At 45.0% G+C, this 72,089-nt stretch overlaps 1 protein-coding gene and 1 long non-coding RNA gene across 3 annotated transcripts; one reads left to right on the top strand and one right to left on the bottom strand.

Moving 5' to 3' along the window:
• Positions 1-47,048: 47,048 nt before the first annotated feature.
• Mex3b (mex-3 RNA binding family member B) lies at positions 47,049-51,303 on the bottom strand. The gene is made up of 2 exons (XM_004852878.4): positions 50,600-51,303; positions 47,049-49,857 (listed from the first exon to the last, which is right to left on the bottom strand). Exons 1-2 carry the CDS (start codon positions 50,865-50,867, stop codon positions 48,410-48,412), a joined length of 1,716 nt encoding a protein of 571 aa, XP_004852935.1. The 5' UTR covers positions 50,868-51,303; the 3' UTR covers positions 47,049-48,409.
• Positions 51,304-52,219: 916 nt separating this feature from the next.
• LOC101710225 (uncharacterized) lies at positions 52,220-62,678 on the top strand. 2 transcript variants are annotated; one of them, XR_015441777.1, is made up of 4 exons: positions 52,220-52,464; positions 56,081-56,223; positions 56,538-61,050; positions 61,138-62,678. It is a non-coding gene; the product is annotated as an uncharacterized LOC101710225 (long non-coding RNA). The 2 variants fall into 2 exon arrangements; XR_015441776.1 differs by having other exon boundaries at positions 56,081-61,050.
• Positions 62,679-72,089: the final 9,411 nt, after the last annotated feature.

The raw sequence follows: 72,089 nt of genomic DNA, 5'->3' as shown, positions 1-72,089 counted from the left end.
TAAAGCATGAAGTTTTCTGCTCACATATCATAAAAAAAAACCTTTTGACTCAGATCCTTACCCACGATGGCCAATGTGTTCAGAGCAAAGCTTTGTTTGCAGAAAGAGTCATCATTTCAGCCTGAGTTATGTGTTGAAGTCATTACTCCAATTTGCCTATTTTTGTTAGAAACTCTATATGAAACTTGAGGTTAAGAGCTAGAGGTTAGAATTTGCATCGTAGTCTAGTTTCCCACCATGTACCCACAACAGGGCCACTATAGAAGACTCAGAAACTGGGGTCTGGGTTAAGCCCAAATGTGTGTACATGCCCAGTACAAGTGGGGCCACCTTGTTCCATAACTAGAACTTCATAAATACAAAGCTCTTTGGCTTCCAAAAACTAATTGATAGCATAAGCATTTGATGGACTAAAACAAACAACTATAGCTTGAAAAGCAGGATAGCTTGAGAATATGGACTCTGCTGTGTTTCAGTGGCTCAACTCAGCTACACTTCTCTGACTCTAGGAGGGTAAAGTAGGGTCCTATATTCTAGGAGGCACTGCTGACAAATACAGATAGAGAAGGAACACAATAACCTGGAAAACAGAGAGCCAAGAAGGCCTGTATCCAAAAAAGACTCCAATAATCCAGGCCCTCCTAGTAGAAAGCCTGCTGTTCTCCCTTTTCAGAGTCCATCATGATTACAAGTTCTCCTGTCAACTATCATGCCCTGCTCCTATTTCCTGACCATCTTGTATCTCCTGCATACAGCCATTATTGGCTTTTGATCACCACGATTCTAGCCAGGGAGCTTCTGAAGGCAGCAGAAGTTATCAGAGACCAGTCTTCTTTCCCTGTGATTTAGCTTGATGATTCTGCCATTCTCTCAGGCCAGAACCTAGGAGTTAATTTCAGAATTTCCATGTCTTTCTTTCCCAAATATAATTACCCATCAAATTTTGAAACTCTATTGCCCCCCCCCCATGTTTCCAAGACACACGATGTCCTGAAAATAGCTCTTATCACATTAGACTCTAAGATTCACAAGCTCAGGACCATGTCTAGTTCATCTTCTGGCACTTTGGGTAGTGACTGATTCAGTTGAGTTGGAGATATTTTACTGAAGGAATATGATTTAGCCAACTTTCTGTTACTTGGATTTCTTCCATTGCTTTATATTCCTACCAACACCTTCATCATTTTTCAACTAGACACTCAATTATATAATTATTCAGGATCATGTGGTGCATGTTAGGAAAAAGTAATGTATAATAAAGGGATAGAGAAAAGACATGGAAGGAGGTTCTATTTTACATAAAACAGTCAAAGAGGTCCCTGAGAAGGTGACATCTGTGCAGAAACACAAATGATGAGAAAAAAGAGAGATACATGGTCATGGGGAGGTGGAGTCTTTCAAGAAGAAACAAGAATCAAGATAGGAATAAGTGTGTACTACTTGACACACAGGATGAGGCCAGCATGGCTAGAATATCTTAAACTAAGGGAAGAGGGACAGCAGACCACACTGAAGAAGTAAGCAGGCTCTACATCATGTCCTTGTGGTTATGACTTATTCGAAAGCAATGAGAAGCCATAGCATGGTTTCACAAGGTATTTATGTCACATGAGTTACACACTTCAAAATATCACTCTAGATTCGGTCTGCAAAGTGGATTGAAGGAGGCAAGTATGGGAAAAGACCTGTTAGGGATTTTGTGCAGTACTTTAAATGAGAGATGACTACAGATTGTCTGGGGGGGGAAATGAGTGGAGTAAGTAAGAAATGATTGGATTAAAAATAAATATCAAAGAAAGACCAAAAGAATGTGTGGGTAGATTGGATGTGGAAAATGAGGAAATCAAAGGAACTAGGCAGGACTTTTGTGCCCTGGGTTTTGGGTCAATGGTAGGACTATTCCTTGAGCTAGAGAAGACTAGGGAAGGAGCATGTTCACAAGGGGGATGGAGTAAGATGCCAACAAGGGAGGAACAGTCTTCTGGATCAAGTGAAGTATCATGCAGGAAATTATATAGTATGCATTTGGAACTCAGAGAAGAGCCTGGGGAAGGGTTAGGACCACGCATGCATGTGGGAGTCAACAGTATACAGAAGGTGTTGGAATCCAAACAGATGGATAAGATGATACATATATTTTAGAGTCACAATCTGCCCTTGGGCCAGGAGCCACTGAGATACTTGGTGCTTTAATTAGGATTTTTTTAAACCTTAGAAAATTTTTATTTTATGACCAGACTATTAAAAAGTAAATTTAGTAGACCACATGCTAGCTCATAGGACATGTTTAAGTAAATGTAAAAGAATTGAAGTTACCCCCTGTATATTATCAGACCATAGTGCAATAAAACTGGAGATCAATAGCTTAAGAAATCACAAACACATGGAAATCGAGTAACACTCTCTTGAACAACCAATGGGTCACAGAGGAAATTAAAGAAGAAATTAGACAGTTTCTACAAGTAAATGATAGTGTCAGTACAACATACAGGAATCTATGGGACACAGTGAAAGCAGTTCTACTTGGGAAATTCATAGCAGTGAATGCCCATATTAGGAAAACAGAGAGACCTCAAATAAACAACCTAATGCTGAACCTCAAGCTCCTAGAAAAAGAAGAGCATGACAAACCCAAAGCTCATACAAGAGAGGAAATTATAAAGATCAGAGCAGAAATCAATGCAGTGGAGACTAAGAGAATGACACAAAAAAAATTAATGAATCAAAGAGTTGGTTTTTTGAAAGTATAAATAAAATCGATAAACCTTATCAAAAAAGGAAAGAAAAGCCTCAAATCCATGAAATTAAGAACAAAAAAGGTGAAGTCACAACAGACCCAGCAGAAATCCAGAGGATCATCAATACCTACTTCAAAAACCTGCACTCTAATAAAATGGAAAACACAAAAGAAATGGACAGATTCCTAGATACATAGGAATTGCCAAAGTTAAATGAAGATGTAAAAATTCTAAACACCCCAAATACAATGAGTGAAATTGAAAATGTAATAAAAAATTTACCAACAAAAAAGCCGAGGTCCTGATGGCTTCACTGCTGAATTCTATAAGACATTTAAAGAAGGGGCCGGGGATTTAGCTCAGTGGTTTCACTGCCAGCTGCACAAGCGCAAGGATCCGAGTTCGATCCCTGGTACCAAAAAAAAAAAAAAAACAGACATTTAAAGAAGAACTATCACCATTACTCTTTAAACTTTTCAATGAAATTGTAAGGGAAGCAATACTTCAAAATTCATTCCTGGAAGCAACTGTTACTTTGATTCCAAACACAGGGAAAGACCCAACTAAAAAAAAGAACTACAGGCCAATCTCCCTAATGAATATAGATGCAAAAATCCTCAACAAAATACTGACAAACAGAATATGGAGGGTCATCAAGATCATACACCCTGACCAAGTCGGATTTCTACCAGGGATGCAAGGATGATTCAGCATATGTAAATCAATAAATGGAATGCACTATATTAACAGAGCCAAGGACAAAAACCATATGATCATCTCAATAGATGAAGAAAAAGCATTTGACAAAATCCAACACCCATTCATGACAAAAATTCTACAGAAAATTGTAATAGAAGGTCTTTATCTCAATCTGATTAAGGCTATTAAGAAAAACCAATAGCCAACATCATACTAAATGGTCAAAAACTGAAAACTTTCACACTAACATCAGGAACATGACAAGGATAGCCACTATCACCACTCCTGTTCAATATAGTTCTGGAAACATTAGCCACCACAATTAGAAAAGAGAAAGAAATAAAAGGAATAAAGATAGGAAAGGAAGAAGTTAAACTGTCATTATTTGTTGACAATATGATAGTTTACATAGAAGACCCAAAAAACTCACCAAAAGATTTCTAGACTTAATTGACAGATTCAGTAGAGTAGCTGGATACGAGGTCAACACTCAAAAAACAATAGCCTTCTTGTACACAAATAATAGACTCACTGAGAAATTAGAGAATCAATTCCTTTCACAATAGCATCCCCCAAAAAATGAAATACCTAGGAATCAATCTAACAAAGGAAGCAAAAGACCTCTACACTGAAAACTACAGCACTCTGAAAAAAGAGATTGAAGAGGATGTAAGAAAATGGAAAGATATTCCTTGTTCCTGGGTAGAAAGAACCAATATAGGGAAAATGGCCATATTTCCAAAACTGCTATATAGATTTAATGCAATGCAAGTTGAAATTCCAACAATATATTTCACAGAACTAGAGAAAACAATCCAAAAATTCATTTGGAACCAGAAGAGACCTAGAATAGCAAAAGCAATTCTAGGCAACAGGGACATGGCAGCGGGTATCACAATCCCCAACTTGAAACTATACTAAAAAGCTACTGTGATAAAAATAGCACAGTACTGACAAAGAAACAGACCTGAGGATCAGTGGAATAGATTAGAAGATGCAGAAACAACTCCAGACATACTCAGCCACCTCATCTTTGACAAAGGAGCCAACCACCCTCACTGGAGGAAAGATAGCCTATTTAATAAATGGTGTTGGAAAAACTGTATTTCAACCTGCCGAAGATTAAAACTAGATCCATATCTATCACCATGCATTAAACTAAGATCAAAGAGGATTAAAGATCTAAATATTAAAACAGAAACACTAAGATTGCTGGAAGATATGTTAGGAAGAACTCTTGAAGACATTGGTGTAGGAAAAGATTTTATGAACAAAACCTCAGTAGCATGGGAACTAGCACAAAGTATCAACAACTGGGATCCCATCTTATTAAAAAGCTTCTGCACTGCAAGGGAAACCACCAACAGAGCTAAGAGACAACTGACCATGTGGGCAAAAAATTTTAACAGCTGTACCTCAGACAAAGGACTACTATCTAGAATATATAAAGAACTGAAAAAAACCTGACCCCCGCAAATTTAAAGACCCAATTCAAAAATGGGCATCTGAAATGAACAGACATTTCTCAGACAAAGAAGTAAAAGCAGCAAATAAACATATGAAAAAATGTTCAACATTATTGGCCATTCGAGAGATGCAGATGAAAACAATGCTGAGATTCCACCTCACCCCAGAAAGAATGGCTGCTATCAAGAAATCAACCAATAACAAATGCTGGCGGGGCTGTGGGGAAAGAGGAACCCTGCTCCACTGCTGGTGGGAGTGTAGACTGGGGCAACCACTGTGGAAATCAGTATGGAGATACCTCAAAGAACTAGGGCTGGAAGTCCCATTTGACCGAGCTATTCCCCTGCTGGGGATCTTCCAAAAAGAATTAAAAGAATCATACCACAGTGATATATGTGCACCCATGTTTATAGCAGCACAGTTTGTAATAGCTAAAGCTTGCTAACAGTCCAAGTGCCCATCAACTGGAAATTGGGTAAAGAACATGTGGTTTTTTTAATAAAATGGAGTACTACTCAGCCATAAAGAATGACAAACTAGAGACGTTTAGAGAAATGGATGCATATTGAGGCCATACTCTTCAGTGAAATAAATAGGCCACACATGTATATACTGAATAGTTTCTCTGGTGTAAGAAACTGAAACTGTAAATAAGGATTAAAATTATTAAAACAAATACTTGATAGTTTAAAATAAGAAGAAAGGGTCCAAAGAGGTAGGGGAAGTTGGAGGGGAAGGGGAAAGGAAAAATTATGAGAAAAGGAAAAAAGTGGAAATAAAGTCTTTGTAAATAGGGAGGGGTGGAGGGGGTGAAAGGAGGACAGGGAATGGGGAAAAAATAAGAACCAAGATGCATCATGTACAAGCACCCAATGATGAATGTAAATGTATTGTATACCTAAAATGTACCAAGAAAAGAATTTAAGGAATAAATAAATAAATAAATTTAGGGAATGCATGGTAAAAATGGGTCTGAGTAAAGGGAGCTGTTGTGGAGGCAACATCGTAACACACACAGTCTACAACAAAGAACTGCAACCAGAATTGTAGAAATTTGCCAACAGGTGTGCCTTGGGCCAAATTGTTTTGTCAGCAGCAATAGCAGCAATGACCAAGGAAACAGGAGCAGAGACATGGAGCCAGGGTGAGCCAGCAAATTCCCTGGAGCCTCTGCTGCCACCAGGCTCCTAGTCCAGGGGAGTATTAGAAACTTTCATCAGCAGAGCCATTTCTCTTCACTACAGCCAAGCCCAGAAGGCAACAGCTCTAGGACTCCAGCCTTAGGTCCAGCCTTGACCTGGGACTTCATGCCAGAGTCTGAATGTTTCCCTGAGCCCAAAATGACCTTCATCACTAGGCCCCTTTAATGACCTCTATGACTGTGTCTACTGCTCCCTGCCATGATACCTTGGCCCCAAGTTGGGGCTGTTTAGATAAGAACCATCACACCATGGGACTTTCTAAATTCATGGAATAGTTAGTCAACTGTGACGTCTTGCTGGCTCCATCCAGGGAAACATGAAAACTCCAAACAATAATGTATGGTCATGAGACTTACTTGTTTTGGAAGCCAGAGCTATAATTCATTCATTTTTATCTCTGGAGAAGTAAAATCCAACAGGGAGAAATTCTGTTCTCAATCTTTAACACGCTTCAGAATCATCTGAAGGGCTTGTTGAAATAGTGTTGAGCCCCACCTCCAAGTCTCTGATTCACTAGGTCTGAAGCGTAGCCCAAGAATTTACATCTCTGACAAGTTTGCAGGTGACGTTAGTGCCTCTGGTTCATGTCCATGCGTTGAGAGCAACTTCTGTAGAGTATTCAGTTGTTGTGACTACAATTTAATTATCCATTCTACTGTTGATGGATGTCTGGGTTATTTCCATCTGGGAGTATTATAATGATTCTATGAATATGCTTGCACACGTCATTTGGTTCACATATGTGGCTCACTTCTGTTGGACCCTTCTGGGTTATGGGATATGTACATGTTCAGCTTCAGTACTACTGACAAATTTTCTCAAGTAGTTTAACCAATTATCACCCCCATGGGCAACAAATATTTGAGTTTTGTAACTTTAGATCTCTACCAACATTTAGACTTGTGAGGCTTTTAAATTTCCACCAATCTGCTGACTGTGTATCGTTTTCATTGTGGTTTTAATTTTCATTTCCCTGATGACTAATTAGGTGGAGGCCTTTTAACATGTTTATTTGACATTAGGATTTCTTTCCTATCTCTAATTGATTTGAATGGGTTCTTTATACACTTCAGATAGTAGGTCTTTGTCAGTTACATGTGTTGTAAACATTTTCTTCCTTGTGTGGCTTGTCTTTTCACTCTTTATAGTGCCTTTTTATGAAGAGCATTTCTTGACTTTAAGGGAAACGATTTCAATGTTTCTCAAATTCTCTGTGGTGAGGGGCCTTCCCTCCACACACAAATCAATTGAAGACCAATACTTTTGAAAATGCAGTATAATGGCTTAATAGAAGCTTGAAATGTTTAAAGGTGGTCAAAAACCTTTAAGGTTTTATTATCAAGCAAGATGTTTAAGAGACCCATCCCTAAGCCTTAGCCATATGTCTGAGGACATTGTAATCAAGGTGCTCAGGGATCAGAATTGAGATTTTAACATTGATCCTTATAAATCGACTATTAAACAAAAGAACATTGAACCACTGAGTTTTGTATTGCCTATAAAAGGATCAACAAACATCCTTAGCTCTGCTCTTGAATCTCTTCTCATCGCTGAACTTCATCCCATTTCTCCCCATTCCTGGGCCTCTGGCCTCCCTGAAGCGCAGGGATGGTGAAGGTCATGGTGTGGTAAGCACATCTGTACCTGCAACACTAATAAAAAGAGATGTTAGGGCTTTGAAGGCGTGTCAAAATGTCCCCAGAGTTTAATTTTTAAAATCTGAGTCAAAATGTCATGTAGACTAGGTAAGGAGCACACACAAAGTACAGCTTGAATTTTAGCAGAACGTTTAAAAACTCTTCTGTAGCATGTAATTACTGATAGAATGGTACAATAAGAGCAGAAAGATGGCATTGTTAGATCATTAAAAAGAGACTATTTGAACAATATTATTATATAAAAAGAAATTAACATGATGACTAAATTGATGGTACACTTACTTTTTTCTCTGTTAAGAAGACTTTAAGACATGCTTTTGTGGTTGTAGCTATGCTTGCCATCTTTCTCCTCCAGATTGTGAGCTTTGTGCAGACAGGAATTGTGTCTTATTCATCTTCGCAAGAGGGATTTTCTTGATAATCTTTTACAGGTTAAGAAAGTTTCCTTCTATGCCTGGTTTGTTAAAAGTTTGCCATGAGTGAATGCTTAATTTTTTACAAGGTTTTCCTGCATCTGTCCAAATGATGGGTTAGTGCTTTAATCAATAACTGTAGTGAAATCCAGAAAGAGATTTTCTAATGTTAAACTTGTTTCCCTGGGATAAATCCAATTTTTTCATGATATATTGTCACTTACACATTGCTGGATTCAACTTGCTAGTTTCTAGTTCACTATTCATGAACTAAATCAACTCGACTGAAGATTTCTTTTTTCCTAATGTCCTTTTCTGGTTTTGATGTCAGCATTAAACTTACTTCGCTAAATGAATGGGAGACATTTTTTTGTTTGATGGATTGTCTTGTGTGAGAGAACGACTAGTCAAATGTGGAACCTACCTGTTGAAGTCTCTAATCCTTAGAATTTCTTTGGGAAAAAGTTTTAAATTACTAATTGCTATCTTTAATGTTTACATGACAATTTATGTTTTCAATTTTTCTTGGGTCAATTATGATCAACTTTATTTTTCTAAGACTTTTACCTAGGCTTTTAAAAATGGGGCAATTCTTCATAACAGTTTCTCATACAGAGATTTTAATCTCTACAGTATACATAGTTCTGTTGCTTTTTTCTTTTATTATTTGCCTGAGTCTTCTTGTTACTTGGTCAATACAGCCAGTGGCTTAGCAATATTATTAGTTCTTTCGAACAACAAATTTTTACGTTATTTTCTCTATTGTCTCTTCAACTACTTAAATGATTTTCATCTTAACTTTAATATTTTCTTTAGGAGGTTGATTTTGTTTTCATTTTTCTAATTTATTTAGAACTACCTAAGTCATTAGTTGTTTTTTTTTTCTGGTACGCGGACTGAACTCAGGACCTTGCACTTGTGAGGCAGGCACGGCACCACTGAGCTACATCCCTGGTCCTAACGCATTAATTTTTAGCCTTCCTTCTTTTCTTGTGTAAATAGTTAAGACTTTAAATTTCCCTCTACAAAATTTTAGCTGCCTGTACTGGAGAAATTTTTCATGCAATTTTTTTTTTTTTTTTTTTTTTTTTGGTACTGGGATCAAACTCAGGTCCTTGTGCTTGCAAGGCAAACAGCAGAACCACTGAGCTAAATCCCTGGCCCTTCATGCAATTTTTACTTCATTCAGTTCTAGATATATTTGAGTTTCCATTCTATTTTCCTCTTTGACAGCTGACTTGTTCAGGACTGTTCCTGATTTCCAAGTGGATGTGACTTTTTAGTTATCTTTTAATACTGATTTTGAACTTAATTTTTGTGACAGAGAATATAGTCCTATGGTATCTATCCTTAAAAATGTACTTAAAGACATGATTTTATGGCCTACTACTACACTGTCAAGCTCAGTAACTACTAGCCATGATGGATATTTAAATAAAAATTAAATAAACTAAAAATTGTATATCCCCATTTCACTAGCCATATTTCAATTTTTCAGTGACCAAAGCAACCCATCTCTCCCACATTAGACTACAGGGACAGACCATTTCCTTCACTGCAGAGTTAGCAATGTGTGGCATTTATGTGCTGTGTGTGCTTGAGATGAATATGGATTCTGCAGCTGCTGGATACAGTCAGTATCCAATATGCATAGATTAGATCAAGCTTGCTACTTGTGCTGTTCAACTCCTCTGTATCCTTACTGAGTGGGAAACTTACCTTGTCTATTATTGAGAGAACTATACTAAAATCCCCCACCTGAAATTGTGTATTTGTTTATTTTGCCATGTAGTTCTGTCAATTTTTTGTTTATGTATTTTGCAGGTACATCATTATGAGCATGCAAGATTAGAATTGTGTATGAATAATTAGAATTGCTATGGGTTCCTTCTCTTTGTCTCTGGTAATGCTTTTTGCCTGGAAACCTACTTTATCTGATATGGCTATATGTATGCATGGTTAATATCACCTGGAATATCTTTTGTCATTCTTTTACTCTCAACTTTATATTTCATATTAAAGTTTGTCTCTTATAAGCAAAGTATCTGATTTATTTTTAAAATCCTATGTGAAAGTATGTATCTTTTAAATGGACAGTCTACTCTGTTCATTTAATTGGGATTAATAATGGATTAAGATTTATTTTATTTTGTCCTTTCTACTTTTCTCTTTCTATTAGTACATATTTGCAGCACATAATGCTTACATTCCTTGAGTTGGTGCATGTACAGAGCACATCTTAATTCTATTCTTCATACTCCATTGTGTGTAAATACTACATTTTCTTTACCCATTCCTCTGTTGATGGACATATAGGCTGCTTCTAAGATTTAGCTGTTATGAATTGTGCTGCTATAAACACAGGTATGCATGGATTGTAATGTGATGTGTTTTTTTGTTTTGTTCTGTTTTGGTACCGGGGATTGAGCTCAGGACCTTGTGCTTGCGAGGCAGGCAGCAGAACCACTGAGCTGAATCCCAGGCCCTGATGTTTTTAATTCTTTCAGGAAGATACCTAGGAGGGGCACATCTGGGTCAAATAGAATTCCCAGTTTTAGTTTCCTGAGGACTCTCCACACTGATTTCCACAGTGGTTGTGACAGTTTACACTCCCACCTGCAATGGAGCAGGGTTCCTCCCCCATCCCCACCCTGAAGCCTCACCAGCATTTGTTACTACACTGTCATTTCTTGGTTTCTACATCATTTCTTGAAGTCAGCCATTCTTTGCTTTTTCATTTTCTTTGGTTTAATTATTTTCATCATCATCATGATCCTCATCATTCCTTTCTTGCATTCTGTGAATTATTAGTTCAGTTTACTTTTATAATTTCATTTTCTTACTATTCAGAAAACCTACACTCAATGTTAATTCTTTAGGTAGTTACTCTAGAAGTTATGACATACTCGTGTAACTTCATAAAATCAAATGTTACTGAATTGTAATCCCTTGAACAGACTGAGGATTTTAGTATACTTTAATTCTGATGAATCCCACCCCCACTAATGCTATTTGTGTACAGTAGGTTAGTTTTATCTTTACATTTTCTATATTACTTACTTTAGTTAAATGATGAATGTTTGTTTTGCCCTCACCACTGGTAATTCCTGAATTCCCTTGCTTTTGACTTCTGAAGAGTTCTCTTCTACTTTCCTGCTAACTTCACATTCAAATGGTTTTTGAATGTGACACCTGAGAGGTCGCATTACATCAGTAGGGTTTTGTAGGTGCTCTCTAGAATGTCCAGCTGCCAAGAGTGGACATCTGGTCATCATTGCAATCCTTTTACTCCCTTCACATCTGACCTGTAGTAGCTACTTAATTAACCATCATAGAAGGAGAAAAGAGTGTTTCTGTCTGAGGACTTGAGAAACTACAGCAGTCACTGAGGAACACAGAAACCTACTGAGAAACATGAGCTAGAGTGAAAATCAGAAGGTGCTAGAAACATTGAGTTTAAAGTTGGCTGTGGAATCTCCAAGTACTAATGTCTAATAGGAAGATAAAGGCATGACAAAATCATACATTTGGAATGTTAACTGTCATAGTGCCTAAGTTGACACTCAGCACAGGAATCCTAAGGATAAAGATCAATGTGGTCTATACCTCGATGCTAGCATCGTATGACCTGTATCCTTAATTCTAGAGACCCTTAATACTAGCTCTACCTCTTAGAAAATTCTTCTTTTAGGGTTGAAATTTACATTCTTTTATCTGAGTCATAAATAAATCAGTAAGATTACATCAACTCTCTCAAACTAGGTTTCATGTCCTCCAACATGAACTCTCCCTGACCTACTCCACCAGGGTTTCCTCTGTACTTTCTCCTCTGTTCTAGAACCTTCAATCTATGCAGATTAGTATCTCTGGTTACATCAACTTTGAAAGTAGGGATTCTTTCTGATTGTGGCTTATGTATATTCCCCAGATGTGTGATCTAAAAGAGCCACTCACTTGTTGTAGATGCTTTTACTGACACATCAAAGTTAATGTTTCAGGAGCCTTCCTCACAGCTTGAAAGAGGCTGCCAAATCTGAGAGAATATTGACATAGGCTGAGTAGGTACACGGGTTCTAGAAGCTTTAGGGGAATCCCTGGACAACATGTCATTCACATGTGCACCAACCTCCATAATTTTACTCGAAGTTTTCATGTGTGCTACTCTCTGAGCAAAGAGTAGTTGGGATCCCTGATGCAGGGGTGAAAGAATGTATCTTATAGTGGCAGTCACTTAAGTTTTCAAAGCATAAGGAAAAGACCTGTATTCATCAGGGTTCTCCAGAGGAACAAAACCAACAGACTACATATAAGAGAGGATGTCTTAGATTAGCTCACACAATCAAAGGTTGAATGGCTCCCACCATGGCCAACTTCATGCAGGAGAGCTAGAGGATCCAGTAGCTGCTAAATCCAAGGAGCTGCAGAACAAGAGGGAGCAATGATGCAGCCCCAGTCCAAGGCTGAAGATCTGGAAGCCTGAAGTCACTAATCTGAGTCTATATTCAAAGGCTGAAGAACCTGGAGTCTGGCATACAAAATGATGGCAGCAAAAAAAAAAAAAAAAAAAATGCACTGGCTCGGAAAAGGTCCAGCAAGTTGTGGTGGTGCACATCTATAATCCTAGCCCTCTGAGAGGCTGGCACAGGAGGACCATAAGTTCAAGTCTAGGCTGGGCAACCTAGAAAGAAATTGTTCTAAAATAAAAAGTAAAAAAGGACTGAGGTAGCTGGCTCAGTACAAAGGCTCTGGTTTCAATTCCCAAAACCTCAAAAAGATGAAGGAAGGCCAGGGATTTAGCTCAGTGGTTCCACCACCTGCCTCACAAGAGCAAGGTCCCAAGTTCCATCTCCGGTACCCAAAAAAAAAAACTTTAAAAAGAAGGAAAAGAAGAAAAAAAGGAGAAAGAGAAAGGGGTGAGGAAGAGCAGCAGCGGTAGAGGAGGAGAGGGGGCGAGGAAAGGGAAGAAGAAGAGGAAGAAGAAGGAAGAGGAGGAGAAGAAGGTGAAGGAGGAAGGGGATGGAGGAGAAAAGGGAGAAGGAGGAGAAGAATGAGGAGGAAGAGGATGAGGAGAAAGAAGGGCTGAGCTGTGCAGTATGAGTTTCCCCTTTCTTTTGGAAAAATTCTTCATGAAGCTTCCTGTGGTTGGAAGTCTTTTCTCTGTGTATGGATGTCTTGGAAGAAGAGGGAGACACATGAGAAAGGGTGTTTTCCTCATTGCCTGTGTTCCTGTCACTCCATGACTTGTCAGCGCTGGTTCCTTGCCCTACACCACTCTGCCCCTGTCTTGCTCCAATAAGGGGACCTTGTTTCCTGAACGTCCCGCAGCCTCCTCCTCCTCCTTGGAACCCTGCCTCCCTTCCATCTCAGTGCAGCTCATGCTCCATATCCCGAAGGGAGCAGGACCTGGCTGCACACCTTTCTCCAAGCCTGAGGTGTCCCTCTGAGGCCGTCCTTGTCCCAGAAGTCAGCTACTCTGTCTCTTCCTAGTGTCCCTCTTCCTGAACACACACTGGTGAGGCACCCAGGGGGATGAGGAAGACAGTACATTGAGATGTCTTAGATGTCACTGAGTGAAGACTACTATTTGCTGTAACAGATTGAAGAGCTCCAGTGAATCCTCTTTAGCCACTGTTCCTCGCTGAGGATCCCTGCCTGCCTCTTGTGTCTGCCTCAACAACTACTGTCTCCATGTGGCCTACTTTCTTCTTGCACATCTTGCTTTTGGCATGCAGTTTTCTCACCATGGCTGACACTTGATGTTGCCACACCTCCAATACGTCTTCTATTTGGGCTCCAAGGTTGCGAGACATGGAGCACTAACTTCATCTCCTCCTTGCAGAAGAAAGACTTGGCACTGAAAAGGCCCTTCACCCACACTGACAGGCCCCAGAGCAGTCTCCTGGGGGCCATACAGTGGAAGCCATGCTCTCACTGATCAGCCACTTCCAGACCTCTTGCTCATCCTTCCTGGATGATACCTTTACATGTATAAGGTATTACTTTTTCAAAAGGATGGCTGGAGCTGGAAATGAAAAAAACAATTTTTAATAAAACACAACCACCAATAAATAAGTGCAAGCTTCAGCATATTAAATATATGATTGCCAGGATTTGTTCTTTAAATTTTTAATAAAAGGGTAAGAAAATAAAAGTGAGAGACAGTCTTCATCGTACACCTCAAACCTAGATGATCAAACAATTAAAATATGGCCCTACCGAGGTCCTGAATTGCACAGAACATGCCAAATCAGCCCGCTACAGACAGGCAGATCTGTGCACGCCCTACCGAGGTCCTGAGTTGCACAGAAGACAGCCAATCACCCCGCTGCAGACAAGCAGCCATCTGGTTCCACACTACAAAGACACAGAGGACACCAGACCACCAGACCAAGGTACTGAGTCCCGCTGCTCCCAGCCCAGAGGCAGGGGCTTCTGAGCAGCCCTCCCACTGCTCCTGGTCCAGAGGAAGGGGCTTCCCGGTCACCATCCCTCCTGCTGCTCCCAGCCCAGAGGAAAGGGCTTTTGGGCCACCTTCTGTCCCGCGGCTCCTGGCCCAGAGGAAGGGGCTTCCGGGCCACCATCCCTCCCACAGCTCCCTGCCCAGAGGTACGGGCTTCTGAGCCACCATCTCACTGCTCCTGGTCCAGAGGAAGGGGTTTCCTGGCCACCATCCCTCCCTCTGCTCCCAGCCCACAGGAAAGGGCTTTTGGGTCACCATCCCTACCGCTGCTCCCAGCCCCTGTCCCACCTCTCCCAGCTCAGAGGAGGTAATCCGTGCATGTACTAACAGCCCCCCGCCCCAGTCCAAATGAGAAACCACATAAATAAGTCTCAAAACCAGACTTCCAGATCACCTACAGCAACCCCAAAGGGAAATGAGATGGAACACTCTGATACTCAACCACCCACCTGGACCCAATGAACTGGCAACAAAAGGGGATCTGGAAAAAATGAAATCAGAAATAATTTCTCAGATAACAGGAGGAATTGTGCCCCTAGTGCAAGACATGATTAATAAATCTAGAGAGGAGCTCAGGAATATGATGGAATCCCAACATAGGAAACAAATGGAATCCATAAAACAGATGCAAATAGATTTCCAAGACATGAAAAACTCCATTGAAAGTCTACACAGCAGAATGAGCCAATGTGAGGACAGAATTTCAGATATAGAAGATAAGATTGCAATTAGTGACCAGGAAAAGAAAAATTGCTTCAAAATTATAAGGGAACATGAGAAATCAATCCAGCAGCTGCTAGATGATGCAAAGAAGAATAACATAAGACTGATTGGGCTCAATGAAGAAACAAGAGAGAGTGGAGATGACATAAAAAATCTCTTCACAGAAATAATGGCAGAAAACTTCTCAAGCAGGGGAAAAGAGCTTGACATACAGATAAGTGAGGCATATAGGACTTGAAATAGCCTTGATCAAAAAAAATCTACACATAGGCATATAATTGTTAAGATTTCAGAAACTCAACAGAAGAACAAAGTTCTCCAAGCAGTCAGAGAAAAGAAACAAATCACATACAAAGGAAAGCCCATCAGAATCACAGCAGGCTTCTCAACACAAACCCTCAAGGCAAGAAGAGCTTGGAGTGACATATTCCAAGCCCTAAAAGAAAACAGCCTCCAACCCAGATTGATGTACCCTGAAAAACTATCTTTCAAAATGGATGGAGAAATAAGATACTTTCATGACAAAGAGCACCTTAGGAACTTCATGAATACCAAACCAGCACTCCAAAGAATTTTACATAATATCCCAGGGAGATACATTGAGGATCACAACCCCAGGAAGCAAAGCAGAATGAACCCACCTGGCATGACAAGAAATTAAATGTAGAGGGGGAAAATCCAACAAAAAGAAAAAGTCATGGCAATGACAAGTCAATACGTTTCAGTTATAACCATCAATGTTAATGGTCTCAATTCACCAGTCAAAAGAAATAGACTGGCAGAATGGGTCAAGAAGCAAAATCCAACAATGTGCTGCATACAAGAAACACTTAATTCAAAAAGAAACTCATAGACTGAAAGTTAAAGGGTGGAAAACAATACTGCATGTGACAGGAACCCAAAAAAACCAGGAGTAGCTATCCTCTTTGCAGATCAAGTAGATTTCAAATCAACACTGATTAACAGAGACGAAGAAGGACACTACATCCTTGTAAAGGGAAGAATTCATGAGGAAGAGATGACAATCATAAATGTCTATGTACCAAACACTAGTGCACCCAACTATATAAAACAAATACTAATGGACATGAAAAGTCATATATGCACTAATACAATTGTAGTGGGGGACCTCAATACCACATTGTAACAAATAGATAGATCAACTAGACTCAAAATAAGTAATGAAATACTAGAACTCAATCGAACTCTTGAACAAATGAACTTAACAGATGTTTACAGAGTCTTCCACCCCACAAAATCAGAATACACATTCTTCTCAATGGCACATGGGTCATTCTCCAAAATAGACCACATACTCACACACAGAACATGTTTAAGTAAGTGCAAAGGAATTGAAGTTATCCCCTGTATATTATCAGACCATAGTGCCATGAAATTGGAGATCCATAGCAAAAGAAACTGGAAAAATTTCATAAACACATGGAAATTGAACAACACTCTTCTGAATAACCAATGGGTCACAGAGGAAATTAAAGAAGAAATCAGACAATTCCTTCAATTAAATGACAATGGCAATACAACATATCGGAATCTATGGGACACAATGAAAGCAGTCTTATGAGGGAAATTCATAGCAGCGAATATGCATATTAGGAAAACAGAATGAGCCCAATTAAACAACCTGATGCTGAACCTCAAGCTTCTAGAAAAAGAAGAGCAGGACAACCCCAAAGCTCATACAAGGGAGGAAATTATAAAGATCAGAGGAGAAATCAATGCAATGGAGACTAAGAGAACGATACAAAAAATCAATGAAGCCAAGAGTTGGTTCTTCAAAAGAATCAACAAAATTGACAAACCTTTAGCCAACCTTGTCAGAAAAAGGAAAGAAAAGGCCCAAATCCATGCAATTAGGAATGAAAAGGGTGAAATTACAACAGACCCAGCAGAAATACAGAGGATCATCAATACCTACTTCCAGAACTTATTATGCCAATAAGATGGAAAACACAGAAGAAATGGACAGATTCCTAGATACATATGAATTACCAAAGATGAACGAATAAGACCTAAAAACTCTGAACAACCCAATATCAACCAATAAAATTGAAAATGTAATTAAAAACTTATCACTTAAGAAAAGCCCGGGCCCTAATGGCTTCACTGCTGAATTCTACAAGACATTTAGAGAGGAACTGCTGCCACTACTGTTTAAACTCTTCAATGAAATTGAAAGGGAAGCAATACTCCTGAATTCATTCCTGGAAGCAAGCATCACCTTGATCCCCAAAGCAGAGAAAGACCCAACTGAAAAAGAGAACTATAGGCCAATCTCACTAATGAACACTGATGCAAAAATCCTTAATAAGATAATGGCAAACAGAATTTAGAAGATCATCAAGAAGATCATACACCCTGATCAAGTGGGATTCATCCCAGGGATGCAGGGATGGTTCAATATATGAAAATCAATCCATGTAATACACTATATCAATAGAGCCAAGGACAAAAACCATATGATTATCTCCATAGATGCAGAAAAAGCATTTGACAAAATCCAACATGCATTTATGATAAAAACCCTACAAAAAAATTGGAATAGATGGTCTCTACCTCAAACTGATAGAAGCCATCTATGAAAAACCAACAGCCAGTATCATACTAAGTGGTCAAAAACTGAAATCCTTCACACTCAAATCAGGAACAAGACAAGGATGTCCACTATCACCACTCTTGTTCAATATAGTTCTGGAAACATTAGCCACAACAATTAGAGAAGATAAAGAAATAAAAAGAATAAAGATAGGTAAAGAAGAAGTCAAATTATCATTCTTTGCAGATAACATGATACTCTATATAGAAGACCCCAAGAACTCCACCAAAAGTCTTCTACACTTAATAACCAAATTCAGTCAAGTAGCTCGTTACAAGGTTAACACACAAAAATCAATAGCTTTCCTCTACACCAGTGACAGACTCACTGAGAGAGAAATAGGGCAAATAATTCCTTTCATAATAGCATCCAAAAAACTGAAATACCTAGGAATCATCCTAATGAAAGAAATCAAAACCTCTTCTCTGAAAACTATGGCACTCTGATAAGAGAGATTGAAGAGGCTATCAAAAAATGGACAGACATCCCTTGCTCCTGGGTAGGAAGGTTTAATATAGTGAAAATGGCCATACTTCCAAAACTGCTATAGAGATTTAATGCAATTCCAACTGAGATCCCAGCAGCATACTTCACAGACCTCGAGAAAACAATCCAAAAATTCATTTGGGACAAGAAGAGACCCAGAATAGCAAAAGCAATTCTAGGTAACAGAGACATGGCAGGGGGTATCACAATCCCCAACCTGCAACTATACTACAAAGCTACTGTGATAAAAACAGCATGGTACTGGCAAAGAAACAGACTTGAGGACCAGTGGAACAGATTACAAGATGCAGAAACAACAACAGACACACTCAGCCATCTCATCTTCAGTAAAGGAGCCAAACACCCTCACTGGAGGAAAGATAGCCTCTTTAATAAATGGTACTGGAAAAATTGGGCTTCAACTTGCCAAAGATTAAAACTAGACCTGTATCTCTCACCATGCACTAAACTAAAATCAAAATGGATTAAAGATCTAAATATTAAAATAGAAACTCTGAACCAGTTGGAATAGAGGTTAGGTAGAACCCTTGAAGACATTGGTGTAGGAAAAGATTTTATGAAGAAAACCTCAGTTGCCCATGAACTAGCACAAACAATCAACAAGTGGGATCTCTTCTTATTAAAAGGCTTCTGCACAGCAAGAGAAACCACCAGCAGTGTGACGAGACAACCCACAATGTGGGAAAAAATCTTCACCTGCTCTTCCTCAGACAAAGGTCTACTATCTCGAATCTATAAAGAACTTAAAAAGATCAGACCTCCCAAATTTAAAAACACAATCCAAAAATGGGCATCTGAAATGAACAGACATTTCTCAGACAAAGAAGTAGAAATAGCAAATAAATACATGAGAAAATGTTCAACATCACTGGTCATTCGAGAGATGCAAATGAAAACAACTCTGAGATTCCACTTCACTCCAGAAAGAATGGCTGCTATCATGAAATGAACCAATAACAAATGCTGGCGGGGCTGAGGGAAAAGAGGAACCCTGCTCCACTGCTGGTGGGAGTGTAGAATGATGCAACCACTGTAGAAATCAGTGTGGAGATACCTCAAAGAACTAGGACTGGAAGTCCCATTTGACCCCACTATTCCACTGCTGGGGATCTTCCCCAAAGAATTAAGGGAATCATATTACAATGATATATGTGCACCCATGTTCACAGCAGCACAGTTTGTAATAGCTAAAACTTGGAAACAGCCCAAATGCCCATCAACTGGAGACTGGATCAAGAAAATGTGGTTTTTTAATAAAATGGAGTACTACTCAGCCATAAAAAAATGAGAAATTAGAGACATTTATAGCTAAGTGGATGCACATTGAGACAATACTTTTAAGTGAAATACATAGGACACACATGAATAAATTCCGAATAGTTTCTCTGGTGTGAGAAACTGAAAGTGTAAATAAGGACTAAATGTATAATAGGTAATGTGAAATAGGAAGAAAAGGGGCAAAGGGGAAGGAAGTGGGAGGGCTAGGGGAAAGGATAGAAGGGAATGGGATTAATATGAGAAAATGGAAAAATAGGAACAAAATCTTTGTAAATAGGGAAGAATGGAGGGGTTGAAGGGAGGGCTGGGCAAGGGTGAAAAATAAGAACCAAGAGAGACTATGTAAAGTTGCAAAGTTCCAATGATGAATGTCATTACATTGTATACCTAAAATGTACCAATGATTAGAATGAATAATCCATAATGCAAAATAGGAAGAAAAGGTCCAAAGGGGTAGGGGTAGTGGGAGGAGCAAGGAAAAGGAAAGAAGGGAAAGGAAAAATGATGAGAAATGGAAAAAATGGAAATAGTCTTTGTAAATAGGGAAGGGTGGAGGGCGTGAAGGGAGGGCAGGGAATGGGGAAAATATAAGAACCAAGATGCATCATGTAAAGGTACAATTCCCAATGAGAAATGTAATTGTGTTATATACCTACAATGTACCAATAAAAGAATTTAAAATAAAAAACAATTAACATATGAGTTCCAAAAAGCTATACTATACCAGAGAGAAAACTATTGAAAAATGAAGGAAAGTTTCCTTCCCCTAACTAGAGGGAAGCCTTGATCTTTAAACCAAGTCCCTGCCAAATGCTCAGCAAGATGACAGAAATGACCTACCTCCAGACACATCACTGCGACCGTGCAGGAAACCAACACTTCAAAACCTCTATACTGCGCAGAAAGAAAAGCAGCTCCATTGAAAAGAAATTAGAATTAAATCTAAGACCTGTAGTCCAGGACCCAACATGACACCAGTGTGTCAGGCCAGAGAAAGCAATACAGATTGCAAACAGGGGCTGAATAAATGTGCCTTACTCAATGTGATGGAAAAATAGAGTGAATGTTTAAACTTATTACAGTAAAAGACACAGAGTCAGTAATCCACCTCAAAACACTCCGCCTAGCTTCGGACACACTTATCCCATTGTTCTTGCTCATTCTGAACCAGCTCTGGAAGTCCTCTTCCCCGAGTTTCTTTATGAGGTATGATCACAAATACAACCAATGCTGCTGCCAAGTGCCACCCAAAGGAAAAGCAGGCTCTAAAAGATATGGTGGTGTGTCCTCATCCACCTTACTCACTGGATCTGGCACTGTGTGACTTCTGGCTATTCCCCACAGTCAAAATGAACACGAAAGGTAAATGTTTTAAATCGATTCAGGACACTGAGGGAGGCACCCACCACAGCACCACTAAAGACAGGAAAGAGAACTGCCAGAACAGCTTCAGAAAGTGGTAAGAACAATGAAATAAGTGTGTTTGAAGCCAGAGGAAGACTTCTCTTACAGTAATAATTTCTTTTTACATTTAAACATTCACAGCATATTTTAATTATACCTTGTAAATTCAGTGAGCTCACATTAAGTCCACAGGTATCTGATACACACCGATTATGCAGTGGTGCTACACACATGGAGCTTATGGACCACCCCCGAGGGGCCTAGCTACGGCCAGTCCCTCCTTGCCCGGCAGCTAGTGGGGAAGGGATCTCCAGGCTGTTACCCTCTGTCCCCGTGTTGTCAATCAGCCCAGGGGTCTTTTGCTACAGCAAAAAGGACAAGGCAGGTTAGGGTTAGGTCAATTCTATTGGGTCCTGGGCCTCTGCTGCTGCTGGTCACTGCCTTTCAGTACCAGCTTGTGCTGGACACCATAGATGAACTGATTCTCCTAGGCGCTGGTCTCCATCGGCTACTGGTCTCTGGAGCACCTTTGAGTGTTTATTTATCTTTCTTTGGAAACTGATCACTTCTTTATTTTAACACAGCCTGCGCTGCAGCACAAGAGGTGTCAGTATACAAGAACAAGAATTGCCTAGGAAGTGCTACTTAGCAACTTCAAGCCTGTTTCAGTGAGGGTGAGGGCTGAAACTAGAGAATCTTCTGGAAGGCTTGCTGTGAATGCTGGGTGTGCAAATAAGAGGTCCAGATCCCTCTCTTCCTGATCTTAGACATCCCAGGGTGCCCTCTCCATCTCAAAAATGCAACAGTATGGTCTGAAGTGGCAGGTGTGGGGCAGGACACCCGGCTGCCTGACTGTACTTCTGTTGGAGTAGGAAATGGCAGTTTGATAGCTAGGGAGGAACTGAGGCAAACTGTCTCATCTACTGTGGTGCAAGGGGGAGCAAAGGGAAGCAGAAGGGAGGGTGGAGAGTCTCTGGCTAAGCCACACCCCCTCCAATCAGAGGGGAAAGATGAGAGTCTTCTCAAGGCTCACCTCTTCCTACCCTGCTGTTTCTTGGGAGGGACGCCACCAGCCACCAAGAGTGACAGTGCCCTCCTTCAGCCAGGTCCTCGGCATGTGGAAATTTCTCCAAAATGTGGCCTGTGGGTGACTGCTTCCTGGGGCTGGCTTTTCCCATTTTTGCATCTTTTCATTTTCAATCAAAATGCAACAGAAGTGGGAAAAAATGGAGAAAGTAATTCAGCATAGATGATAAAGCAACCATTTCACCCAGAGCTGGCAGGAGCTGAGGGATTCCCAAAGAGAGGAAGGAAATTGAAAGTTAATGGATGCTTAGCTGCAGACTGAGAACCTGAACGTGGCTTACTTCACTTACTCGCCATCTTCCCAAAATCACAAATAAACAGGATGAAGCTTTGTATTTTCTCTATGCAGAGTAGTGTGACATTCAGAGGCCTTGGTAATTGAACTTAATTGGAACTAGATTTATAAAACAGACTGTGAGCAGTTGAGGATGAGGAATCCGTCTTTTCCTCCTTCATTGTCAAGTCCATGCTGGCTGTTAAGGTCACCCTGGAGGTGTCATCTAATTATGTGTAATAGACTATAGAGATAATGTCCTCAAGAATGAACAAAATCAGATTTTACTTTTATTGATAAGTGGAAGATTTTTCTACACTACATCATGACTGCACAAAAAGAACTTGTGCCTCTTTTGAAGGGATAGTTTGGTGTTGCAGGATTTATATTTAAACACTGGACTAATGTCTTTGTTAAGACTCTCATAAGAATTAATTAAGAAAGCTGCTTCTCACCATTTATCAACTGTACATCAAACCCCCTACTGATCTACAAAAATAAAATTTTATCTCTCTAAACATATGAAGCGTGATCAAAAATACCATGAAGGCTTAAAGTTTTAAAATTCAGTACAGTGAAAGACCATAAAAGTTACATTTGCCATGAATCACTCTCAGAAACTCCCCCCTTACTTCAAACACACTTATCCCAACCTTCTTACTGCCTTCTGAAGCAGTTCTGGAGTCTTTTTCATGTCTTTACAAGGTGTTGTAAAAAATATGGTGTTCCTGCCAAGTGCCATCCAACAGAAAGACAGGCTTGTAAAAACACTGTGATCTGTCCTTATTCACCTTTTTCACTGGATCTGGCACCCTGTGACTTCTAGGTTTTCCCAAAGTTATGATGATCATGAAAACGAATGTTTTGAGTCAACTCAGAACATGGAAGGAACCGCACAGTGCCACTGAAAACACTCACACAAGAGCACTTCCAGAACTGCTTCAGAAAGTGGCAAGAATGATGGGAGAAGTGGGATCCAAGTGAGAGGAAGATTTTGAGAGGGTTTCGCGGCCAATGTAACTTTTACGGTAAGCCTCTTTTCTTTCATTTAAACTTCCACTGTATATTTTATCATACCTCAGTGTTCACCTGCCCCCTTATCAATTAGAATGATCCCTTCCATCAAGGCAAGAGAGTGCTTTCCCAGAAAAGCCAAAGCAGGTCCCTAGTCTCCCACAGCATGTGCAGGTTAACAAGGGAAGTGGGCAGCTGAGAGCACAGGGCGGATTCGTGAGGAAAGAGAAAAGCCAGAGGACAGAGCAGGAGGTCAGAGGAGACAGGAGCAGCATAAAGAGAGAAAAGTGGAGGCTGCAGCTTGGAGAAAAGAAAGGAGACACAAGTGAGATGTGTGAGGGTGGCCTGGGGGCTCCCAGCCTGGTTAGAGCAACAGGGAAATGGCAAAATGCACAACAGTCCCTGCTCCTGTTAAATGTACCCTGGTGCAGGGACAGGGCATATTCATCTTCACTTGTGCAAGCAGGCATCCTGAACACCCCCCAGAGAGCATCAGCTGTGCGTCTACCAGGCACATTACACTTGTCCCTGCACCGAGTCCTCAGAAACGGCTTGGCAACAGATGACTTCCCCTGGACTGTGGATGGGAAACAAGAGTCTGAAGATGAAATACCATTCCTCATGCTGGAACATAAAGTGTGGTCTAAAAGCCCTTCCTCTCAACAAGATTAAGACCTGAAGCATCACATGGTGCTTTCAAGTCTGGGTGCTGCCTGACAAGTCTGCTTTTATCTGCTCTACACACTTACCTAGTGATAGGTCATGTACCAACACTCTGTTGGGACAAATGAATAAGCTGGGGCATAAGTGTCACAGCCGGGAGAAAGTTCCAGAACGTAGCCACAGCCAGATCTCCCACTCTCAGGCCAGCTAAGAGGTGGGATCTACACACTTGTGAATGGATATGAAGGGATCATGAAGGAGCTGAGACCCTTCCCAGAATAGATGAATATGCACCTTGTGCCTTAGTGTTGGATTAGCTATAGTGACTGTAGGTGCTAAAAACAGTTCCAAATCTCTCCCAAATCTCTCCTGAGTAACAGAGCATTATTTCACATTTGAAGTCTCAAAATGTGCTTTTTCATCATCAGATGGCTTTTTTCTGTGTGGTGACTTGGTGCTGAGGCGGGGAGGCACCTTCTATCCTATCTGCCATCTTCACCATGGAGTGTCCACAGAGGCCACGAGGGGTAAAGAGAGCATTCTGTTGTGAGGGTGATGTGGTCCAGCTTGGGGGGGCTGTTATCGTCACCCTATTTCACCGGCTGGAAGCAACAATGGTGAGGCTGTGGGGTGATGTGGTATCCAGGGAGAGAGGAGGTGGGCTGGGGGAACCATCTGCAGTGCTACCAAGGTCTGCCCTTGTGGGCACCCGGGCTGTTTCTCCTTCCCAGGGATATAAAACACACTCAGGTGCTCCAGACACTGTGCCTGGGTCATAGTCCAGGGTCTCTGGGGAAGAACATCTTCAGATGTGGCTCCTTGTGTATCAGCAACCAGTGAGCCAAAAGGACCAGTTCTCTGCCCCCTTCAAACATCCAACTAAACCAGGGTGGAGCAGGGACAGGAGACCTCAATAGAAAATCATTCCAAAATCAGAAGAATGGGAGACCCACCAATCTCTGGTCCAAAGCAAAGATCCTGCCCCTTTCCCCTGGCCCAAGGAGAAGTTCCTCTGCCAGGACCAGACCCCATCCTTGGGGGGTGCTCCTTGTCCACGTTGCTCCCAGCCCGGATGCACCCCTTGGAAGGGTTTTGCATGCCTGTTACCCTTGTGGTCACAGCTGCAGTGCCCACTGGGGAACCCACCCCCCAGGGCCTCTACTGCCTTTATAGCCCACCTCCCACTTGTGCGAGATTTGGGGTGCAGGGATTGTTTTCAGGCTCTGTCAGAAACTTCTAAAATACAGACTACTGGTTTCCTAAGCAATTAAGTTCCTTCAAAAATTTAGCAGCTTTCTCATGCATTTTCTTCCAGTTAGTGTCATGTGCTCCAAATTCTTTCCTGGGCATAATTTTCAAGTCTGATGTTTTTACTGTCCCCTCACCTCCATTCCTACCCTCTATCTCCAGCTGACCTTGAAGGTACAATTAATAAGGCCACGTCCCTATTCTGATCATTACCACAGCACTAAGTCGTTGTGTTTAACTGGAAAATCCAACTGGGCATTCTTTCTTATATGTGTTGTCTGAAGCATTGGCTTTTCTCCATGTGGTGATCTCTTTCATTTATGCTCAAAAATAGGCCAATTATTTCCTGAGTGTGTCTGAATTTTATATTACAATATGAAAAGCAAAAAGTGAAAGTCAACCCATTTTCTCCAGACCCTGTTTCATTAGTTGTGCAGCTGGACTTCAACATTAGCAAAGTCTCCTGGGAGAGGCTTTCTTATGGGCCAGGGATTTAGCTCAGTGGCACCAGTGCCTGCCTTGCCAGCGCAAGGTCTTGAGTTTGATCCCCCGGTCCCCCCAAAAAAATTAGCAAAGTCAACAGAATTACTAAGTGTTTTGCTACCATGTAGCATAGGCCCTCCATCTTGGCATCATCTGAGAGTAGTTTTCTCACTACTCCACAGATCGGTAATCCACTGCCATACATGGTATTCTAGACTTTGGTTACACCACCCCCTTACTTTGAGGTACTAGGCACCAGTTTCTGAACCAGGTAAGGGAACCCTCACAGTGACATACATCTAAACCACAAAGTCCCAGTGGTATAACCTAATATGACATATACTGTATGTAAGTGAGTGGGCCACTCAAGTTATGAAATTTGCTTGGAACAACATATGACAATGGAAGATTCTGTGTCAGAGCTTTGGACTATTTGTTACTGATTTCTTTCCAAGAAGAGGAGCATTCTTTCAGGAACAAAGGTGGACTTCATCTGAAAGCTGAAATCCAAAATGTTCCCGAGTCCAAAATTTTTTTAAGCACCGACATGATTCTACAAGTGGAAAATTCCACACCTGATGTGACTTGCTGTGTTACAGTTGAAACATGCCATACACACTAAAAAACAAAAAATGTAAGAAACGTAAGTGAAAAAAAAAGGAGTTTCATGTTTAGACTTGGGTCCTATCAGAAAGGTATCTCATTAGATGCAAATATCCCAGAATCTGGAAAAAAAACCTGAAACTCTTCCAGTCCTAAGTGTTTTGGATAAGGGATACTCAGTCAGTAGTTTATTTCTAGCTCAGATTAATCCAAAATATGTATTGCACCTTGGCAAATAGTCAATGACAATTCAAAAACCTCAGAATCCTCCCATCTTGTAGCTCTACTGTCTTTAAAATTGGAGAAGGTGATGAGAAATAAATAGGATCCTGGAAGGCAGCAAATCCCTTTCACTCACACTTTATCAGCTGAAACTCAACCCCGTGGTCACATCCATTGCAGACAATGGGGAAATATACTCTAACTGGATTCCCAAGAAGAAAATAGATAAAATCCGTAGTCATCAGCTCTCTCTGTCATATATATCCAGTTCCCATTCTCTTCTAGCTTCTAGATATACAAATAGCCAAATAATTAAAGACCATTTAAAATAAATTTGCCTGTTTACACTTATTGGACATATCCTGTATGTAAGTGAGTGGGTCATTCCAGGTATAAAATCGGCTTGGAACAAAGTATGATGGTGGAAGATTCTCTGTCAGAGATTTGGATTATTTGTTACTGTCATCTTTGCAAGAGGAGGAAGAAAACACTGGATCTTCTTTCAGGAACTAAAGTGGAAGCAATTGTTTTTGACTGAGAACAACTTCCTTGGGGGCTATTGTGACTTCCTCCCTAGTCTTCAGGGGTGTGCAGATATCTCCTGTCTTCCTCCTCTTCTCCTGTCATGCCAACAAGTCCACAGTGGCAGTGGGCAGAAGACTGGTCCTTCCCTTTTCCTCTGCTCACTCCTCCCCTCCCCAGGCTTCTCAAGCTAGGCTTTGGATTCCTCCCCCCAGGCCTGAGCCAGTAGGACTGAACACTTCTGGCCTCCTAGCAGGTTTGCCAATGACAGCCTCGGCACTCTTGGCCCGTGCCCTTGGCTGGAGCCAACGGAAAGGATACATGTCCCTACCCCTCCTCTGAGATCCACATGTTCTTTTCTCCTGTTCCCTCAAGCATAGCTTGTTTCCTTCTAGACATCACATCCCAGAACTAATCAAGGGAGAAAATCCTATGTATGACGAGTATTAGGTCTAAGCCGGTCAGACCCACAGGTTCTAAGGCATGCATCACCCTTCCCACCCCAGAACACAAGTCAAACTGATCCCAAAGAGGACTAGTGATGCCCTAAAAATGCCCATGGGCAGCAACACTGCCTTTGCTTCTGCTCAGCACACTGTTCCTGGCTCATTCTGTGACAGGCTGGGCCATCTCTGTACATCTGCTTTTGCTCTTGACCTTTAAGCTCCTCCTCACTCCGGACTCTATTGCCTCAGTGACCAAAGAGCGATCAGAATTGGAGGTGAGGGGCTCAGGAACATGGCAGTCACCCTCCTCCATGTCCCCAAGCTCCCTGTGAGCAGATTCTGGCAGTGCCAGAAGCTGGGAGAGCACATGGGCAGAGCCCTGCTGGGATCCTGTGCAAAGAGCCATTCCACCTGTAATTAATTAACTAATTCATCTGATCACTCCGCAAACATATGCCAGCGCTTTCTCTCTGCCAGTCCCTGCACTGGGCAATGGGGACAGCGTGACTCACACATTCTCTCCTGCAAGACCTCTGCCAGGGAATTCTCCTACCAGCAGTCCTGGGTCCATCTAGCATAATCCCTTCACTAAAACACAGTGCAAGGGTCCCCTTCACAGGGCGGTGGGCATCAGTCAGAGATTAACATTTTAATGGATTTTTTCTCCTGGAAGTATGGGAAAGGGACTTAAACAAAATAATCCTCTTCAAGCAAAATAGCCTTGAACTCCATGCACTTGAATTTCTGCATGAATCACGGGGTATCCTCCACTTGTGCTGGGCCTCTGTAGAAGTGGATTCTACTCCCTGCTTGAGAATTGTTGGGAGAAAGGAACACAGTGGCCCTTGGTCAAAGGGATTGGGACTCGTTTCTCCTACCCAGTAAAGCTTCTTCTACATGGCCTGGTGACTATTCTGCTCTTCATATTGCAGAAAACTGGGAGAAAGGTCAGTCTCACACACACACACACACACACACGCACTGCTGACTTCCTTGGCCTTCTCCCATGCACTCATTTTCCAACCAAACCTCTCCTCCAGTACAGTGAAGTCTGCACTCCATACTGAGGACTTTCCAGGCATGGTCCTCTTCCGCTGGCTCTTCTTTTGTGTGTGGGTGTTCCAACAAGGTCACCCTGAAGGTCAGCTGCTCAGGGCCTCCTCCCAGGCACCTGCTCCTGGCCAGTCCTGCTGGGCAATTGGGAGAGGAGGGTGATGGTGTGTTCTCATGCCTGTGTGGGGACCCTGAATAAGGAGGACCAAATGTCCCCTAGTGACGCCCTTTTCCAAGCTGAAGAGCCTCGTTGCTGGTGCTGAGGGCTGCTTCTCACTCACCCTGAGAGCAGGGGCTTCCTTTCCTCCTTCTGAGCCTCCTGTAATCTGCAGCCTCCCCAGCTGTTGTCGCAGCCTGTGCAGCTGCTGTCTCTGCTCTCCAACTGCTCCCGCAAGACTCGACATGCTTCTTGCTTTGCCTTCTCTTCTCTCTTGGCAGCAGGCCCAGCAAAAGAAGCCACCAATAGTAACCCACCAGTAATAACTCCAGCCAGCATCACTGCCCAGGGCCAGTCCTCCTGCTCCAGGTCAGGAACACACTGTGCTATTGCAGATTCTGTCTCATCTACAGAGATCCAACTGGAACCCACCAAGGGTCGTGCATGAGTTTTTGCAGTTGGAGAATAAAGTCGCTCTCTTGTACAAGGTCAGAGACTCAGTGTGGCGAAAGGGTCTCCTCAGTGGGTATGGTCCCTGCCTCCCATCCAATTGCCTTTCTCCCTAAGGTTCTCTAGCCCCTAAGGACACTGTGGTCAGCCTTGACAGAGACCCCTCCTCTCCTCAGCTATCCCTGGGCCTTCCTGGGCCTGGTGTGAGTCTTTGTTTGGAGAGTGTCATCAAGAATATCTTCCTTTTGTCCTAACAGAAATTCCCATGAGGTCTCTGAATCTCACTTTTTGTCTATAACCTAAGGAAGGTGCTAAGCCAGGGTAATTTGCCCCCCTGGGAACACTTGGGAAAATCTAGAGACGTTTTTGTTTGTCATGTGGGGAAGGGAGAGGTTGCTGGTACCTAGTGGGTAGAAGGCAAGCATGTCACTAACCATCCAGCATGCACAGATCGGCTGCACACAGCCAAGAATTACCTGTCCCAGCAATGCCAAGAGAGGACAGAGTGAGAGCACTTGCATTAAAGTTGTGGTCTTAAGGAAACCATGAGTTTACCTCCATCCTGGAATACGTGTGATCTCATCAACTTCTTCCCATCCCAAAGGTCACCCTTCCCAGACTCCATGTTCTGGTCCCAAGTGCTTGGAGTAAATATATGTACCCATTAGAGTTTGCTGTGTCATATGGACCAGTGATAGCAATGTTATGGAAAAAGAGTATTACCCCTAGCAACATACCTTGCTTACATGTATACTTTGGCATACTTTATATATAAATATATATATATATATATATATTTTTTTTTTTTTTTTTTTGGTATCAGGGATCGAACTCGTGTCTTTGCGCTTGCGAGGCAGGCAGTGAAACCACTGAGCTAAATCCCTGGCCCTATTTTATATATTTTATATTGGTAGAGTACCTGTCTGCTTAAATTTTTTTATTTTAACATCTATGTGTTAAATGACTATCCATTGGCACTTGGAAAAAATACTATTTGACTAAACTCTTACCACCTAGGTTTATCTCAACAGAGGAGTATGTGATTTTCCCTAGTAATTCTGTAGTTTAAGCAGAGGAGATATTGACCGATTTAAAGTTAAAGAGTTTTACATCAGCAAATGTATTTTTAAAAAAAGAATGAATCTTATCTTTCTGGAAAGGCTTTTCCAAGATTTCCTGATGGCAAAGGCTCTTCCTTCCCTCTTACAGTGGGTTATGTGCAGGCTGGAAAATAGGGAAATTGCCTTTCTCTAAACATTGTCGTCTCAAGTCAAAGCTCTTGAATTCAGACTAACCTCTAGAGTGAAGTCCAATAACTGACATCCATTGCATCTGAAAACTTTGAAGTCCTAAGTCAATTTGTCAGTCAAAAGCAAAGTCCAGGGCCGGGGATTTAGCTCAGTGGTTTCACCACCTGCTGTGCAAGCGCAAGGACCCGCGTTCAATCCCCGGTACAAAAAAATAAAAAGCAAAGTCCAGAAAACTCAAAGAGAAGAACATCTGTGTGTGTGTGTGTGTGTGTGTGTGTGTGTGTGTGTGTGTGTGGCAGCCTGCAGCACATGCCTGGGTGTGTTAGGAGAGTGTGAGAGGTACTGATCAGGAGAGGATGGAGAAGGACGGGGGACAAAGGGCCAAGAGGAAGGGGGTGGCAGAGAGGACAGTTCCAGGCAAGGCAGAGGCAGGACCCAGGAGGGGTGGAGGGTGGGAGGGATACAGAAGCCTTAAGGACCACACAGCGTGTCAGGGAGCCATGTGAGGGACTCAAAGCTCTGCACTCCTGAGTTATGTAAAGAAGGGATGGCTTTAATGTTTTACTGGCAGATAATATGTGCACTTCATAGAGCATGGTGTGGATCTATTCGTTCATTTATACATCGTGGGTGGATCAAGTTGGGATACTTTGGTCATTCATCACCTCAGACATTTATCTTTTCTTTGTGATGAGAACATTCAAAATCGTCTCTTCTAACTATGTTGGATTATACAGTACAATATTGTTAACTGTAAACAAGAACGTTTAAAGTAAGAAAATAATGAAGAAAAAATGAAAGTTTTGTGGGGTTTTACTTTTGCTGGTTGGCTAGTTGGTTGGTTTTTGGTTTTTTGATACAGGGTTTTGCTATATAGTTCAGGCCAGCCTCAAGTTGAATAAATAATAAATCCAAGCTGCCCTTGGATTCATGATCCTCCGGACTCAGCCTCCTGAGCGCTGAGATTAAAGGCACCTTAAAAATGTCTGAGTGTGGAGTGGATGGAGTTGCAGGTGGAAAAGGGTGGAAAGGCTGGACTACAGCCTCGATGACACAGTGCCGCTGAGGTCTAGGTCTTCGCCAGGTTCCTGTGCATGGCTGCCCCACTCCCTCCAGGGAACTTTAAGTCTCCTTTTGAACTCACACTGAGTTCGGATCCATTTACCTCCATGTACTTCTTCATGGAGTCATAGGATTCCTGTTAGGGTGAACCCTTAAGAAGACACCCCTGCAGGAAAATCCAAGCAGTGCGATTAGCCCTGATGCCTCCTTCAGCCCAAGCATGCCAGCCCTTCCCGCCTTGTCCCTCTTCTGTAATTAATTTTTTTCTTTGCAATACTGGGGATTGGACCCAAAGCCTTCTCATTGAGCTACTGCCTATCCCTTTGATGTTGTTTGATTTTTTTTTTTTTTTTTGGTTTGGGGGTTTCAGTTTTGGATTTTTTGTTGTTGTTTGGGGTTTTTTTGAGACAGGATCTCAAACTTGCAATATTCCTGCCTCAGCCTTCCAGAGTGCTGGAATTTCAGGTGTGCACCACCTCAAGTCTTCTCTGACTCTTGCTTCCTTTTAGCCAACAACCACCTCTTTAAGACCCCAGCTCTGGTTATATTTCCTCATTCAAGGCTCTTTGCTCTCAGACTTTTCTCCTTCCTTAGAAAGGAAAAAGTTAGACAGTTAATAATGTAAGTACAGACTGGGAGAGACTCACAGCAGGCAGTGGCCCTCGCCTGGTATTTTTTGATGTGTAACTGATCGTGGTACAGGAACTGCCGAAATGGGCCAGAAAGGTCTGCTCATCCCTGTTTGGTCTCAGACTCACAGCAGGACTCATTGCCTCATTCATTAACATTAGCATTACGGAGATATGTTAAGTAAGGTGCCATGCAGTGCGCTCCTGCCTGGCTACAACCACTGTGTCTGAGCGCTGCGAGGGTGTCCTGTGTGGGGTCAGCACTCGAATCTGGGCACTAGATGAAGCACATGGCCCTCCCCTCTCAGAAGGGCATTGCTGGGGCTAAGTGTCGATGTCCCTGTGAAGCCATATGCTGGTGGTTGGGTAATCACCACACTGGTGGTGTTAGGATTGGGGCCTTTTGGGCCTCTGCCTTCGTGGTTGCAATTGGTGCCCGTAGACAAGAGGCCCGGGGTGCTCATCAGCCCCCTTTTGCCCTTTCACCATGTGAGGCGGCAGCAAGGCAGCAGAGTCCTTGCCAGCCACCAAGCCTGCTGCCATCCTGATCATGGATGACCTAGCCTCTAGGACTGTGTGCAGTAAGTTTATCCTGCTTATAAATGGCCCCATATGTGGTGTTTTGTTGTAGAAGACCAAATGGACTAAGGCAGGCATCACACAATCCATGGAGGCTCTGAGTAAGACAAAAAATGCTAGAAGGGGGAAGTTCCTCTTTGACCATTTAAGCCAGACATTAGACTTCTCCAGGTGACTGGGGCTTAGGACATCATCTCTTGCCATTCTCAGGACCACACTGCCTGCTGTACAGCTGATCGCCCCCAGCTGCCACACTTGGGGGTCTACCACAGTGTTCCCCACAAGCCTACCTCTCCCAGGCCACTCAAAAGCACTGGCTGAGCCCAGGTGTGGTGCCAGGGCTGGTTATCACTGAACACACTGGAGTCCTCACTCCCCTTCAGCGTCTCGACTCCCTCTCCCTCCCCCCATCCCCAGGTGCCAGGTTGACACTGTAGTCTGCTTCTCCCCACTCACTCCTGCTTCTTTCTCCCTTGATCTTTCTCAGAGCTCTCCCCCAACAGCCATCCCGCAGGGCTAACCCCATCTTGGCGGGTGCTTCTTAGAGGGTCCATGTTACATGGCGCCTACCAGGCATGGTCCAAGACCTGGGCTTGGAAGTGGATGGGTCACTGGCAGACCCGAAAGGAGGACCTGCATCCCTGCTGTGGGTGTGTTCCCTGGCCGCCCCATTGCCAAAGCCTTCACAGGTGGCAACCTGAGAAAACATCTGGGGGAGGCACTTCCCTTCAGAAGCCTGGAGAGAGCAGAGAAGACACACCTGAGTTACTCTGGCCAGCAAAAGGAAGGGTGAAAAGGCACAGGGAAGTGGGAGGCTGAGTGGATGGATCTGATGAGCACAGACACCCCTGTGCTCCCCGGCAGGCCCAGTGGGGCCACAACTCACCTGGCCCCCAGGAAGGAGGGGCACTGACATCCAATCAAGTCAGGGACAGCTGTCTCCTGCAGGCCCCAGGTGATTTGTTCAGTGGCCCCCAGAGGACCATGGGTCCACAGCTCGCCCCTAAAGCTGGACTCTCCAAGCAGAAGAGCTGTTCTTCAATAGGACAGTGGATCATAAACAACGTGAAACAATTTGCTTTAGGTTTATCTTGATTATGTATATTAAAGGGCATATTTCCATATCCTTAGGCAAGCTATGCATCTAGAAACAAAAACAAAATAAGCCTATAAAAGAGAATTGAATATCATGAAAGAGCTTCAGTGTGCTTGTTTATTTCAAAATACATGTGCAGTTCAACCAACCAATATACAACTAGAGAGTTTACCTGAAATTTTCCATTATTGATTTATACACATATTGATACTAATAGGTGACAGGCACACAATTTGTCTTTCTAGGAGTGAGCACATTCATTTCTGAGAATTCATTAAAATTTTTGAAATTAAGTTCAGAAATAATCTTTTTTTTTTTTTTTTGGTACCGGGGATCGAACTCGGGTCCTTGTGCTTGCGCAGCAGGCAGCGAAACCACTGAGCTAAATCCCCGGCCCTAAAATAATCTTAACCACTTGTAATGGGAAGAAAGGCTGAACAAATAGATGTAGAAGATGCAAATAATCAACAGGTAAGAATTAAGGGAAAGGGCAGAAAATAGGAAACCTTCTTCAGCTGGGAGCCCTGAAATGTAAGACGGGGGAACAGGGATTAAAACACACTGAACAAATGCTTGAAGTGCTGCTTGATGGAGAAGCTCTGTTTAAATATCTAAGACACTTTCTCTGCCACAAGAACAACCACATACAAGTTTGCATGAAGCACACCACAGCTAGCACAAGTGTGCACCTGCTGGGGATATATCGACCCTCAGACTCCCTACAAGTTACACCTGAGAAGAAGCATAAAGCATTACTAACTACATATAAATGAAATAGAGAAATAAATACATGCATTTTTATCTTACGGATAACTACTAGGATTTGCTAAGTGCCTCACATGGGATCCAGCCAGTGTTTAATACGTACATACCAAAGACCAACAATTATCAAGATGCATTTAAGATCTGTTTATTAGCAGTATTTCAAATTATTTGAGCATGTTCATCAATGTGTTATTGTCATAAATATTTCATTTCAATAGCCCAGTACACAGTTAGAGCTAACCACTGGTCAGATTCCAATGATTCAACTCCAAAAGAGAGATCAAAATGAATGAAAACCTCCCAGCTATATTTCCCATTCAGGGAGAAAAACCTCAAATTTCACTTGAACGCGTATAAGGAGTTTGGAGCAAATGGTGGGTGGGGTGGGCTTTTGAACGTACAACCTAAACATCCTGTCCCCTCATAGTAAGATTGGGCTCCCAAAGCATGCCGGAGCTTAATGGAACTAGGTCTTATATTAAGTTTGGAAACCAAAATGAAGTCTCTTCCAGAGCAACCTAATTTATCCTTTCTTAATGATTAAAACATGGAAATTCTTGCATACAGATCAACTTCCTAAATTAATCAAATTTAAAAGCTTCTCAAAATAGCCAAGTCTACAATTCAGAGTACAGCACAGTGCCGACGCAAGGACACAGCCTTGGGCCGTGTGACCTTACAGAAACGAGGCCTAGCAGGGGCCGTAAAGACCTGTGTGGACTGCACGTGAGCTTATACCATCAAGGGAGGGGAGCTCACAGGCTTCAAGGGAAAAACTCAACCCTGGCCCCTTGCTACAGACTCTGGGGCAAAGTGTAGACCCAGGGGCTGTCCAGTACTATGAATGGCTCATTACATTTCAATGTGATTTAGCAGCTCTCCACAAGAGCTCACTGAAAAGTTAAGTCACTATGAGTTTTCCAATCCTTGGCTTGTGTTTGGTGACCGCTGAGGTCACACATGCAATGGATGGAGGGAAGCAACGGGGTTGGGAGACAGCCTAACTGGATCATGTAGGAACACATCCAGGCTCACATAAAGGAAAACCTTCTGAAGGCAGCTGCTCCTGCTGCCAAAGAACAGCACACTCAGGGTCTCAGTCACAGGAATTTACTGTCACTCATTCCAAAGTCAAGGAGTCCGCACAATTCCCTCCCTCCAAGGACTGGTATATTGTAGTATCTGTTCCTGCCTCTCTCCTTGGCTCCTGAGTGGCCCTCTTTTTCCCTTGTCCCCTCCCCTTGTCTCAGGTGGAGCATCCTCAGGAGACACAGCTGCTCTGAGCACCCTGGCTTGAGCATCCTTGGGCAGAGTGTTCAGCAGTTCTCTCAGGCGAGCCTCTCTGTAGAGGCAGGAGGCAAGGTGTGATTTCTCAGCATGCTCAGAATATGACCGGCTGTGCTAGTCAGCTCTCCCTTACTGAGACAAATACCTGAGATAATCATCTTATAAAGCAGAAAGGTGTAGTCTGGCTCACAGTTTCAGAGGGTTTGGTCCATGGCCACTTGGCCCTCCTGGCTTTTGGGCCTGTGGCAAGGCAGCACATCATGGTGGGAGGAGCACAAGGCTGGGCAAGCTGCTCACCTCAGTGGAGGCCAGGAAAGAAAGAGAAAAAGAGGGAGAGACAGGAGTCTCAGAGTCCCACTGGAAGGCATACCCTGATGACTTAATCCCCTACTAGGTTCTGTCTTTTTTTTTCCAATACCAGGGACTGAACCCAAGGGTGCTCTACCGCAGAGCCACATCCTCAGCCCCCTTTTTTTCAATATTTTATTTTGAAACAGGATCTCACTGAGTTTTCTAGGGTGGCCTCAAACTTGAGATCCTCCTGCCTCAGCCTCCTGAGTAGGTGGGATTACAGGCCTGCATCATAGCACCAGCGAGACTCACCTCTTAAAGGCTCCAACACCTCACAGTAGCACCAAGATGGAGACCAAGCCCTTACTCACAGATCTTTGGGGAACATTCTAGACCCAAACTGTAGCACCAGGCACATATACAAAAGTTTCTTTTCCCCAGCCAGCTTTTTTCTACCCATCTTCCTCTGATGGGAAGCAAGTCTGTAATCAATAAGAATTTTTAAAGCAGGGTCATGCTTTAAAACAGTCAGAAGTGCCTGAGGCCAGAGGCCAGGGGAGAGAAGCAATGGGGAGTCATTGCTTATTGGGTACAGAGCTTTAGTTTGAAATGATGAAGCAATTTTGGAGACAGGTAGAGGTGATGGCTGCAGAACAACATGAATGTAATCAATGCCACCAAATTATGCACTTAATGGTTGAAATTATGGTATGAAATTATGGTTGTGTTATGTCTATTTGTGGTGCTTAATTTTAGATATCAACTAAGCTAAAGGAAACTCATAGCTAATAAAGTATCGTTTCTGGGCACAGCCATGAAGGTGTCTTCGGCAGTGTCTCAGTTACTTTTCTTGTTGCTCAGATAAAATACCCAACACCCAAAGTTAGAGGAGGAGAAGTTTATTTTGGCTCATAGTTTGTAGAGGTTTCAGTCCACAGTCAGCGGGCTCCAAGTGTGGGAGAGGAGTATGGAAGAGAACCAGCCCATGGCAAAGCAGGCCAAGCAGAAGGTAGCAAAGCAGCGAAGTAAACAGCAGCAGCAGCAAACAGCCTACCTTCTTTCTGTCCCTTGTATTCCATCCAGAGTGAGGCACTCTTAATCCTAGTATTATACCCTTAATCCCAGCATCACACACCCTAGATCCAGCCCCCTCTGAAAAGCTCCACCTATGAACACGGGAGGCTTTGGGGGCACATCTAAACACAAGCCATAACAGGAAGAAATTACATTTGAACCAGCAGACTAAATAAAGAAGATCCACCCGCAATGTGGGTCCCCAAATTCCCACTCAGAATGTGTTTCTAGCAGCTCATCCTGGACCATTCAGAATCTGATTCTAGGCAGCTCTGGCTGAGCAGAAGTCCTGTCATTGCATGCACGTGGCTTTAGGAAGTCTCACTCTCCTGATGGGTGAGTCACACTGCTGACCTGCAGTGAAGTGAATCAATCCTACCTTAAACCATCAGAAGTGGATGGCCAGATGTGGTGAATGGTGAAGTGGAGATGGTGAAGCCTGGGCTCTTGTCCAGGTAGAGGCACCATGATGGAGTTGGCCATGGACCAGCAGGGAAGCTGTTCATAGGGTCCATGTTCTCTACCTAAGCATCTAAGGCTATGGTGGGAAATGGGCTGAATGCAAGTGGACACAACATCCAGGAGATACTATGCAGCCCTGCTTGACTTTTCTCCTGGAGTCCCTGCAAAGTTCCTGCAGAAATTACCCTGATAGTGTGCACTCTCAGTGTCCTCCCTTTCCTCCTTCATGACCCACTGTCCTCCTGTTCCTCTGTATATTGTCCTTGCACACAGGTTCCTACTCCATCATAAAGAAGGAATGGAAAGCCCTTGAAATTCCAATACCATCCTCAGAGAACGTATATCTGTGTTTTACCTATTGTAGGGGAAATTATAAGATAGATAGATAGATAGATAGATAGATAGATAGATAGATAGATAGATAGATAAAAAGTACAAGGTGTGTTTAAATTTTAAAAATTACAGTAAAAGACACACTGTCATTAATCCCCTTCAAAGTACTCTCCCTCACTTCAAACTCATTTGTCCCAACATTCTTGCCATTTTCTGAAGCAGTTCTGGAAGTCCTCTTTCGTGAGTGTCTTTAGTTCAGCTATGGTGGCTGCCTTGGTATCCTGAATCAATTCAAAGCATTGAACATTCATGCTCATATTGACTTTGAGAAAGGGCCAGAAGTTGCATGGTACCAGGTCCAGTATATAAAGGGGATGAGGACACATTATAATGTTTTTTGCAAGACTGCCTTTCCATTGAATAGCCAGTAGCAGCAGCATTCTCTGTATTTTTTATCACAACTCCTAAAGACACTCACAAAAGCAAACTTCCAGAACTGCTTGAGAAAGTGGAAAGAATGATAGGATAAGTGTGCTCAAGGGAAGGGGGAGTATTTTGAGGGGAATAATGGCAATGTATCTTATTGAATATTTTTTAAATGTTTGAACATTCACTGTATTGATTACTCCTTGTATACATTTATAAATATATGAATTATGTATATTTATACAGTAAATTACATATATCTATAAAGCAATACATGTTCTTTCTGAGTCTACTTAGTGGCGCATCGACAAGACAATTAAATCTTTCCAGCACTGACAGCTTCTCATGGCATAATGTCAGGTGTTATTTTTAGTAATGTGCTCCTCTTTTTTATGTTTAACTTTCAAAAGAAAAGTGAAAATATTGATTGTGGCCCTCCAGAGAAATAGAATATAGACATAGGACACATAGAGAGATGGGAGATTGATGGTAGGGTTAGCTTACATGCTGATAGAGGCAGAGAAGGCCCATGACCTGCCGTCCGCAGGTGGGGAAACCAGGAGACATCAGGCCAAGGCTGGAGGACTTTGAGAACATGAAGTTCTGATGTCCCAGTGCGGGAGACAGTGGATGTTCCAGCTGCAGAGAACAAACCCAGCCTTTCTCTGCCTTCTTTCATTCCTCAAATAATGGTGGACTGAGGAAGAGAGGCCAGTGTTGGTGCTGGTACTGTTTGAACGAGGTGGCATTCAAGCTTTCTGTTGTCCCAAGATTTTGAAAAACACCTCATTTCATCCTTGTCCCTCCCTATGCACCTCTCTCCCTGGATGGGGCCCTTACCACCTCCATCTTGATTAGTGACCACCTGCAAGTTCACATTCCTTAAAACATCACTGTCCAAGGGGCTGCTCTGTGCAAAGGCCAGCTTGCAACAACATCAATGTAAGTGCTTCTCTCGCATTCCACACCCTTGGTGATCTCCCCTGGCCCATGCTCCACATGTACATCCTTCTCCCTCTCTCGCCAGCCCTGCACTTGGATTTTTGTTTTGAAAGCATCAACACATTTCCTAGGCAGAGGCAAGATGTCAAGCAAAGGTACAAACATGTAAAAGCACAAGATGCATCCAGAAAAGAGTGAGCAAAAGTATTTTCTCTGGGACTCCGGTCTATGTCTGAAATCCCCTCACTCTGCCATCTCACATTGCCAACTCTGTGAGATTGAACCATGTGAAATCACTTTCACTATAGGTCAAAATGGACCTGCAACAGCAGTTTCATAATTTAGTCTAATATCTTCCATGGCGCTGACAGCCCTGTGCTTTTTGCCTCTCATCATCCCAGGCACCAACCTCCTGCCTCACCAGCCACCTCCTGGGTCAGAGTCACAGCTCCCTATGGCTTTGCACATGGGCCTGTCCTGGCACTTTCCTGGCCCTGGCAGCTCACAGTTACCAGAAAACAGCAAGAAAATGGGGTCCTCACCACCTCAAACTCCCACAGAGCTCCCTTTGGCTCTCTATGACCCAGGTCTGACTTGCTTTTCCAAACTGGCCATCTCCTCTCCAGTCACCTGAATCTGTCCTTGGAGCAGAAAGGAACTCTGAGTCCTGTGGTTCTCATGCCTGGCTCCTCACACCTCAGGGACACTACATTCTTGCATTAGCCATTTTCTCCAGCCCTGCACACATCCACCATACATGCCAGTCGTGCATACCTAATAGTTAAAAACTTTTTAATTCATAGCCTTTAATTTTTAGAGCAGTTTCAAATACACAGCAAACCTGAACAGAAAGTATAGTGTACTTAGGCACATGTGTAGCCTCCAAACTCTCCCTGGTACATTTGTTACAGTCCATGGACCATCATTGACACGTGGTTATCAGCCAAAGAAAAATGCTTTTGAACAGGTCGTGTGTATATTTTTTTAAATCCAAGCAGCACAAAAGTCTATACAGGGAAATGCCAGTCTCTGTCTCTGGTCCCTGACTACTGCCCCCTGACCCTCCTCTTCCCACCCCAGTGACATATTCTATGTTATTTTAGTTGCTTTTCTAATTGCTGACACAAAATGTTCAGCTCCCAAAGTTAAAGGGGAAAAAGGCTATTTTAGCTCATAGATGGTAGAGCTTTCAGTTCATAGTTGGTTGGCTCCAAGGAAAGGAAGCATGGCAGAGGGTCATACAGGGGAGAAACAGCCCATGGCAGGGTAGACAGTAAGCAGCAAGCAGCAGCCTGCCTTCTCTCTGTCCCTTTATATTCCACACAGGCTACGAGCCTATTGATTGGTACCACCCATACCCAGGGTGGGCCTTCCATTTTCCACACCCAGAACTATGCTAAGACAATCTAGTTATCACATATCCTTAATCCCAGTATCACACCCCCTAGCTCCAGCATCACATGCCCATAATCCAGCCATCTCCCAAAAGCCCCACTTATCAGCACATAAGGGGGGGACATCTTGATACAAGCCATAACATATGTATACAGTTGTTCTTATTATATGACTCCATACCCAATTTCAGCACAGATGTGGTACACCATACATACTGTAATGAACTTTAACTTTTTCCTTTCAACATATATTGACAGTTGTTTAATATTGATATAAATTAAGCTATTTCTTTCTTCCTACAGTATCCTGAAGACTCATCTAAAGAATATATTTATATCTTTACACAATCATCCCTGATTGATGGAAATAAGGACGTTTTTAAAGAGATTTCCAGGCCTGAACCCCAAAATTATTAAATAAGAATTTCAAAGGGTAGACCCAGGATTTGTCTTTTATATATCTCCAAGTTCCCCTCAGGTAACAAAGCAATAAACTAGTCCGTCCTAATTCTGCAGCTGAGAAAACTGGAGCTTGGAGAGGCAGTGTTCCCCCAGAGCCTCAGTGTGAAAGATCCCTGGTTAGGAGTTATGGGCAAATTAATCCAAGTAGGGTGTACGCCATTTTGGTCCTGTTTATGGGGAAGTTGCAAGCAATGGTTTCTTGTAGTACAGTCGTTGGTGATTCTAGGGAGGGCTCTGATGTGCCTCTGAGACACGGAAGGCAAGGCCATCATGGCTGGAATGAAAAGTGTGTCCATTCCATTGGACTCTGAATTTATGGGTGGTAGGCTTAGATATTTTCAATAAATAATATATTAAATTTCTTCATAACTCAGTGGAATCACTTCTGGCTGTTCTGTAAAAGCAGATTTCTGTGTATCTACAGAGGACATGATCTAGAAAGATCCTGGGTTCTGGAAAGCTCTCATCTCTACTTTAATGATGATTCCCCACCAAGCAGGCCGTTCAAACTCGGTTTCTTAGACTATAAAATGAAGATGATGATGATATCTATATTATTCGCTACCTTATGGGGTTTCTGTGACATAATTTTGTATGAAAGTATTTTTAAAAATATAATGTCTCTCATACAAAATGGTAACATTATATCTGGGCTAGGGGTAGCCTTTTGCAATGTAAGGCCCTGAGCTTGATCCCAAAAAGAAAGAAAACACACACACACCCATCACACCCATGTGCGCGCGTGCGCACACACACACACACACACACATGCACACACATACACAGAAAGATATGTTGTCGATCAAAATGCTTTGATGTAGATATGACCCAGATCAAATTGACTAACATTATTCACGCTTCTGATTTCAATTTTTTAAATTAATTTTTACCTATTATCATATAGTTTTTAACAATCCAATGACCATGAAGGTATAAAATTAGAAAAATAATAACCACGTACATAGGGACTGATAGAGCTAGATAACACCACCATATACATCATTCTAAATGCTCCTCAGAGCAACACTTTGAGATCTATTATTAGTATTAGCCCCATTTCACAGATGATAAAAGCCAAGGGCAGAAAAGCTTAGGAACCATTCTAAATTACCCAGCCAGGAAAAAGCCAGTATTTTGCATCACCCCCAATACTAGTCTTATTTTCCAAGAATGTCCATTGTTAAATAATTAATTGCATATCTGTATTAGTTTTCTGTTTCTGCATAATAAATTACTCTAAAATTTAGATGTTTAAAGAAAGAAACTTTTGCTGACTCTCACTGTCTCTGGGTCAGGAAGCAAAAGTGGCATCTGGGTGGCTGAAACTCCAGGCCTCTCGTTTGGTTGTGGTCCAGATATCCATCTGGCCTGCAGGCTCATCTGAAGATTCAGTTGGAGAGCCTCTACTTCAAGTTCATTTGCACAGTTGTTGCCAAGTCTTGGTTTCTCCCAGGCTGTTGGACTGAGAGCCTGTGGTCAAAGGCAGAGGCCCGTTTCTAGCCACGTGGCCACCATGACCCTATAACCTAGAAGCGACATTCCATCACTTCTACCGTAGCCCACTCAGTCCCACTCATATTCAAGAGGAGGAGGCTGCGCAAGACAAAAGGATCATTGACGGCCATCGGAAAGACCGCCTGCCGTGATAGCCTCCTAGAACTTTTCCAGGCATCTAAAAACTTCTTTTAAAACAAAAATTCATATCCATTCCAGCTTTCTTTTACAGACATCAGGGTGGCCCCCTCATCTAACAGAATTCCTTTGTGTGGAAGTCATATGACTTCATTAACAAGTCCCCTATTAATTGGGCATATACCATGTTACTCAGAAAATAAGACCTAGCTGGAAAATGATCAGCCTTGAAAGCCAGAGATCAAAGATGCCAGCCCTAATCAGCCAGGCTGTCTGTCAGCTATTGAGAGATGGAAGGATAAGACCTCCTAGTCTCCAAGCATCTTCAATCCAGGGGGGAGAAAAGACAACTAAAGGTCCTGGCAGGTGCCACTGTGGATGGAGGGATGAGGGCCACACAAGCTCAAGTGGGTCTGAGCACATCTGGTACTCACAGAAGTCTCCACCTCTTTCCCACAGAGGAGCAAGCTGAGCCACCAAGTTGCCATTTTTTATCACCTGCCCCTCCCATGATTCGGGTGCTGTAACTGCAACCAGCACCAAAGACTGGGGTTGGGCAGGACCCACAGTGCCATTTTTCAATGATGCCCAGATCCTAATTCTAATAAATGTCCTGGAAAATGAAATCAATCTAAGTGAAAACAATTAGTTTCTTTTCAGTCAGGGTTTTGGCATCTTTTAGTCACCATCTGAATTATTTTATGCGGTATTCTTATGGAACTATTTTTTAAACAGAGAATTTTCTCTTCATTTTATTCTCATCCAATGCTAAAGGCTATTTCTGAAAGGATACATTACAGAGTAAGCTTAATGTCTGTTGCTCAATTGGTCATAAAAGAAAAAGTCAAGGCTTGAGAATCAGTGTCTCAGAACATCCCTGTGTCGCAAAGTGCTGTTCGTGGCTCTCCTGACGTGGCCTGGCACCCTCACAGCCACTGCTCCTGTGCTGTTATCTCAATCACTTATCACTAAGAAAGAAACTTCATTCTCACGCTTTGCTATTGTGTGGCAAATGGGTGCTCAAATTTTTTGAAAACACTTCCTATTAAAGCCAAGACAGAGATGCGCCTCTAAAGGTGATGGGAATAACTGAAGCTGCTACAATCTCCATCTCTTCCTAAGCTACTTTGCCCCGTAGAGTGTTCTGGACACTGCTACAGCTATCACATGGCTAGCAGACTCCAAACCCCCTTGAGAGGGGGAAAGTGTGTGCATATTTCTCAGGAAGATCAATGATAAAGCTCACTGCAGGCATCAGAGGTGTCCCTAAGGGCCCGTGTTTGTAAGATATAGGATGGAGCCAGTAGGGAGAGAGAGGGGCCGCCAGCTCTCACCCAGGGTGGGAACACTGAGAACTTCTCCATAGGTTTTGTCTCAGGGCTGCAGGGGACCTGTCAAGACAGAAAGTGCATCCCCTACACTTAGAAAGACCAGCTTTGCACCTGGGGGGCCCTGTAAAATCACAGCTCTGCCTGCCTGAGGGGCATAGAATGGTGGGGAAGGACTTGGAACCATTCAGTTAAGCAGTTAGTATTAATCAGGTGCAATCTACCACTCTTTGGTGACAAAAAAAAAAAAATCCCTTGACTGTGACCTGCTTCGACTTCCCGACCCACAATAGTACTGATACACTAGAGCCACACTGGGGAGTAGCTAACCCCAGAGCATCACTCAGAGCCAAACTTGAGGAGCTCAAATGTTGAAGCATTGCTACCAATTTCAAGGCAGTAGATGAATCTCAGGGAAAATACACTTGTTGTACATTGTGGGGTGTTTAGCAGCAGCCCCAGCCTCTACCCACCTGATGCCAGTCCAACTGTCCATTTTATAATAACCCAAAGTGTCCCCAGAGATCACCCAGTGTGGGGGTAACAAAACTACTCATGTCTGAGAAGCATTATTCTATGTAAAGAAATAAAATATAAATAGTCATAGAGGGAGAGATGTGTACTAGCTGGTATTTTGTTGCTGCAGACAGACAGATCTCAGAGAGGTCTAGAAATGGAAAAGGAGGCCTGTGGCTGTTGGAGGACACAGATGTGGCACTACTCATCTTTCTCAATGCCAGACTGCCACTTCTACAGCTAGTTGTCCATAGGAGTCACTGGGGTAGCTGCAGGATGGCACAAAGGGCTTAACTTGCACCAAAAGCTAACACTACCTAATATCACTAGCGTGTCCCCATGTCTCCTATCTGTCTTCTCAAGGAGCCTAATTATACTAATAATATATCCCTGAATTTCATATCAACAAACGGACTCTCTCACTGCGAATAATTCAGGCCATTCCACAGGGATGTCAGCAGCATCAAAAATCAGATTTTGCTAGGCATCACAGGGCATGCCTATAATCCTAGCACTATGGGAGCCTAAGGCAGGAGGATCACATGTTCAAGCCCAGCCAAGGCAACTTAGAGACTGCAAGATCCTGTTTCAAAATAAAAAACGAGGGGCCTGGGGATATAGCTGAGTGCAAAGGTCTTGGTTCCATCTCCATTGCCAGAAAAAAAATTAGATTTTTTATTTACCAAAGCAGCATATGGACCACAAAAAAATCTCATATTAAGTTAGGGTGGGTTTGGGTGTGGGGTGCAAAGGAAACTCAACTATCACAGCTTTTGATGTTTCCTTGCATTATCTGTAGTATTCTGCTAAAGCAGAAAAGCAGTTTACATGGCTAAAGAAAGCAAGTGCAGGAAGAATCTTGGTTGTCTTAGAAATTTCCAGACAGCTGAAGCAAATGGGGGACTGGCCTTGTTGACACTGCTTCTGCCAGGCTTCTGCTAACCCCAGTCCTTGAGGGTCAGGCAAAGGGAGTGAACATTCGGGGGACTCTCCAGAGTTCTCCTCTAGACCCCAAGGCTGCTGCCTTGACAGAGCATCATAGAAACCAAACAAACAGAGCTGCAGAGGCAGGGACTCCATTTCCAGACAGAGGAAACTACCTACTGAGGGTGAATGAGGACCATCAATGGACTTTACTACCTTCGGGAGTCACCTGCTGAGATGAAGATAAACACCTGCCACGGTGCAGTCAGATACTGTTCTCCAGCTCTCCAGAGGCTGCTAGGGCAAGAAGTCTGCTGGAATTCAGTGGCTGGTCTGGTTATTCCCAAGTGCTCTCTAGAAGACAAAGTTCAGGTCAAGGGAAAGCATAGGGCTCCTCCCCTTGACAAAGCCCCAGAGCCAGGGAACAGGTGTAGCCTGCCAAAGCAAACAAAAGCTTCCTTCAAACAACAACAAACAGTTAACACCACAGGCTGTCAACATGAATTAGCCTGCCCAGCAAGTGAGAGCCTATTAAGACCCTGTGCTCAGTCCAGCAAGCCTTCTGCAAACAAAAACACCATCCTTTCCTCCTGCTCCAGCTGTTCCCAGAAAGCCAACCTGGATGGAAACTCACAATGCCAGAGCCGAGACACTTCTGTGGCAGGCACAGGGCCTTAGACATCCTGTGCTCTCAGGACCCAGGCAAGTACTTTCCTGAGCCCTACCTGGGCACTTCCACCTTCTTGGCCCTCTTCAACAATTATGCCTACATTGAAACTGATTTTTGGTATCACTTTAAATACTTCAGTGTTTTATTTTCTTAATGTTTTAGGCAAATTTTAAGAGGTTTTGGAGGCTGAAAACCGAAATCTTTTCCTTTGAATATTTCTATTTTATTTCTAATTTTAAAACAAAAACATTTTTCTGGGCCCCCTAAAATATCACAGGCCCTCGGCCCTACATCTTGTCTGGAGAAGTAGGTCCATGAGGCAGTAGATATTGTAATTTTTAGAAGTACTATTTTCCACAACCAACAATCCAACAAAACACACTCCTAGTCTCTGTTGAAAGCACAGTGTATTAATAAAATAACTTGCATAGTATGTCTGGAAGTTATATATTTCAATCTATCACTTCAAAGTTATTCTTTATATAGTTAAATTCCAAAGGGCTTTTTCTAAAAAAAAAAAAAAAAATCACAAGATAAAGACTTTCTTCAATATTTTTATTTATATAGAAATACTTAAAAAATGAAGTAGCACCATTACTTAAGTTTTACCTTTATTATGTAGAACTTTAAATGTCAGAAAAATAAAACTCTTGATACAATTTCAAATCTTGTCTCAGCAAATATAATATTAGTATTTGACCATGAGGTTAAAGGCCCTTTATCATAAAATAAAATATACTTTGTTTTTTAAACTTTGCTCAGTAAAGTACATTTAAGCTCAAGTAACATCACCTACATATACATAAACAAGTGGTAAACAAATGTATTAAAATAGAAATACTAAAACTATAGTGGTGCAACAGAATTTTTGTAACTTGCACTGAATTCTATTTATACAAATGTTAGAAAGCATCAACAGTTCCTTTTGACATGTTTATACATTTCCATTTTTTGTAATAATATAGAATAAAATATGCTTTATATCACTGAATAGAAAATATGCTGGGTGAAGCAGATCTAGAAGATTTGTCTGAACCTATAAAATCTCCATCCCAACAGAATACTGCTCAAAACGTTACACATTTTATGGTTTGTAATTCCGTCACAATTGTGTGATTATTAAAATAATACAGTGTTCTTTGCCATAAGGCCATACTAAAATAAAAAGATTTAACCCAGCTACAAAAAAGTTCACTGAACTTAAATTAAAATACTTGTAAACATCTTTGCAATATGAAATATAATTTTTCAAGTCAAAAAAGAATAAAATACTTCAATCTGTATTAATGCAATTTCTCTTTAAAACTTTTAAAGGTTTTTAATATATAAGAGATATGTTACAGTTTCTTTAATAAAGCTGCAGTATCCTGGTTTCACAGGAACTCCTGGCCCTTCCACGAACATTCAAAAAGGATGCACTGGCGTCCCACAATTAGCATGGGAGGAATCCACCCAGAGAGGAGAACACACGAGACAGTCCACACATCCCATAGCACGATTATTACCACTCCATCATCATCACTGTTCATTTTTTCCTACTTTAAGAAAATGGAAAACTTGTGGGGTTCTCTTTTTTTGGAAGCTTCCTATTAAGTACAGTGTAAAAACTATCATCACTAGAATGTCGCCGTTCCTATTATTTATAGAGCATGCATTTTGGGTGGTTCATATTTCCCAGGCTACAGTACTCTCGATGCAAATATGCTAGCAAGTTCCTTTGTTCCAAAATTACATTTTAAAAGTGAGCGGATACTACAGCTTTCCAAGCTCCTGTCGATCTCAGAGTGTGGGGAGGGTGGAGAGCAGACGGTGGGGCACCGGAAGCCGGCTGCCAGGTGCTGGGGAGCAGGCCCGAGAGGAAGGGACCCTGTCCCACGCACGGAGCGCGCAGGCCCGGCAGCCTTCAGGAGAAGATGCGGATGGCCTGCGTGACCGCGGCGTGGCAGACTGGGCACTCGGGCTCGCTCTTCTCGCAGATGCGGTTGGCGCACTCCATGCAGAAGAGGTTGTGGCCGCAGGGTACCAGCGCAGCGATCACTTCGCTCTCGAAGCACACGGAGCAGTCGCGGCTGCCCTTCCGCCGCAGCCCCGAGGAAGAAGAGGAAGAGCTGGAGGACGAGCTGGAGGACGAAGAGGACCCCGACGTGTCCGAGGACTGCAGACCGGGCAGCTGCGCCCCCAGCCCGTTGGCATAGGCAGCATAGGCCAGACCACCTCCACCTGGGTCGCTGCGCACCCGGCGAGCCAGGTGGTGCTCGCCCGCCCCCGGGGCCATGTGCAAGGGCGGGGACAGGCGCGGGCAGCTGGTCCCCGGGTGCAGCCTTCGGTGCACCAGGAGACCCAGGTTGGCGTTGGAAGGCCCGCCGGCGCCACCCCCGGGGAAGACCACAGAGGACGACGAGGCGGACGAGGACGCGGAGGAGCAGGAGGAGGATACGGGGGCCGCGGAGCCGCCTCCCGGGGACCGCTCGAATTGCGCCCAGAGAAGGGGCGCGCCAGGAGGGGGCGCGGGCGCCGGATCGAAGGTGGGCTGCAGCTCCGAGCAGCCCTCGGGAGACTGCGCCGGGGCGTCCCCGGCCGGATACGTGTACCCATTGCCGTTGTTGTTGTTGTTCCCGTTGTGCGAGAAGCTGAGCGCGGGGCTGGGGGGGCTGTAGTCCGCCAGGCGTGGGGTGGCAGCCGCGCTGCCGCTGGTCCCCCCGCCAAAGTAAGAGTCTGTGGAGGCGCTGCCAAGCGAACTGGAGCTGTCGTTGCGGTAGCTGGAGAAGGGCTTGCGGCCGGGGGTGGGCGTGATGCTGGGAGTGGGCTTGCTCCAGAGGCTGCCCGGGCCGGACCCGCCGGACCCGTGGTGCAGGTCGAAGCCCACGTCGGTGCCGTTGGCGTGGAAATCGTTCTCGTCGGTAAGCTCGACGATGCCACCGGTGCGCAGAGCGATGTGCGCCTCTATCTCCTCCCGCGCGCGGTCCACATTCTCCGGCATACCTGTCACCTCGAACACTGGCTCCTTGTCGCGGCTGGGCGTCACGATGTATGTGTGCGTCTGCTGCTGGATGCGCTTGATCGTGGCGCCTTTGGGCCCCACCACGAGCCCCACCACGCGGTAGGGCACCCGCACCTGGATGGTGGTCTGCCCCGGCAGGTTTGGTGGCCCGGGCACTGCGCCGTTGAGCGCCGTGTTTTTATTCCGCGAGGCTCGGATCATGGAGAAGTGCTCCGCCGCAGAGATGATTTCCCTCCGAGCCATGGCCACATCTTCCTTCCTGCCCGTCACAACAAAGACAGGCTCCTCCCCGCGCACTGGGGTCTTGATGTAAGTGTTGGTCTTCGCCCGCAGCGCTTTGATTTTACAACCTGAGAACCAGGGCAGAGGAGAGGGAATGGGAGAGAGACACGCCCATTATCCCGGGTAACCGCGGAGACCGGGGACCGCGGGACTCCCGACGCCAAGAAGGGGGCGTCTCCTCTCCGACCGAGGCTGATCCGCGGCTGGGCGGCGGGTTCCACCCTCGAGGCGCTCGAGGAACAGCCCATTGGCTGCCTGGCCCTCCTCCGGGGACTGCAGTTGTCCCAAACCAAGCCCGAGAATCCCAGAAAAGTCACCCCGGGAGATGCGGCTGGGACCTGGCCGGGTGCATCCGCCTCCTGAAAGACCCCGAGCGGGGCTGGGGGAGGCAGCCGCAGCGGCGACCGAGAAGCGCGGGAGGCTTGCAGGGGGGGCGCAGTCCTGAGACCCATTGTTACTGCGCTGCGCTCCATTCCGCTTTGCAGAAATCCAGAATCCTCCTCCCCTCGGATGCTCACTCCTCCTCCTGAGCCATCCCAAAGGACCGACCAGAGGCCCCCCTCCCCCCGCATCTCCTATTTAAATCACCGTTCCCCGGGTGGGCTGAGTGGGGGGCGTCAGGGGAGAAGGCTGTGGTCCCAGCAGAAGAAAGTGCGTCCTGCGTGGTGGCCGCGCGGCTCTGGGAGGCAGCCTGCCTGCACTTTCTTTGTCTGGGGCGCTAGCTCTAGCGCGCCTCTTCCTCCTCCCCAGGCCCCCCGCGCCGCGGACTGCGACCCGCGCATCCCCGCTCCCCATCCCCGCCGGACCCACCTTGCCTCCCTACGATCTCCGCGACGTGCTCCGAGCTGGGCACCGGCACGCACTCGGTCATGTTCACGCTCTTCTTTCGCGGCTCGCTGTCGTACAGAGACGCGCCCTCGTCGCTGTCCAGACCCAGCAGAGAGAGCTGGTCGAGAGCAAGCTGCAGGGCTCGCTGGTCGTCCAGGGTCTCGCCGCCGCCGCCGCCGCCACCGCCGCCGCCGCCGCCGCCTCCCCCGCCGCCGTTGCGCTCCAGGTCTGCGAACAGCGAGCTGGGCATCGCGCAGCCTTGCGCGCCGCGCCCCCGCCGGCCCTCGGCTCCCCGGGCGGAGCGAGGTGCCGGCACAAAGGCGGCCGGGACGCGGGCGGTCAGGGGCGGGAAGGCCGGCCAGTCGCCGAGGGCGCCGTGGTCCTCTCCGGGCGCCGGCCGTACGCACCGGGCAGCAGCTGCAGGAGCCCCGCTGGGGTCCCTGCCCAGGTCCGCCCGCGGTCGGGGTGGGCGCAGAGCTGGAGCCGCGGCCGCGCGTGGCCCGGAGCGCCCGGCTGGTGGCCACAATGCCAGCGCCCAGCGAGCAGGCGAGCGGCAGCGGCGTTTCTTGAAGGAGCCCCTCCCCGGCTCCGGCACTGCGCCCGCCCTCGCTGCGCGCCTCGCCTCGCCTCCTCTCCCGCCCGCCACTGGACTGAGCTCTGCAGCCAGACGGCTCCGGAGGGGGACGAGGAGGAGCAACGTCACCGGCGGGAGCTGACACTACAATGCTACTGACACTATCGCTGGGGGAGGCGATTGGCGCGCGCCGGGCCGGGGGCGGGCGGAGGCCGCGGGCTGCGCGCGGAGAGCAAGCCCCCCCCCTGCACCCGCCCCTTCCTCGCCCCTCCCCCCCGCCGCCGCGAACGCCTCTCTTTGTTGTCTGTTGCGGGACAGGCAGGCGCGGGGCGCTCATGTGCACCTATCCGCCGGGGACAGTCGCTATCCCCATGTCGTCCCCCTCGCCCGGTGAAAAAAAGGAAACTCGGATGCCAGCGGCCCGGCTCCCCAAAAAGCGGTGCTTAGGAAGTCCCGTTAGTGCTCCTAAATAAACCATCAGTGCAGCCGCCACTAGGAGGAGGCCTGTCAGCCACTCGAAAAGGCGGCCCGGGCCCTGGGACGCGGAAACGGGACTCAAGGCCCCAGGACGCACGGGCACAGCGGCTCCAGAGCGGGCTGGAACGAGACAAAGGGAGGTCCGCCCACGCCGCCACCCGCGCGTGCGCCCGAGCCTGCATTTCTGTCCCCTCGGGCACTTGGCCCAGCTGGTTTTGGAGATGTGGGTCCCAAAGCCAGAGGCCGAGGCCGGCTGCGGTGAGATCCACGCTCGCCAGACCGCCGGAGACCCAGAGAACGCAGGATGCCAGGGTTCTGGATTAGCCCGGCGTTAGGGCCGCGACCCCTCGGGCTGGGACTCGCGCACGAGCGCCGCGGGACACCAGCCCGCGCGCCAGCTGGGGGCGCAGGCGTGCGCGCGCGCGCGCGCGCGGGTGCCCGCGCCCCTCCCCGCCCCGAGGCCGGGCATGCGCAGTACTCTCCAAGGCGGCTCCGCCGCTCTTTGTGCGCTCCTCGGGCGGGGCAGGCGCGCTGCGCCCCCTCCCGGCCCTGACGGGGATCAACTCAGAGAGAGCGCCACCCGCTGCCGGGAGGGCGGGGCCGGCCGTGGGCTCCTGCGCGTCTCCCTGCGCGCTCGCCCCGAGGTTCTGCGCGCTCCTCTCCTTTGTTCGGGGACCCGCCGGGCACGTCCCGCACCGCGGCCGGGCTGCGGATTTCGGAGTTTGCGGATGTCCGCGCGCGGGTCGCAGAGATCCCGGGGCGATCCCGAGGTCTCTGGGTGACCGCTGGACCCCAGGTGTGCTCTGCAGAGCGGGGAAAACAATAGGTGTCCTGCCCTTTCCAGGAGTGCCCTGAGGATTAGCTGGGATGGGGGTCGCGGGTTACTGTGACAGGGACATGGGTAGACGGTTCCTCCCAGGCCGGTGCCTTCGGAGTACCGGGGGACCCCGTCCAACGCTGGCCTGGAGCTGTCTCGGGGAGGAGGTGCTGATTATTTCCTTGGGGAAGTGAGGCTTAGAAGCCACTTACACTGGTTATTTCCTCAGGATGTTTATGTTATATGCGCTTGGTGTTGTTCTTGAAAGAGAATACAATGAGGGTGGAGGGGTGGCGGGTGGGGGATGGTGTCAAGTCCCTCGTGAAAGCCACCACCTACAGCGCCTGGAGGGAATCCCTGTATTTTTTACCTGACTTAAGGATTCTGAGCCCAATTAATTTGGGACTGAGGTGGGGAATGGAGGATGAGGAGGAAAGGGCGGTGGCCCAGAGGCCCCAAGTGAGGCCGGCGGGGCGGGGGGGGGGGGGGGTGAAGAACACCCGAGGCTGGTTTCTGACGTCTGGGCTGTTTTTAGGAATTTAACAGCCTCCGGTTTGAGGGTCACTGAGATTTCCTTTTTTAAATAAACCTGACGAAATTTCCCTGATGAGATGCACAGGTCATAGGGAGGAGGTGTAAGGATCCCTACACACACAGCAACGTTTGCTTATGTTGGAGAGCTTATCCACCATCTTTCAGGCTCGCCTGAATTCCTTCCCCCCAACCTGCTATGATAGGATGGCAGGTGGGTTAATCCTGCAATCCGTTCACTTTAGAGGACCGGATTCTCAGGGCAGTCCCTGGAGTCCCTAGACACAACACTTCTCCAAAGTGACATTTTAATGTCATTCTTTTCCCCTACTGTATGGTGGGAGTAGGAACTGTGCTTGCCTGTAGCTGCAAACGTCCAGCGAAACCGTATGTCTTGATCACATGGAGGATAAGCTGAATTTGACCCTGGAAATTCATGCAGACCTGCCAATACTGCGGTTCCCCTGGTGGTCCTGGAGCTGGGACGGGAAGACGTCAGTAAAACCTATGCAAAGGCCAGGGTGTCGTTCTGAAACCCCGCCTGGGAGTGGGCAGGTGACAAGTGTCACAGGGTTATGACATCTGACAGATCCGGTTATAGGCTGGTGTCAGCTCCCTACCCACCTCTTAGGACTGTTTAACAAGATGCCTGGCGCTAGCAAGAGGCCACCTCTCTGAATTGCAAAGCATGGAGCAGATGTAGTGGCTTCACCCACAGCACTTGCTTTCTCTGCTCCTATCCAGTTCTACTGACTCGTCAGAGTGGGGGCACAGGAATGCTTCTATAAAAGTAACAGGCCTTAGATTTCAATTCTCAATGGCTTTAATAAGTCAAGACATGAAACTCAGAAAGCCCAGTTCTGTTTTCAAATAGATAATACAACCTAACCCGAGTTTCTGGTTAGAATTTCCCAGGCTCCTGTAGGACCCTGAGGTTAACTACTTTTCCTGATATGAGACACATTCCCCAAGGATGTCTCAGTGTGGCCGTACTATTTTTTTTATTAGCATGAGAGAAAAGTTTACAAAGTTTGATCTGGTAATAGAGTATTCCAGTTGTCATGAAATGGGAAAAGGTAGAATTTTCTCACAAAAGCAAGTACAACTAATAATAAGAAAACATTGTATTTGTTTCCAGGGATCTAAAACTATAATATTTTGCATATGTCTTGCTTAATTCTGCAAACTAAATAGCTGCCAAAAGAAAGTAAAATCCTCTTGTGAAAATATGCACACTTTTAACCAACTGGTTTACTATTACGCAGCAAGAGAAAAGAGCCCGTGATACAGAAATGAGCTAGGTCTTTCCCTGGAGCACTGGTCATGTCCAATTTAGTCACATGGCAGTCAGGTGCCCAAAACAAGGAGCCTGCCTGGTTTCCTTCGAGCACTCCCAGAGGGAATACCTGAGTTGTCCTTTCAATGGCTGAGGTCTGAGAATTAACTGAGACTAGTACCCAGCACGGGGTGGGGCACCCAGTGGGAACTAAAAATACTTACTAAGTCCAACACAGTGGTACACACCTGTAATCCCAGACCTCAGGAAGGAGAGGCAGGAAAACCACAGCAAGTTTGAAGCCAGCCTTGGCTACATAGAGAGTTCAAGACCAGCCTGGACTGCACAGCGAGACTCTGTCTCAAAAAAAACAAAAACAAAAAAAACCCCACCTAAATAAATAAATAATGTGTTAAGTGAATGAGCTAAGCTGAAAAGCCACAAAGGTATAATTTTTTTAAGTATGTGCATAAATAACTCAGTCTCTAGGAAACAGTTCAAATGACTCCAGCCACAAGGACATGATTTTGAGTAACATTAATGGCCACAGGTTATTATGTTATGTACTTACTATCCACCAGGCAGTGAAGCAGATGGTTTATAGAAGACTGTCTTGTTTAATCCTCATAACTGCACCAAGGTCCCATTTTACAGATGCAGATAAGTTAAGTCATTTGTCAGGCAGAGGCAGATGTAAGCTTCTAGCAGGTGATCCCTAAACTGCAGGGCCCTGGGAGAACCTAGTGATTTGCTTGCAGGGCCACATGTTTTGGTAACATTTTCAAGAGTGAGGTTTTCATCTTTTCCTTAAGGAGAACCCCTAAGATAATATAAGCTGCAAACCCAGCACATGTTAGCAGCACTACTGTATCCAAGGTCACACATGTGGGAAGTGGCACCGGAGCCTGTGGTCCTCATCAAGCAGCCTTTCCTTCCTGTCTGGGCCCTTGGCAGGGAGCAGAAATGTTTCCCACTCTGCTTCTCACATAGGCGTAGGAGGCTCCCACATGTTTGGGGGAATAGGAAACCTCTTTTTCTGATGTTCTTTCATTGCTTTTGTATTGTTAACGTGTGTATAACGTATAATGTGTGACACACTACTATTTCGAAAAGTATTTTAATAATATGGGAAATGCTCTCCTTATGTAGAGTGGCCACACAATAAGGAGTGAGTGTGTGCATGTGTGTGTGTGTTACTAACTCACTAAGCATTAGAAACTGAATGAATAGGTAGAAAGAAATGTATTAGAATTTTAATAATGGTTATTCTTCATTTGGAGCAGTTTTATTTTCATTTTACTTTTCTGTGTGTTTCAAGTTCTAAACATACATCTTTACTCAATTAATTTTTAAAAGTAATATGTGCTTAGTTTTAAACATTAAGCAGTGCCAAAAAGCTTAATATAAGAAAGAGCACTCGCTGCCCTATCTTTGCTGTAAATAGAAGCAAAAAAAAAAAAAAAAAAAATCCAAAGCTCATCTTAGTAACATATTTATTTTTATTAAAGCTTTTGGAATTATGAGTAGAAAGAGCAGAAGTTTCATAAATTTTATTAAATCAGCCTTTAAAATTTTAAACATCGTTTGGTTCATAATTGGTGATAACCATTCAGTAATAGCAGAAAGGAACACTCGAAAGAGAAAGTAATTTGAAAATCTCCCAGATACATGAAAACTGGAGGAGGCTGGTTCCTCGTTCATTCTCTTCAGCAAGAAGGTACTGTTTCATCTTTCTGTGATCTGTGAAAGTCTAACCGTTTCTACAATTAAAATCTCTCTTTTCCAAAGCCTTAGGTTGAACCCCTGTCTATAAAGTGACCAATCCAAAGGTGGTTAGGACCGCAGTGTTACCGAGTGGCCCAGCGCTGTGGTCTAAAATCCTGTTTGACAGCGAGTGAACTGAAAGCCAGAATGGGAAATGGCCAAGCTGGGTCAGTGCCTTTTGGTGTGGAGCTGGGGTGTGTGGGGACCAAAACCCCCCATGTGATGGTCCTGCTGTTTGATCCCTTAAAGGAATTTGCAGTTGCCTCTGCTGAATGCCTCCTTCACTCCATGTTTTGTCTCTGGGGTCAAACCAAATGTAAGCGGTTGCTAAGAAAATTGCTCCCCAAATCTAGTAATGGACAGTAAGGAAAGGGTGATTGTGCAGGACACAAAAGATGGGCAGCCTCCCAGCCTCCTCTCTTGACCACTCACTCCTCCTCCTCACTCACTCACTCACTCCCCTTCCCTTGACCTTACACAGAGTGCATCTGGGGGAAGGAAACATCTCAGAGGACGCATAACCCAAGTCAGGGGAACAGCAAACATCATCCCAGTGCTGCTAGCATCTATCGGGAGAACTTCCATACCACAGAAATAAAACAAAAGGAAAGATGATGGAGTACTGCTCTTCCATAAAGAAGGATACACTTAAGTCACTTAGAGGAAAATGGATGCCATCTTGAGACCATCAGTGAAATAAATCAGAAATACAAGCTTAAATAACGCATGGCCTCTCTTATGTGAGAAACCCAAAGTATAAATCATCTAAAATATAAGGCACATAGTAGGAAACAGGGAGATAGATCTTTGGCGAATGGGAAGGGGACCAAGAATAGAGCAAGGGAGTAGGGGATAAAAACAGAAGATGTGTTATGTGTAAGTACCTACTTGCCACGAGAAATGTGATCATTATGTACTGTGAACAGGAGGAATAAGAAAGAAGGAAAGAAACTCTGCTGCCCAGGCAGTGTCCACACTGGAGCCTCTCTCCTTCACTTCCCACGGTTCACCCAAAGGTACACATTAGCGTGTCTGTTATGTACGTTAATCTACCCTCACTCACCTTTCTGGAGAGTTGGAACTAGGGTCGGAATCCAGTGACTCCACTGAATTGACCTTCTGAAATAGGAATGTGGCCAGAAAAAGAGAGCCAGAATTCTGCTAAGATGTAAAACCGAAACGAGAAAAGTAAGTCAAGGGACTCACACTCTCGAGATGGGGAGCTTCTAAGGTTTATTCCTCAGAGGTGAGGATGACAGTGTGACGACAATTAAGAAAGAGTGCCTCATAGTCAAAGTGCTCAGTGAAGAGAGACTTAAAACAACCACACTTGGAAAGGGGTGCAGTACAGAAGGGGAGATGTTGACAGCTCTTCAGAATTGAAAGAACTACTCAGTGAGCATCGGTTCTTGAAACTCCATAGAATGGAATGAGGTGTGATGCTATTGGAAGACAGACACCAAAATAGGACAAGAACCACCCCCCCCCACAGCCAGGCGCACGCACACGCGCCCTGTCCATCTGGAGACACCTACAGAAGGTTTGTGCACTGCTTGTGTAGATGGATGAATTGGATGAGTGTTGACATTTTGAGTTTTCCTCAGTGGCATCTTGACATTCAGCTAGTCAGCCCTTGAGCTTTGGTTTTCTCATCTGTGAGATGGAGGAATAATCCTCGTGTAGGCACCTAACTACTGTGGGCCCTTCCTTCCGGCCAGTACATGGCCTAGTGGGATGAGGGCTTTCTTTGATAGACAATGGAGTGAGAAAAATTTTAAAACTCTTTCATCTTTCTCAGTATTTTCACTACATTTGCACATCTTCTGTGTTTCATAGTATTTTCTAAACAGCAAAAATACTTTTATACCCAAGAAGATTTTTGTGTCTATATTAAACATCAGAAAAAGTCAAGATGCTGACTAACAAAAGGCAGCCATGATAATGTCAGAAGTAGCTCTGAACTATCTTCAGTTTATCCTCATGATAAAATTATTTTTCTATGCATTTCAGTTAATAAAATTTATGTCAACAATGCTATTGAAATATTAGCTAATAATAGTCATTCTATTATGTTAAACCACATCTTATACAGTGTTACTTATTAAATTATGTAGTTATCACTGTTGTGTGTGTACAGCCACATGGAGATTTGCTGGCCCTGACAACTACAGACATATGAAAGAATGTTTTTAAGTAAGCACAGTCATTAATAAACCTAGTGACAGAATTAAAATGTAGGCCATGATATAAATTCCACATCTATCAGGAAAAAAGAAAGGAAATACAATCTTTAGGCAAAAAAATTTAAGAAGCATTGTAAATAGAAATATGTCTGGTGTGGGGGCACATATCTCCCAGCACTCCGGGAGGATGAGGCAGAAGGATCGCATGTTCAAGCCCAGCCTAGGCAACTGATTGACTCAGAGACCCTGTTTCAAAATTAAAAATTTTAAAAGGGCTGGGAATACAGCTTAGGGCAAAGGCCCTGGGTTCAATGCCCAGTACCGAAAGAAAGCAAGAAAGCAAGCAAGCAAGCAAGAAAGAAGAAATAAAAGCAGAAAACAACCAAATAAATAAAGCAAATACCAAGTCAGTAATAATAGATTGAAGGAAAATACCCCCTACCTCGAAGGGTGATTGATTCTCATGTAGGATCTGATATGCTTTGCCGAAGTTAAGATCCCAGTCTCCGGAGCAGGACTGACTTCCGGGTTCCACAGTTCCTGGCCCTGCCTAGTAGTGGTGACCTTGAGCAAGTGTCCTGTCTTCCTGTGCCCAGTTTCCTTATCTGTCAAACAGGGGTGCCTCATTCATGGCTGATGTCAGAAGTGATCCTTGCAGATCACATGGTAATGCTCACACTGCTGGTCAGAATTTTGCAAAAGAAAACAGCCTTTGTATCCTGCCATGTTTCACTATGCTGTGCAGCTGCACGGATGAAAACAGCAAATACTGCCATCTAAGGAGAGCTAGGTCATTAAAACAGATTTAAAGGTTGAGAAGCAAATTTACTATACAACAAAGGTAGAAATTCAAATGAGTGGCAGAAAAATGTATTTGAAAACAGTGCAGAAACAACTGGGTTTTTAAGAAACTATATATTAGGTTGAATTTTTTTAAAACTCACAACATATACCCAAATAAGTTCCAGGTGGATTAAGGAGTTAACCTTCAAAAATGAACTCATCCAGGAACTGAACAGAGATGTAGGCAACTGCTTCTATAATTCTGGAGTAGTGGTAGGGCTTTCTAAGCAAAGGGTAGAATCACCTAAGGAAAGACCTAGAGAGAGAAACTGAAAAACTCCACTGGACTCTACAGGACTATCCAGCTGCCTCCCCCAAGGAGGATGCACATAACCCATGTGCTGTAGTGACCATGAAATGTACACAGATGGTCCTCTTTGGGTGTGATTACTACATACAGAATTCCTCATTTAATGATCCAGTTATGTTCCTGCAACTGAGTGGTTAAATGAGTTGGTCACGAACAAAGAAATAGTCAAAAGCATTGGGGATTTAACTCCGTGGTTCTGCTGCCTACCTCGCAAGCAGAAGGTCCCGAGTTCTATCCCTGGTACAGAAAGAAAGAGAGAGAGAGAGAGAGAGAGAGAGAGGAAGGAAGGATCAAAGGCAACTCCAACTTGATAACTTTGCTTTTACTTTCATAATTCTCACATGCAGTAGTGTAATGTGTAACAGAACGTAAGAATACAGTGCTGTGCTGTACAGTACACAACTCTGACAAGTGGACCTGGGAGAGGACCTTGGTGTTGGGAGAGTTCATAGTAGGGAGATCTGGCTTCTTAGTCCTTCAGAGAGGACTCCATCTCTGGCCCCGAAATAAATATGTAATGAGAGAAGAAAATGCCTTCATGTCTGAAGTGAAAAGGGCAGAAAAGTTGTCAATTTATGTTTATGGATTATGGAGCACTTCCAATATACCAGGACAATGCAAGTCATTAGTATTCTTAATAATCCAGTGAAATAGTAAGATCATCTCTGCCTGTCCAGAGAAAACTGAGGCTAGCTGTTAAGTAGCAGGCAGAGCCTGGGCAGTGGAGGCAGGGTCCTCCCTCCCGCTTAATCATCGAGGGGTTACACCTGTTATTTCAGGTCAATTTTAGACTGAAATGCATAAATACCCACACACACATACATGACATGTGTATATACATGTGTGTGCCTAACACTTGTCCACATTCTATACTGTAACCACTCAAAAGCTACCAGTCAAGCTATCAGCAGTTGAACAGAACCACAGTGACAAACAGACCTCACAATGACCGGCAAAGCCAGACTGTAAGTTAGGACTCTGGTCCTCCTGGGGGTCTGCCCTGGACCCTGGTCACCAGGGAGAGGTGGCCTCCACTGTGACCTGTGGCCCTCAGCAGCTTTCTTCCTCCCTCCATTCCGAGCTCCATCCGCACCGTCTCCTGCTGATAGTCATCCCTGTTTGGGCTTGAGGAACACACACCTGTGGTGGGACCCCAGATTGACTCTTAGGGGGATCACACAACACAGACTCAGGCCTTCAAGAGGGGGAGGGCCATGGGCTAAAGTTCTGCCCAGACTTACTCCAGGAAGGGCATTGCAGCCAGAAGACAGCAAAGGTGAGACTGGGCCTCTGTATCTGACACAAAATAACTTATCTCTTTAAATGAGAAAATAACATAAGATAACTATTGAGATGAGTACTGTTGTTAATTCCATTTTATATGGGAGAAATGATTATAAGTCAACCTATGTGCTACTGGGCAGGCTATTTGTAAAGAACCATGTTAACATTTCTCTTCCCTTGCTTCCTTCCTTTCTTTCCCCCCTTCCCACTCTCCTGTACACAGATCTTTAGAGGCACCTTCTGTGCCAGGCACTGCCTAGGCACTGAACTCAGAGTGATCAAGAGAGGGGCTCTCAGAGGAGCTGAGACTCTAGCAGCCAACCAGCATGATCACATGAGTAATTACAAACAGGGGTAAATGCGCCTGACACATCGTAAGTGTTGATTTGTTGGTTGCCTTTGATTCGGGGTTTCCTGCTGAGACAGGAAGGAATGTAAATCTGTTTTTCTCTTGAAACCAGGGCCTGTACAGATTTTCACCAACCCCCAAGATGGAAGCATCTCTTACAGCTAACCAGCACTGGGAGTGCTTCCTACAAGCACAGAAGCTAATTTTGTTAAATCAACTCTACTACTTTATTGCTGCAGTAAAACTTTCCTAAAAACTTCAGAGGCACAAATTCCTGCCGTGTTACAAAGCCAATTATCCAATTTAGAAACGGGGGCTTTTACCGGAAGACCCTGTTGCCAAGTTCTGTGGAGATGCAGAAGAAGGGAAGGGAGGACATTCGAGGCTTAAAAGAGACTTGTTTTCCTCCTGATATCCCTGCACCACAAAGTGAAAGAGGCAGGACAGATGTGATGAATGACACCTGGTATTTTATTCCCTTTCTTCCAATTGCCCTAAGTTAAATGATTTCTAGTAAATTAATGCTGAACAGGTGTTACAGGAGTCACTTCAAAATGACAAAACCCCAGCTGGACACTTTGGCCAGCAAAAAGCAGAGGGTTTGGCTTGAGCTCCTTGTGCCACAGCCAATAAATGAAAATTTTACACAATACTAATATTCTCCACGTGGATTTAGGGGGAGAAAACAGAAAACTTTATATTGAATGGGGGGCGTCTAAGAAGGAGAATCCACTTGTGCCGCTGACATGGGCAGGATGGATTTTTTTAAATTGCACATACAATGTTTATTTAACATGTTTTCGTATTTCTTAAAGCATGGATTTTTGATTGCCCATCGAGCTTGTATCTTTTTACTAATGGTTTTCATTGTTTCTAGTACAGAATAAATTTCCAAGAAATTTATCTTGGGAAAGGAGTGACTCCATCTTCACAATTATGCAGACATTCCCTGGCAGCTTCTTTCCCACCCAGCTTCCACTGAACATTCCAGTGGAAGAAACCATTCTTGTTTAAATTGTGTTACACACACACACACCACACACACACAGACTTGTCTAGAAGGCGCCCTGCAGGGCAGACACCCAGGCTGCAGGTGGGGCTGTGACAACGACCAGGAATGACAGACACCCCACCTACCTCCACCTAACCACCTGGGGTGCATTTGCTCTAAGTAACCAACAATCCCAGGGTGAAGAGAGGGTTCTCTTTCTTTGAAGGATTTGAGAAAACATCAAACACCACAGTCAGAGCTCGGAAAGGACTGAGAAAGTGACTGAGGAAGGGAGACAGCCTTGTTGCCTCAAGAGCAGACCCTGCAATTTTTATAAACTTCTCCAGTGCCCCTGTCAAGGAGTGAGAACTAACAATACAGCCAGCTTGGTCCAGGCTAAGACAGTGCAGGAGAGAAACTACACTCCCTGAGGCCCCCGGAATTGACCCCCAGCCTGCGTCTCCTTCCCTTCTGCCCTCCTCCCCGCTGTAGCTGTAGCTGTATCTCTCACCATCCTCTCTTTCCTCCTCCTCGCTCTCCCTCCCCTCCTACCCCTCCACCCCCTCTTCTTCTTCTGGCCCTTGTTCTCCTCCTCTTCCTCCTCCTTCTTAGCTATTACCCTGAAACACATTGCAAGTTTGCGAGCTTTGTCACCAAGCAGGTGTGTGTAACCCTCTGTGGATACCTGTTTCCTCCATTTCAGGACTGGTAACCGGGCTCACTTTAGAAAGTGCTCATTTTAAATGAGTGGTTTCTCTGAAGTGCTTTGCCCAGTGCCCCACCCAGAGGAGGGCTCAGTGATATGTGCTATTCACATCTTCCCTCCTACTTTATCTTCCCACCAGTGCAGCACACCATGTTCTCATGACTCCATCCCAAAGGCTCCTCTTTTTCATTATTTTGCTTTCATAATTCCTATCTACCTTTAGGTCTCATGGAGCTGCCACCTCTCCAGTGACACCTCCTAGACCTATTCTGGAATCAAAAGCCATCCCCCCATCTTCTAGCAGGAGCAGGGGTCTTCTCAAGGACCCTTCCCTCCACCTGGGTGCAAGGTTTGGTGTGGGCCCTCTCACGTCCCCTGCCAGGCTGCAGGTTTGGGGGGGAATCTTTGTGCCTGTTTTTCTGAGTTTCCTCAGAAGCTGTTATACCAGTGCCTCGGTTTCCACTTTGGGGAAGTGGGAGGACATTAACCATACAGCACTCAGTGAAGTAAGCATGAGAGCAAACTGAAATGTGGGTAGACCCTGACGCAGTGCCTGACACAAAGGAAGTGAGCACTCATCGAAGGTGCCGGGAGGACATCTGTGGGGAGTGGAACAGCAGAATCATTGCTGTGCTGAGTCAAGGGGGTCGGAGTGAGAAGGTCTCCAATTGGCCATGTGCAGGGTGCCCTGGTGGATGGGGCCAGCAGATGTGAGGCCACAGATAGCCTTAATGTTCCCACCGCAGCGGGCCAGTCTGCAGTCACACAGATGCTACTGTCTCCGCAGCACCACAGCGTAGAAGGGGCAGCCTTCAACTGCAGCCCCACTGTTCCCAGGGGCCACATCTGTGGCTGGAGCCCTGCCACCACATGTGCCTGGGCCAGGCAGGCTTCTGGGCACAGGCACCACTGTCCTGGTGACCCATCTGCTGGGAAACCCAAGGCTTACCACAGAGTGCAGCCAGCTGAACTGGGAGCACAGGGACCATCAACAGGGACAGACAGACAGCTGTGGTGGGAGCTGAGGGCCCTCCCAGGCAGGGGACATGGCCCAGCTTCACCCACTCCTGCTTTGCTGCGACTTTCACAGAGAAAATCATTTGTGACACCTTCTTCCTGGTCCATGTCACTTCTAACACACTTATCCCATCATTCTTGCCACTTTAGGAAGCAGTTCTGGAAGTCCTCTTTTCTGAGTGTCTTACCTTCCACGGTCATTTTGACTTTGGAAAAAAGCCAGAAGCTGCACAGTGACAGATCCAGTGAATAAGGTGGATGAGAACACAGTATCATATTTTTATGAGTCTGCCTTTTCATTAGGTGGCACTTGGCAGCAGCATTCACTGTATTTTTGATCACACCTCCGAAGGATACAAACGAAGACTTCTAGAACTGCTTTATTAAGTGTCAAGAATGATGGGATAAGTGTGTTTAAAGCAAGAGGGCATATTCTAAGGGTGACTAAAGGTGATGTGTCTTTTAGTGTAATAATTTTTTATTTAACCATGAAGCATATATATTGACCCCTCCATGTACACTGAACTCTGAAACTGGCTGTCTCTTCTCCTGATCTGCTGTGGGGGGCTGCACCTCGCTACTTCTGCCCAGAACTGAAGGAGGCAAATGTAGGAAAAGATCAAAACTCCCAGTTTGAAGTGTGGTTTCTAATGATGAATGCATATCACTTTTACATTGTCCTGAAGTTAAAACTCACAAGATGGGCCACTGTAAGTCAGGGACTGTCTGCAGCGTAGGAGCTACATCATAGGTTGCTGCAAAGCTCAAATGAGAACATCTGTGCCCACTACTCTGAACTCCAGGGAGACAGGTACATGTGTACACACACACACACACTACAATCTGCAAGTTGCTGTAACAGCAATGCACAGCACCTTTCCACCGGGTCCCAGGAGCTGCAGTGCCTTGGGGCGGGGGGGTTGTCTCTGGTGGAGTGAGATGCACTCCAGGAGGTATCTGAGGAGACTGGGATTCTGAAGGTGATTTATAAGTTGACAGGCTGGAGAGGAGGTAAGAGGAGGTTCTCTGAGAGGCACAGAGGAGCACTTTGCGGTTGGACTCAGAACAGGAGTGTTAGTGGGCATCACATGAGGCTGGGATAGTACCATACACAAGGCTGCACTGGTGACCTGGGGGTCCAGTTCCTGTGAGCAGTTGCAGGCTACTGGAACAGACCACATTACCTCCTGTCACTCGTGCATTACCAGCCTCAGGCCACCAGAAGAAGCAGGAGCAGAGCTGGCCAACGGGTCACTTGCAGATCTGCCTGCCCTTCCCTTTTCATGCCTAAAATAGACACTTTTTCAAGAAAAACTTTTTTTCTGGTTGTAAAATTAATAATGCTCATTAGTGATGATTTTGAAAATATAAAACAAATCTCTTTTCCCACTTTCAATTAAGAAACTCACTTAGTAACAGCAATGTTTTCTGGCCTGTCAGGTTAATTAAAAGTCTGGCTAACTGAATATTAAGTCATTTAGCTCTGCAGTCATGCCCTTTGGCCTTCCCTCCAATGATCTGGGGAAGAACCAGCCCTCCTGTGGGCCTTCCTTCCAGGGCCACCTGCCTTGGATCCTTGCTTCTGACCCAGGGGGAAGAGCCCTGTCATGGCGTGCAACACACTGGTGCCCCTAAAGGCCACCCGCTTTAAAACGCAGTGGATTTTGCTGAATGTAAAAACCATAGCTTTTAAATCAGAGCCATCAGGCATGGTTCTTAGCTAGAGGCTTGCTTTTCTTGCCCACGGGGCCATCTTCTCGCCAGCTCCTGGGCTCTTCAGTAGCTGAGGTGTGGCCAGCTCCAGCCCCCAGGTGACAGGCTTCAAGGCACGTGTGGTTAAGAACTTCTCCATCACATGGTGTTTATTCACCCGGACAGCAGGTGAGGAGACCCCAGAGGGAACTAGTTAAGTCAGAGCCCAAAGCTAGATTCTCCTCATTAGAGAACCACTCACCTCATTGTTCTTGTAAATAGACTGCCCCCACTCAGCTTTTAAAACAGTTTACTTTCAGAAAGTACCTGAAAGTAAGTACTTGCTCTTTCTCTTCCAGAAACAGATTTGCCAGGGAGCTGAGGCCCAGCTCTGTAATCAGGCCTCAACTTGGCTCTGACAGCAATTAGTGAAAACAGCAAGAAGCAGAAGTTTGATTCATTTGGGTTACTTGTCTGGTCAGGTCAACCTTGTCTGTTTAAAAAAATATACAATGTTTTGGGGGGTTTTTTCTAAGTTTTTAAATATTACCTTATCCAAATATTAATTAAGGGGTCGTGTTTTACTTTGCAAAGAGATTTTAAGAAGATCGTAACTGAGTTGTGTAGGTTACCCCAGAGCACTAAAAATCAGATTCTGGTTTTACATAAAGCTCTTTGGAAAAGTAACTTCTGCACAGGGAGTGACATGCCTGTCTCAGACATAGCCTACATAACCAAACTCTTCCACACAGATCCAAGCCCAGCTCAGTCCACCTTTTGACAACAGTTTTGTGTAAAACATTTATAGTGTTGCTTATGGGTTGGTTCAGCAAGGGGCTGCTGGTCTATGAGGAAGCTACTCTGCGGGAAAAGCATTTGCACAGAGCTTCTGATTGGGTCTTTTCCCCAAGATTAGCTCCCAGGCCCCACTAGCTGAAGCCATGCTGCATTTAGAAGATCATTTTAACAGGAATGATCCTTTCTGAGCCCAGAATACCTGCTGTCAAGCAGTCCTGAATGCCCAGTAATGTGCACAACCGAAACTCCTTCACATCCTAATTCCCAGAGCGCTTTGAGTAGTGAGTTTATGTGAACAAAGTCTCTGCTATTGGCTCTACTGGAAGAATACTGACATCTGCAGCTATTCTGAAGAAACTTGTCTTTCAGAATTATTATAAATACGTTACTGGAAGGAATAAGAGTTTGGAAGAAAATTGAACATAGTCTTAGAACTTATAAAATTCAACAAATAAAATCCAGAAGCTCATGAGCCAACAAGGAGGCCTGGGTTGGAAGGTGTGATTTTGGTTTTGAGCCTGGACAAATGAGTTCTATGTCTCATCGGGTAGATTGTTGGGGTCTGGAGCCACAGCAGCTTCCCTGTTGAGTATATAAGAGACCCAGGGCCAGGTCACTTAGCCTGCCTCTGGCACAGCATGCCCAGCAGATCTCAGGCTCACTGCCATCTATCCCAACAAAGCTCTCTTCCAGAAGCTCTGGTGGACAGTGTCCAGCACGAGTGAGTGACTGGAGTCTCAGGTAGGCCAAGTGAGCAGCTCAGTCACATTCTGTTATCTGATCCTACAGAGCTGGTCATGGTGGGACAGAAAAGGCCCTCGTGGCTCTGCTCTGCTTAGCAGCTTCCCTCCTTGACAGAAACCACATGTTTTTTACCCTTTAACTTGAGAAGTTGAAGGACCAAGTTAACACCAAAGAACAAGCACAGTAAGCTAACCCTGAGGACATGAGGACAGCCCTCTTCTCCAGGGGTGGAAGGCCAGTAGCGTCTTGTCCTGGAACAACCTCCCAGGGTAGGTTCTGCCGCACCCAGCATTTGAGGATTCCTGTCTATTTTTTGCTACAAGGAAGAAATACCAATACAAAATTACAAAAATTATCATATATATTAAATATTTATATCAACTAATTATAACTATACTAGTGCCCAGACAAGAATAAGAATTATATTTTAAATAGTCATAGTATATCAAAGGTAATATTGCCCAGGTGACATGTAAACATAAAAGTGTCAGATAAACTTTGTTTTTTCCATCTTACTGGTGAAATCTCCTTGGCAGAATTTATAGTCTTACTTAGAGTTATCCCCAAGTGTAAACCTGAGGCTCTTCCTGAATGTCAGGCCAAGTCACACAGCATTTTCACCCACCCCAGCCTGTGTCCTGGCCCTCTCTGGGTGCTGTGGTGCATGCCCATAATCTCAGCACTCAAGAGAATCACCACAAGTTTGAGGCTGTGCACTACACAGTGAAACTTGATTTCAAAAAAAAAAAAAGAAAGAAAGAAAGAGAAAAAGGAAAAGCCAAAACACATGAAAAAGTGTTTTCTGCTGCTGTTCAGAATTCAGTAACTCCTCTGGACATTTATCATCTCTCCTCTCATCCCTGTTCTTATTCTTGCCAAATCTGTGGAACACACTCCTCCCTGCAAACTCCACTTCTTTCCTAAATTGCTGTACAGTGTGGAGTACTTGCTGCTTACTGGACAGAGCTGAACCTACAGTTGAGTTTTCCAGTAGCTCTGAGCCCCAGGAAGGACCCAGAAGAAGGAGATGATGCCAGGCAGTGAGCTGCAGCACAGGCAGACTTGCTCTGGTCTCACTCATTACCTAAAACCCAGCAGGTGCTCAGCGAGTATTTGTCAATAGACCAATACCACACAGCAGTATCTGTACCCTGTTACCTGACATTCTTAGGGCTTACAATGTCATAAATATTTTCCCAGTGGCATGATATCACCTTTGCAAACACCAGCTGTACTGAGCTCATGACACATCCCCTTCTATTTCCTCTCCCAGTGTACACCAAATTCCTCTGAAAATAAGAACCCCGGAAGTGTCTTAGACAACACAGATAGATGTCTGGGGATCATCTAGACCTCCCGATTCAAACTTTCCTCAGGAGACAAACTAATCTGTATAGGTGACAAGTATTACAATAGTACACTATGAGTGACTCTTATCATCACTGAGGCTTGCTGCTTGCTGCCTCCTGCCTGATCTGCCATGGACTGTTTCTCCTCTGAAATGGCCCTCTGCCACACCACCCTACCTTGGAAACAGTTGACTATGGACTGAAACTGCTACAAACTCTGAGCCAAAATAAGCTTTTCCTCTTCCAACTTGTGGGTGTCAGGTATTTTGTCTCAGCAACAAGAAAGTAACTAAGACAGTGCCTAAATACATTCTTCCTGCCTCCACTGGGACTTACACTTATAAAAAGACCATTTCTGCTCCCCTGCGGTGCAGAAGTAAGAACCTGAATTTGAGGCTTTAGCTTTCCCAGCTTTGCTCAGGAAATGACTACCAAGTACTGTGTAGGATTTGAAGTTATCTCTGAAGGTCAAGATTGACCACTGACATACAGAAGATGCTCACCAGCTGCAGCTTGCCACCTCCTTCCTGTCTTCTTGAGGACCTCTTCCCTTCTCTCCTCTCCTCTTCTTTTTGTTTTTTGTTTCTTTAAACAGGGTCTTGCTATACAGTTCAGGCTGCCTTGAACTCACTATTTAGCCCAGGCTGGCCTTGAACTCACAGTGATCTTCCTGCCTCAGCCTCCTGAGTGCTGGGATTATAGGCATGCACCACCACACCTGGATTCTGAGGACTATTATCAAATTTCTTTTCCCTCTTGTAAGAGAGAAATTAAGCATCAGTATGTCCTCTCTTCACTGTTAGAACTGCAGAGACAATCCAGGGCCCAGAAATGCCACTGCCCCACATCTACGGAAGCATCACTGTAATCAGCCCGCTTGTCAGGGGCACAGGATGAGTGTGCAGGACAGGAGGGGAGCGTTTGCCTTCTGATGCTGGGGAGTGCACTCCAGGGTGAGCACCAAGTCCACTGCTGTGCTTCCAGGTGTGTGTCGTGGAGCCAGCGCCCTCCAACCTCAGCTGCTGTTCCCAGCTCCGCAGGCTGTCCCAAGGCATCAGTGAGACAGGAACCCATCACTCCCAGCATGTGGTGCAGCTCAGGAAGGAAGCAGATAAGTAATTGTGGGCAAGGAAGCAATCTCTCCTCACCAGGTTTCCAGGGTGTGCGGCCAGACAAGGGCTTGGGGCAGCAGGATAGGAGGACATCTCACTCTCTCACTCGTGAGGAGGAGGAGGACGCTTGTTCAAGGTGCCTGCTCGGCTTCCCAGTCTCACCTGCACACACAGATGTTCATAGCTGCCAGCATTCAGTGAGTGCCCTGCACATACAGGCATCAATTGTCCCACATGGCTGCATAGCTGTCACACTCAGCAGCATCAGTGGCTGCCTGCTGTTTGTGAATGGCTTCGCTATCATTGTCCCATTTCCCTACTGTTGGACATTAGGCTGGGGTTTTTCAGTGTCAAATATAAGGAAGTGGTTAAGTGTCTTTTCGGGCCATAGCTTTTTTTTTTATTCTGGGATTGAACCTAGGGCCTTCTCACTGAGCTACACCCCCAGCCCATTATTATTATTATTATTATTATTATTAATCATTATTATTTTATATTTTGAGACAAGATCTTGCTAAATTGCCCAGACTGGGCTCTAAGTTGGGATCCTCCTGCCTCAGCTTCCCAGAGTGCTGGAGTTATAGGCATGCACTGCCACACCAGGAAGACATAGCTCTTTCACTCTGCTGAATGACTTCCTCTCACTTCTTTTGGATGAATCCAAAGGGGGAGCTCAAAGCTGTGCTTTGCTGGAGCAGACACAAGGAACTCTCTGGCTCTGACCCCCTCTGTTGAGGAGCCACCCACCCCCACCCCGTGCACCCTCCAAGCCTACAACCCCCCCCCGATGATTCTCAGGGATCTGGGAGGCCCAGATGGCCCCTCCAGTGGCTGCATGTTCACCCCAAGGCCTGCATGGCCCTGCAACTGAGACTCCAGCACACCACCAGTGGACCTGAGCTGGCCCGAGGAGTGGCCAGAGTGGGAACTGGGTGGAGTTGGGGCATCACACGGGACCCTCAAAGAGCTGGGAGGAGAGGATCTGGGGTTGGCAGCTGGTCACCCTGTGATCTCGCCATCTGGCACCCCAGGCGGCCAGGACTGCAGCCTTGAGCCCACCTTTCTGGTGGTTGTGAAGGTCTGTGGGGCAAGGTAAGACTCTTTTTTAATCGTTTCTTTCAAGGCTGTCATTGCAGGTATTGAAGATGCGTCTCTGGATATGTTCACCTTACCTGGTGTGGAAAGAGCTGTGACGTTAGGCCCCCTGAGAATGGTCACCCCGTCTCTCCGGTCAACTCTGTTCCACTCTCGCTTACTCTCATGTCCAGTCACACTGTCTGGCCTTTGTGTGGCATGGGTCTCATCCCATCAGTCTAGACTCAGGAAGAGAGTTGTGGGTGCTGATAACTGGGAAATGGCCTGCGAGGTTCTGGGATCCTTTACTGATGACAGTGTGCAGGGTGGGGTGGGGGTGTCCCGGGGTGAAGCCTGGGGCAATAGGGAGCCTCTCTTCTACTCTACCTGAAACAAGAATCCTGTTTGCCGAATCCACCCTTTCTTTCCTTTCCTTTTCTCTTTCTTTCTTTGCCTCTTTCTTTCTTTTTTTTCCAATACCGGAGATTAAATCCATGACCTTTGCACTGAGCTACATCCCCAGCCCTTTTTAAAACATTTTAAAATTTTGAGACAGGGTCTTGCTAAGTCACTAAGTTGCCTGGGCTGGGTTCAAACTTGTAACCCTTCTGCATTAGCCTCCCAGAGTGCTGGGATCACAGGCCTGTGTCACTGCCCCTGTCTCCACATCAGTTTGACAAGAACGTTACCCTTCCCTAGGAAATCAAACGCTGGGCAGCATGTAACAGAATCCAGAGTTCATTGCTGTGCTAAATGTTCTTCACTCTTGAGAGCCAAAATGCTTTTTTGTTAAGTTATTGTGTTTGTTGTGCAGTGCTAGGTACCATGCTTTTAATCCAAAACATTTCTACATTAAGGAGAGACAGTGAACAGTCCTGAGGCAAAATCTCTCCCCAGCCTGTTTCAAAGTCCCTCCTGTCCATGTCCTCCTGAGGCTGCCTGAGCCCAATCCTTCCCCAAACCACTTTCCTCCCTGTGCCTCAGTTTCCTTGAAGTCATTGGCCCTAGATGGCTCTCATAGACTGGCGGCAATGTTGAAATATTGTTGAAGGCACTTTTCCCATTGATATTAGCTTAATTGAGTGATTGGTGATTGATGGGTTAATGGATTTGTAAAGATACCAAAACAGGGACCATCGGGCGGAAAGCCACGACAGCGAACAGAGTTGAGGTTCGTTCAGGCCAGGGCTCCAAGGATGCCCATCCCAGATCAGAAACTGTGAACTGCTCCCATCCTTCAACCTGGCCACCTCCTCCTCTGAGCCTCCTGGCAGCTGGTGGGATGAGAGCCTCCCCTCCCCACCCGCTCCGGCACTCCACACTGACCTGTCCATGGCCCACAACTATGAGTGCTCCGCAGCGTGGCACTGTGGCCTGTGACCTCTGCATGGGACGCCAGGGCTGCCCAAGATGCTGAATACAGGAATGAGCCTGTGCAGGTGGGCATATGCAAGAAACTGCAGTCACCTCTCAGGTCTGGAGCTGCACTGGCCGATACTGCCATTGCCAGCCCCAGGCAGTCACTTCTATAATGTTCACTGAATTCAGACACAAATGAGAAGCCAGCTCCTCCAGGCATGA

The sequence above is a fragment of the Heterocephalus glaber genome, unplaced genomic scaffold, assembly GCF_053883595.1.
Source record: "Heterocephalus glaber isolate CG9 unplaced genomic scaffold, H.glaber_assembly_v1.0 deba00001531, whole genome shotgun sequence".
In the NCBI taxonomy this organism is placed as follows: domain Eukaryota; kingdom Metazoa; phylum Chordata; class Mammalia; order Rodentia; family Bathyergidae; genus Heterocephalus; species Heterocephalus glaber.
Note: the sequence above shows the minus strand (reverse complement) of the source record. Positions and strands in the feature narration are given on the sequence as shown.

What these genes read in the sequence shown, in the direction of transcription:
- Mex3b (XM_004852878.4), bottom strand. Translation starts at nt 50,867, where the DNA reads ATGCCCAGCTCGCTGTTCGCAGACCTGGAGCGCAACGGCGGCGGGGGA. An exon ending in GGAGATCGTAGGGAGGCAAG is followed by an intron (nt 49,858 to 50,599) that starts GTGGGTCCGGCG and finishes CCTGGTTCTCAG; the next exon opens with GTTGTAAAATCAAAGCGCTG.